The sequence below is a fragment of the Porites lutea genome, chromosome 7, assembly GCF_958299795.1.
Source record: "Porites lutea chromosome 7, jaPorLute2.1, whole genome shotgun sequence".
Lineage (NCBI taxonomy): Eukaryota > Metazoa > Cnidaria > Anthozoa > Scleractinia > Poritidae > Porites > Porites lutea.
This window is the reverse complement of record NC_133207.1, coordinates 28,624,372-28,680,721: the sequence shown is the minus strand read 5'-3', so window position 1 is coordinate 28,680,721 and position 56,350 is coordinate 28,624,372. Positions and strand designations below refer to the sequence as shown.

General features: G+C 38.2%; 2 protein-coding genes, 1 non-coding gene and 1 pseudogene across 3 annotated transcripts; all 4 read right to left on the bottom strand.

Annotated features, from left to right (window-relative positions):
• Positions 1–350: 350 nt before the first annotated feature.
• On the bottom strand, positions 351–7,163 carry LOC140944736 (uncharacterized; annotated as a pseudogene).
• Positions 7,164–8,874: 1,711 nt separating this feature from the next.
• On the bottom strand, positions 8,875–27,581 carry LOC140944735 (uncharacterized). The gene is made up of 15 exons (XM_073393852.1): positions 27,465–27,581; positions 24,354–24,601; positions 22,163–22,277; positions 21,511–21,636; positions 21,052–21,085; positions 20,238–20,379; positions 18,972–19,453; positions 17,173–17,183; positions 16,360–16,383; positions 15,410–15,657; positions 14,134–14,248; positions 12,742–12,867; positions 11,073–11,106; positions 10,812–10,953; positions 8,875–9,393 (listed from the first exon to the last, which is right to left on the bottom strand). The coding sequence occupies exons 1-15, from the start codon at positions 27,532–27,534 to the stop codon at positions 8,875–8,877; spliced, it is 2,436 nt and encodes an 811-aa protein (XP_073249953.1). The 5' UTR covers positions 27,535–27,581.
• On the bottom strand, positions 17,431–17,504 carry Trnat-agu (transfer RNA threonine (anticodon AGU)). The gene has a single exon. It is a non-coding gene; the product is annotated as a tRNA-Thr (tRNA).
• A 5,820-nt stretch (positions 27,582–33,401) lies between the features above and the next one.
• LOC140943930 (uncharacterized skeletal organic matrix protein 5-like) lies at positions 33,402–35,680 on the bottom strand. Its single transcript, XM_073393039.1, has 2 exons — positions 35,545–35,680; positions 33,402–34,014 (listed from the first exon to the last, which is right to left on the bottom strand). Exons 1-2 carry the CDS (start codon positions 35,653–35,655, stop codon positions 33,493–33,495), a joined length of 633 nt encoding a protein of 210 aa, XP_073249140.1. The 5' UTR covers positions 35,656–35,680; the 3' UTR covers positions 33,402–33,492.
• Between the last annotated feature and the right edge of the window lie 20,670 nt (positions 35,681–56,350).

The following is a 56,350-nucleotide window of genomic DNA, read 5'->3' as shown; positions in this document are numbered from 1 at the left end:
TTTCGCGTCAAAATTAAGGAGTAATTCGTCACCTATGATATTATGGAAAATAAACCACTCGGGTCCCCGATGTAGTTTTTATGAATTTTACGAGTGGTATATTTTCCAGTAAAACACTCGTGTCTATATAATAAATTATTTTGTCTTCATTCTTCTCTTCCTGTTGGATATTCAGCTCACAAAGTTACCTGAGTGCTGCACTGTTATCGTTATGTCAAATTAATGGTTCGACTAAATCCCGTACAAGAATGAATTTTTTTCCCGTCATTTTTCGTAATTGGAAACAAAGCTGTTTCTATAACTGTCATGATCTTCTTCATGTTTATTTCTTAAAAGAAAAATTAAGAAATTTATTGCACTAAAATATAACCCATGGTTCTAATGTCTTTCTCACCATTATCACCTGTGTTATGTTCCACATTTCCACACGTGTTGTAATGATTGGGTTTTCCTTCAGTACCAAACCCGATTCTAGAATCGCAGGAATCACATTCGTCAAGTTCATTATTGCCCTGGAACTTTGTTCCAAAGTAGATATGGCATTGAATCCTTCCTTGTTACAGCCGAACTGCAAGGAGGCCTCAGAGCCAATCAACGACTTCCACGTGTCACGACCCAGTGAGGTGCTGCGGTATTGCCCATCAGCGATCAGAGAGTACAAGGAGTTCGCCTGTTGGTTGATGACAATAAACTTGATCTGGTGGCCGATTTTCATACCGAGGCAGATATTAGAGAACGCTGTTTTCCAGTAAGATGGTAATTTAGACTCTTGGCTGTCAAACCCAGTCTCTCCGCCGTCGAGGTTAAAGGTTCCTTTGTTGCTCCAGAGAGCGGATCTGTAGCGAAAAGTTTGCTTTTAAAGAAAAAGAGTAGTGACCATTAATATATAATTTGTTTGAAACTATTATATTGGTAGCTTGTCAGTTCAGCTTGGTGGAGAACTTTCTTGGCTGATGACCGTTAACATGTCATAAAATTCCCCAAAAGTCGTCCGAGGCGTACGTGTTTTATGGGATTGTAATCGGGTGGGCTTATTATGGGACAGATATTTTGCGTCTTAATAAATTAATGCAGTTGAGAAAAAAAGCCAGTCTTTGTCAACTGAGGCCAAACTTGAAAAGCTTGTACACTGACAACGTTGGCTTACTTTGTTGCCGTCTATCTTCATGACCGGCGTCCATGCTCCATCTCCACATCCAAAATCTCCAAAGTGACAATGAACGGAAGTTGGTTTTGAATCGAAGAGAAGCGTAGTAACATTATTATTCTTCATCCACCTGCCATCCATTTGTAAAAGAAGAAGACGAAGAAAAAACATCGCTAAATAACATGTGAGCCAGAGGCAGAGGCAATGAGGGGCAGTACTTTAAGACCACAAAATTTCATCTTGCACAACCTTTTTCAGACCTGGACTCGAAGAAATTATGCTATCATTACTTTAGGAGGCCAACAAAACGATTTCTTAAAATCCCTAAAAAATTCGCACATGACTCTTATTCTTTCGTATTTAATTGGAAATGAAACGACAAATGCTGTCATATACACTCCCCTAGTTCCCTCAAAACCATACCCAATACCAAACCAAAATGGCAAAGTCTAAACTAGCTAGTTTTCAGATCAAAACGAAGTAAAAGCTATATCCTTTGGGCGGCACATCTACATGGCTTGTGGAAGGGAGTAATTAACCCCCCCTCTCCCAACGCTTGTGAAGCAGTAACAGGGAAGCAGAATTAAAAGCAGGATTCCAAAATGTTTATATTTGTTACTTACTTGCCATGATCATACAAGTCTCTGCATGACTTTGCAGCTGGAAAAGAAAGAGGAAAGAACTTTGTAGTTGAGTTAGATTTTCCAGTAATTATTAAAGTACTTTTTTCTTAAATTAGTCCATTTTTTTCTTCGTTTTTTGGCTTGATTCTGCTAGCCTAAGATTCTCTATTTGCTGCAGGCCAGGTCATAGTCATTTAATTCGGTTGGCGACTATAAATTGTTAAACTGACCTGTAATTCCTGTTCAGTATCTATTTTGTTTTTTCATAATTATAGCTCTGAAGAAACAGTATCAAAGAGAAACCGTAAGAATGGTGTCAATAAAAAATAAAATGAGAACAGTGGTGATAAAAATTTGTGGACTTTCCCATTCTAATATAAAATTGACGGTTCGCATGTCTTGTGTCAACATACATTCAAAAGTGATCAACGTGACCGTTATAGACTGATACAAAACTATTTTACGAAATCCCAAGAATATTGTAAATCTCGTTTCCAGACTTCCTGTCTATTTTGTATAAAAAGTTTTGTCATAATCGGTAACGGTCACTTTTGATTACTTTTGAAAGATTAACGTAGTCGTTAGCAAATTACGAAACGTGGTCAAGTTTACGTAAAATGCGAAAGTTCGCATTGTTTATCACCGCTGTTTGTGTTTAAATTTTATTTTCGATTAAGCACAATGATGGCTTAAGAGCAGAAGTCTTTATGTTAAAAAATGTTATCTTTTTGGCCATTTTGCGATAACTAGTCGAACTTGAAAAAGTTGCTCCTGCTGCCTTTCTTTTCCACATTGGTAATCGAAAGACAAATATAACATTGGAGTTGATGTAAATGTAAAGTATATTAAGAGAAATTTTGAATTCAACTGAACCATTTTCTCAGGGCTTTCCTCTTTTTTAAATGTGTTTTGGAATATTTACGTTTTTATTTGCTTTTTCTTTTAATCACTGCCATTTTCATTTATTTTATTTCAGTTTTGACCGTACACCCCTGCGAAAAGAGCCGTGAAATGGATGCGTCTTACAACGGGTGGGGGCGGTGGGGGAGTGGGGGAGGGGGGTTGGTCAAAGGACCCCAAGATCTCTCCACATTATCTACGCCACTTCAATTATGGCCTTTTTCCCCATTAAATTGTCCTTAAATTTTTATCCAACTGACTGTTTTTGTTTCTGTATACGAAGTTATACATGAGGCCCCGGTCGTTCAAGCGATGAATAACAGTACTTCACTGGATAAATCAGTATGCATGCACTGTACTATGAGTTCTATAGAAAACAATTTCGTTATCCACTGGATGATTCAGCGGACATATCCACCTTTTAAACAACTGGGGCCTGTGGGTTTTAGTTACCTATTTCGCAAAATACACCCACAAATCCCTCAATACAAAGGCAGATAGACGTGCGATATTTGTATTTTGGCAAGCAGGTTCCTCCGTTTAGGCATGGTGAAAGCACACATAGAGTCTGTAAGAACAAAGTCATCTTTATCAGCTTATTACACATAATAATTTCAAGCAAAACTTGGTATAATTTTTCCTTCGTATTAAAATCATGGAGCAGTTATTATGTGTGGCAATGTTAAATTTGTTACATCTGAATTGATTGACTTGAAGTATTCATTAATCAAATTAAATTCTCTGAAATGTGCAACTGTTTTTTTATATTAACCATTTTTGCACTTTGCTATTTCGCACCCTTCATCTAAAATTAGATTTTCACGTATAATATTTTTCTTTCGTCACTGTGCCTTTGTTAACAATTGTATACGTAACTCATGCAGTGGAAAAAACGTTTTTTGATTTTAACAGTATCTAGCGTCCCCACAATGGCTGTCTCTTTAAGCTTTTGCTAAATGTACATGTAGGTGGTGTGTGTTACGCAGCGTCTTCTTTAGTCTTTAATATTTCCATAGTGCACCTTAACGAAGAAATAATGCCAACTATTGTGTCTTTTATACTCCTCGTGCTTCCTGAACTTTTCTGAAGACAGCAACACACACCACAACTTTCCATCTGCTCCTTTGTAAGCTGCCAGGTTGATGGACAAACAGAAAGGATTACGGAGACATCCAAAAGTGCAGTCAAGGTTGTCATACACTGCGAATGTTCCAACTTTAGACACGTTTAAATAATGGTACTCTTCTTTTATGAAGAAGTCTTGACGAACATCATGATTAGGATTGAACAAGTTGTCAAATTCTACGAGAAAAAGATGTTTTAATTTAGCTTTAACTGTGATCGGGAAAGGTAAAATGACCGCCATAACCAAATGCGAACCAACCTTTGTTTTTCAAGAATATATAGTACTGCGGACCACTGCGGCTAAGGTTCGGGCCAAAAGTGTGAACCGGGTCCCTGTGCGCACACTGTTTTTGTTAGTCAGTCTGGAGTAGTCCATTGAATTGCACTCGACGACACTATTAAACCTTATGTTTCAAAATGTCGTCTGACAGGGCAAAATCGAGTAACTACGTACCAATGATAAATCAGTGTGTACACGACACCATTCTTTTCCGGTACCTAGGCACTGGTTCCCGGCAGTGTGGACAGCCCTTACTACAGGATTAACAGTCTGGTAAGCAGCACAGAGTGCAACGGCCCATATGCCTTACATTTCACTGCTTTGTTCGCTAAGGATAAAATTGGCAAAAATAATGGCAAAAAAAACACATTTTCACTTGTAATTTGCTTTTGATAAGCTACTGTCGTGGACGCAAAAAGCTGTTTGAGCTCAAACTTTGTAGGATGGTAGAACTTTGTATTCCAAAAAATCCTGTTTTTGTTTTTCGATTTTAACGGTTTTTGGCGGGAAAATGACATCACAAGATTGACAGCAAAATTAAAATTTCAAGATATGGTGTAACAAATAAATAATATTAAAAAGCACCACGTTATAGAATACATAGAATGTGAAAATTTTTTTTCAAAAACTCGGGAAAAAAAAGGGAAAAGGGATATCACTTATCAGGTTATTTAAAAACTCAGCATGGTATTACAAGATTCACTCATTGTCATCATCGAATTAGATAAAAAATAATATATAAATAGAGTAAAATAAAAGATATTGAGCAGACCTGATCCTATATCCTCTCCTTATGGTTCTTGAATATTATAAAACTTTGATCTTTTAGGATCTTTTTGTGCTGATATTGATTGTCACAGCAGGAAACCGACTCAAACTAAAGAGACATAAGCGAACCAATATATTTTTGAACACGGGAGGATGCTTCAATAATTTATTTGGCATCTGTTTCAAATGAATAGTTCACATACAATATTAGATTTAAAAAAAATTTAAGGAAATTTTAAAAATTTTTCAATAAAAGCTACGTTCAAATCAGCTTAATTTAAAAATCTCGCATTTCTGATCCTGCACTACATATGACCGCGCATGTAATCTGCACCCATGTTATTTTGCTAACCTACGGCTGAACCCACAGAAAAATAGTCAGTAAACATTGGGCTTAACGAACGGGTAGTTTTTTTTTTCAGTTGTGTACTGTAGTGTCGTAAACAATTGATTATGATCATTTACCTCGTCCCGTCAATTTGTAAAAAAATAAAAAATCAACAAACAAACAAACAAAATTAAAAGAAATATTAGAAAATCAACTGATCTGAAAGGACATTAACCCTTTCACTGCCAAATGTGGCCAAAGGCAAATTTCGACCAAAGTTCCACATTTCATTTTCTAAAATTTTGAGGAAAAAATGGCATCATGTGAAAGTACAGGCAGAGAGCTTTCATTTGAATGGTCACCTTACAAAACCCCATCAAACAATCTCGCAGTGAAAGGGTTAAAACGAAGTCTACATTAATTTTACACTCTTACTTTGTACTTGAGCATCCATTGCATAAAGCATCACAAAAAATAAAAACCTGTGGTAGTTTAAGAGGAGCAACATGGCCTATCACGAGAAAAGTTGACAAGATCGTTTAAGTTTTGTCGTAATTCAGGCCAATTTGACGGGTTTTTCGAACCAAGTGAAGGCTTATATTAAGTGAAAATAAACGAGATAGAACTATCCCTAATAAAATTTTATTCAGTTTTTCTTTTAATAAGTTTGGGCTTCAGCCAATGGTGACGGTGTTTGCTCTATTAGCTCACCTTTTCATACTAGCTTACAAAGGAGCGTCAATAGAAACCCAATCTGAATTTAATGAAATGTCATCAGAACAGCAGTCTTGCCTGCTGAAATTAACATGAGAGACACGGCTAGTATAACAATTGGTCTTCCAAAGGTTCGTCATAACCAGCCAAGCAGGAAGTCGATAATTTAAGATTAGCTATATCAAGCCACCTACTGAACATTCATACGATTATCCTACGCAAAGTGAGAGATTGAACAGAATGTTTAACTTAATACAAAGTTCTGAAAAACTATCTAATTTTATTATTTATTGTAATAGCATTGATTCCCGTTAGGTCTCTCTATAATCCAAATTTTACATGTAGCAGCTTCAGTTTTTCTAACTTATATTAAGTATACAATTATAGTTGTCTTTACATAATTAGATAATTGTGCAATATATAGTTTTGCATGCGCGGAGGACCGTTCGCAGGTTTTTCGGGCTCGATGTTTGTCTAGTCTGTCTAGTTCACAACTGGTAACACTCAAAATAACTCACCGCCTTGTGTAGTCCAGTTACAACGCTTTTTTTGGAGTCAACGAAATAAACATATCACCTCGCTTGTAAGAAACCGATAGGCGGATATGGCACTCAGAATGCAATTGCAGAGAAACCCCCTAATCCTGTAATGTTTTACCCTGCCGGCTGCGAGCAGAGGAAGATCGAAGGGCTTCTGCTCGCAGGGTAATAATGATTTAAACATTGTTATTAAGCGCTGTTCAGGTGGATACCTTGTATTAAACAGTACTGTATAATAATTTAATCAATTAATTATGACTGTCTGCTGACTTTCGTGCTTTCTCGGAAAAAAAAGGAACGCCATAGACATAGCCAAGCAGACGCCACTTAGTCTACCGAGTAGCCTGCGCCTCAGACGAAACAAAACTTTGTTAAGTCCGTCGACAAAACAGCGCCGAAATCCTTGTTCTGCCCCCCTCCCCTGTATACCAGGATTTGAGAACGCGCCATGATTGGCCACTTAAAAAAGCCATTGTCGATTTGCCAACCAGGTTGAAAGGAAATTCGAAACGCACTTCCGGTAACTCGTTGAGTCTGTTGGGTCACAGAAAACGGATCTCGACGCAACTTCGCAGACGTTACTAACCGAGGTTAAATTACGTCTGCCACGCGCGCAGGCTAATCTACTAAGTGGCCAGGACAAACCGCCTTAGCTTGTTCCCTTACCTGCCAAATGAGGAGGTGTTACGTGCTGCGTGTTCATAGATCTAAGATCCCAATTACCCACATGCATGTACATGACGGAAGAGGTCAGTGACGATCATCATGCATACTTTAGGGTTAGCAATGAAACACTCATCTACCAGAAAACAAAAGTTTAAGATGTGAAAAGGGAAATCTAATTATACACTTATAGACCACATCAAAAGGAACCTATCACTCCTGCCTAGAAAGAATCAAGGCTTACATCAGAATACGGTACGCTACGGTACAGGCAACTGAATACCAGATAGACCTGCTTGAGGAGGTTGGAACACTGGCTTCTCGTTTCGTGATGCTGACTTAGGGGCTCTTAACATGGCGGGAGGAAGATCCCAGAAGGCGGATCATGCTAGTGCCATATCTTTTCTGTATTCAGTTTACATGCAAAGCGTTGAACTTGTCCTAGGCGCTAGCATCTTCCTGGTACTAGGATCTTCCCTGCTTAGCGGAAGGTCAAGTTTCTAGTTCCATGTAAACTTCTTTCGCCTGGAAGATCCTAGTACAGGGAACAAACCATTAAAATATGGTGGTGAGTCCTTCAGCTGGTACTCACGACAATAAAGGCCGACAATTTCGTTTACCGTTACTACGAGCTGATAATTGTGATGATTCTACCACTTCACCTGCTGCTGATGTAAGGTAGCTATTTAAGCAGGCAAAGAGGTCAGAAGGGTCCATATTGCATGTTTGTTATTAAATTAATTCTCTACTTGGCATCCACACAGACCGAAATTCCGGCTTATAGGATCTACCTTGGGCTATATAGGATCTTCCTCCCTTAAGAGAGGAACGGTAACACTTAGGGTTACTCCCTACATTGGCCTGATTGCGCGGCGGAGGGTTCCGCCAGAATTTCAGGCTTCAGGTTAGGGATTTCACTAGCTGAAGTATGTAGAATTTCCATAGAATTTCACTAGTTGAGGTATGTAGAATGATAGGATGAAAAACCTGTCATTTTGGTCTGTAAATTACATACACCGTCAAAAAAGCGAACAGTTAACTAATTATTGTCAATAAATGAGTATATGTTTATTTGAGCCATCTTGATCGAACATGCTTGGATGCTTGGTCGATACTGAGGATTCATTAAGGAGGGTATAATTATGAAGTCTTCATGATCACTAAATTTTATTTAACGGCCATAGCGAGCTCGAAAGTGGACTATTGTGAGTGAACTGGGGTCCGTGAATTCCGGGTGAAAAATATCCAGCTTCAAAAAGACATTCTTCCTCTTCTTATAAATGTTTGATAAAACATAAAATTAGGCAACAATGCTACTTTAACCAGCGAGGAAAGACAAGGAGACGTTCCATTAAAGGTATACGTATGTACAAGCTTTGTTTTGTTATATTTTGACTTCTGGACTATTTTACTTCGTGGGAGATTCGAAGACTCATCCCATTTTGACCATGTTATTGACACTCATTTTGTTTGGGCCACCTGTGCTCTCACATTCAAGAGGCGGTCAGAGCTGTAGGTTCGAATCCCGACACAGTTACTTTTAAAGGAGGCAGCTTGACCGAGTGGTAAGCGCCTTGGACTTGCAATCCGGTGAGCCTAGGTTCGAGTCCCGCTTTGGCCACTTGCTGGATTTGTTCTCCATTTGTTCGAGTTCAAAAAAAGACGAAAAATAGACTGGGTTAAATAAACACCGCACCTTACAGAGGTACGTCTTGCGTGAATATATATAGAGATATACTGTCATGTACCATAGCGACCTTGTACAACTTTAAGATATCCGTTTCTGCTCACTGCACCATGATGTACCCCATGGCCTTAATGTTCTTGGCACCGTTGTCCCTATTGCTAGGAGCTTGGTTTCCACATGTGATAGAGTCATCCGGTTTTCCTCCAGTGCCAAATCCGATTCTAGAATGGCAGGAAACGCAGCTGTTTTCATTGTTTCCTACAATACCGATTCTTGCTTTGGAGCGCTTCTTCCAATCGCACCGCGCGTTAAACCCTTCCTTGTTACATTTGATCTGCAAGGAGGCATTAGAACCAATCAGCGACTTCCACGTGTCACGACCCAGTGAAGTATTACGGTATTGCCCATCAGCGATCAGTGAATACAGGGAACTGGCGGTCCTGTTGATTACAATAAACTTGATCTGCTGACCGATCTTCATACCGAGGCAGATCTTGGAGAAGGATGTGTTCCAGTAGGAGGGAAGTTTGGTCTCTTGTGTGTCAAACCCAGTCTTCCCTCCGTCAAGGTTAAAGGCTTCTTTGTTGTTCCAAAGACTGGAGTCGTAGTGAAACGTTCGCTATAAATGTAATTACAATAGAAAACAGGCGATAATGTCGGGTACGACAATTTCCCGAAAAGCACAATTGATACCTGTGCATTTAAGTATCATTAAACACTTACGTACTAGTCCCGACGGAAAAAGTTACTTTTGTGTTCCGAGGGACCCGTCTTAAAGTGATTTGTTACATAGTTGGAAATTTTGAAGCTGCAAATTCATTAAACCTTGTTGTAACGACGGTTGTCGGTCAACATTCGCGGGTAACAGTGCACTGTTACCCTCTGACGTCATAAATTTTGCCTGCTCAGAGATTTTGGCGGGAAACAATTTCATTGTTAGTTCTCATGTGACCTCGAAGTAACCAATGAGAGCGCGCGGTTGGGAAGAAATTTCTAGCTATGTAACAATAATATTGCAAATACTGAATGAGGCTGAGTATAGGATGTGAAGTAGAATTATGCAGATCGCGTAGGATGTTAACCCCTGAGGCTGAAGGCCTCTTTCTAACCTATTTCTCGGCACGGTTTCAGGACAAAAAGAGATGCTTTTTCTCTCAGATACTCCTCAAATAAAAAAAAGATAAAATCCATCGAGCAATATACATACATACGTACATAGATACATACAATTTATTAGGACTCCATTTGCTTGGCTATTATGCCCTAATTACAATAATAGAGATACAAATATGACTATAAAATAGGTTAACAAAGTATAGCCGCATAAAATAACAAAAAGTTTTAAAAATACAGGGGCACCCAACGAGGATATAGTTCAAAACCACTTAACATAGCATTGTTGAACGTATTTTAGTATTTAAACGGTAGATATAGACATATTTTTATCCCCTAAAAACTTTTCATCTGTTCGGATTTCCTAGCTGAAAGTCTAGTGATCCGAGAATTATAGGGATCAAAACTTACCTTTTCGAAAATTTCAGCCTGGAAAAGGCTCCCGAAAATTCTAGGTGGCCTTTTTTAGGGTAAACATCCGATTAAAATGGGTAATTATACCATTTTGTAGATCTTCGAAAATCTTAGGAGAGGCAGGCAAGCAAGAAATTTTACAACAAATGTTCCGAAAATTCTAGTTCTCAAATCGTCTTCCGAACAGATATTTTCCCGAAAATTGCCGTTGGGTGCCCCTGAAAATAGATAACGCAAAAAACTATCATAAGAAAATGTGAATGTTTATGAATAAAAACTGGGAAATATTAAGAATGTTTACAGAATCGAATTCGAGAGTCTAAAAATCCTAATCTTTATCCTAATCCATCGTATTCGATATGTTTTGCGCATTCTTGCATTTCTTCCGTTCAGTTACTTTGAAATTCAGCTATTTCGTCTTCGGATAGCAGTCAACCCCATTTTCTATTTTTAGTTCACCCAGGAATAAACAGCTAGGCTTCCACGCCCTCGAAACGACTGTAAGGATACCTTATTTCCGTTAATCTTCATGACCAGCGTCCATCCGCCATAACCGCATGTTTCATTTCCAGTCTCGGCCATGGTCATGTGACAGTAAACATCGATAACCTCATTCCCAATAACAAGCGGGTACGCATTGGACACGTTAGATCTAAATTGAAGAATTAGATAAAAAGACAGAGAAAATAACGGATAATAATGATTTCTCAAATCAAATCAAGTGCCTTAAGCAGCCGGAAAATAACTGTTATAATATACTAATCCACTTACATTTTCTTGTCGAAAATATCTTTGCAAGATAAAACTGTGATCCAATGAAAAAGAAAAAATATATAAGTACAGATACTTTAAAGCTAGTTCATAGTTCACCGTAGATTTTTCTTGAAGGAAAAATACATTGATTATTTCATTTCTACCTTAAATTTTGAAAAATGTTTTGCCAGGGGTGATGTGATTTAATTTCCAAGTTGGGGAAAGGAGCCGGAATACCGTACTTATTCGATTAACCGCCATGGGCGCTTAAAAAATTTTTGGACCTTGAGAGTGGGCGCTTATTCGAGGCTGGGCGCTTTTTAAATTTTCACCATTTTCAGCAAGTGAAGTATGTGTATTTTGCAACAAAACAATAAATGCTAATAACAAAACGCAAAGAAATAACAAAGTAAAGTTTCTGTAAAATACTCTGAAGAAAACTCCGTCCTCGGGGAAGTCTCTTATTAGAATTTATTCACTCAAGTGGCTGGGGTTACCCTGCGAGCAGAGGCCCTTCGATAAGATCGAAGGGCCTCTGCTCGCAGGGTAGGCTGGGGTGGGAGTGAGCGCTTATTTGAGTTTGATTGCGAGGAGGAGGGGTGGGCGCTTATTCGAGGTGGGCGCTAATTCGAGGTTGGGCGCTTATTCGAATAAATACGGTAGTATTAAATCAAACAACTAGAGCCATTGCCTTAACAAGCGTCAGAAATATAAAACTCAGATATTGAGTAATTTCGTCTTAATTTACTACTACTGCTTTCCTTCAATGGGTTTGATGCTTGCCTAAAAAAGGTAGACGGTGACAATAAGCACAAAGATTAATAGGGCAAGTGTTTTTTAGAGTCTTTTAGAGGCGACTGTTCACTTATGGTCTGTCTGTTTATGGCGCTGTAGACTCAGATCATACAAAACTTGCTAAATAGATTCTCTTTAAGGAAACACACACATCTAAGATAACGGACATTCGAGACCTTTTAGAAAAGGCAGACAGGAGTGAAGCGTTTCAAGGTACGTTCAGTGAATCCCGATTTCCCGCTTAGTAACAATCACTGAATAGATGATGATTCCGAAGAAGAAAGAAACAAAGTATGATCTTCGAAACAGAATTGGTCATCACCCGGAAATCAAGTCTGATAGATTTGAGAATGTATTTTTAAATGGGCTTATTTTTAGATATAATCTTTCTGAGTATTTTTATTGTAAGTTAGCTTACGTATATTTTTAGACTTCCATTTGTAAATGTAACTTAAGATATATGTTTTATCTTAGGAGGAATATAAAAGGTTAATTAATTGATTGATTGATTGATTGATAGCTATATATCAAGAGAACTGTACTTACAGCTTATTGAGAACTTATACCTTCCAACTTTATCGAAAACAAATACTGCAGAATGCTGAGTAATTCACAATTTGTTTTTCATTTACTCACGACAAAGTGGTTGATGAGTGGTGTCATGAGTTCAAGCTATATGTCCATGAAATACTCATTGGATTGTAGAACGTTCTTTCATTATTATCCTTAAATCCTGAATGCCTGTCAAAATTTGCTCCCAATATCACTATGAAAACCCTGCGAAACTCCGTCAAAATACGACGGAATGTAAGCCGCCGCGCCTAACTTTTATTTGTAAGCGGTATGGGCACCAAGAGGTAATTTAATTTTTGTAATTTTTGTATCAGCTCACGTTGTTCACAAATAAACCCATCTCCATAATATCCCGGATGACAAGTGCAGTTGTATCCGTCCACAGTATAACGGCAGTAAGCATTCACGCTACAGTTGTGTGTCCTCGAAGTGCACTCGGTAATTCCTGAAGCAAGAAAAAATATTTACAATCTTTGCATGAAAGAAACTTCAAGAAATAACTCAACACTTTGAGTCCAAATATTTTGATGAAGCGCAAATCTTTATAATGCTTAAGATATAGGGGATCTTACCTTATTGTGGGAAATTAACGCTTCAAGAAGTCAACGCGAGTTTCAAAAATTCGCGTTAATTTATGTTACGTTAATTTCCCGCACCTTCCATTTTTTGGTCCCAAATTCTCGATCTCGATAAACTTTTGTCATTCTTGTCACTTAAAAAAGAGGAGTATTCTATCAGAGAGGAGATCCGGCAGAAACAGTAAAACAGTGAAAAGTGACCAGTACCACGAACAAAGTTTCTATTTCGGATCGTGTACAATACGTGTAACCGGAAGTTCCTGTGAAATTTACGCGCGCAATTTCTTTCATTTTGAATGGCTACCCTCTCTTTCACGTTAAGTTTCTTTATTCGAAAGTCGTTTTCATGAAATTCGCATTAATTTAAGTCGCCCTAATTTCCAATTTTCTTAATTTCATGGAGCGACAATTTTTTATAATAAGGTATATGGGCGGAGAGATGGATATTGTAATTTTCACCCGTGGAGATATCATAAGTTCTCCCTCGAAAGCTTAACCAGGTAGTTTATTTGTGTTTATCAGGAGCCCATGAGCACCTGACCGTTAGTAAAAATTAACGAGTGAAATGATCTTGATATTAATGGACCTTTACATTGTTTTGAACTCGTTATTCTTTCCAATCAATGTAAGAGTCCCGTTGCCACATGACCTGCTGGCTCTTAAAATCAACGGAAAGGTTTATTCAAATTGGATAATGCCCTCACTCCCCGGCTTTCTCTTTTCTGCCCGCTCGATTACTACCCATTTTTTAATAACTCCGGTTTTTACTCAAAGGTGCACCAGGGTGCTTATTTAATTTATCAATTGGTTTAGATGTCGCATTTCGCAATGAAAAACACACAGCATGAGATCTAAAAAATCTACGTCACGGGTCACTCGGCCACTAGCACCTTGAGATTCGAAAGAGTTTCGTCTTTTTTCATATATTGGCCAGCGAACTGCCCAACCTCTTTTGTGCTTCAGAATTCTTTGTTGTAAACCTTAAGTGACCTGTGACTGGCCGATTAATGTTTGGGTGGCTCAGGTTAAGTTTCGTTGCACTTTTTCAAGGGCTTATGAAATAATGTATTTTTGTTTAATTTGGCCAGGGAACAAAAAGGCTTGTTCGACGGACACACTCTTTCGAGAATTACCAGTCTCGCAGTGATTTCCTTTGAAACCAGCAGTACACAAACAACGATATCCTTTGTCTGTAAAACCAGTTTGACAGGTTGCTTTGTTCTTGCAAGGTTTCCTCGCACATGCGTTCTATGGAAGAAAGGGACGATATCGATAAGATTGGAGTTGTACGGTCGTCACTTGTTTCCATCCGCCAAACTGACATTTTCCTCTCAGTGGCTCTCACAAAACATTTCACTTTTCTTACATGAACACTACACAACCCAGGATTTGCTGACAACGAATGGTTTGATTTGAATATACATAGCAACAACCCTAACCCTAACCCTAACCTAACCCTAACCCTAAACCTAACCCTTACTTTGTGTACGAATCATTAATCTGTCAACGTCAGTTTGGCGCATGGAAATAAGTACTGACCGAGTTGTACGTCCCTTTATTTAGGTCCTAAATAAATGCTTTTAATGTCTGATTAGATAATTTATTACAAGACGCTGAGTTGGATGTGCAGAATTATGCAGATCGGCGGGACGACGTTTTCCACCGAGGCTGAAGGCCGAGGAGTATCGAATAACATCCTCTGAAATCAGTCAGAATAATCCTTCGCACCATGCGAAAGCCGAATTCAATAGCGTTTTATAGTTAGTCATTCAGAATATTTCTAAGTTCTTTACAAGCTTACCGCCTCGTAGACTTTCAGTCTTTAAAACGTATTAGCTTTTTCTCGGCACGGTTTCTGATATTAACAAATGTTTTTCCTTACAGATACCTCTCAAAAAGTAGGTAACATCTATCTGATATGCTTAACGTATTCTTGTATTATTTCCGTTAAGTTTTAGTTTGAAGTTCAGCTATTTCTTCTTAATTTCAGATAGTTAGTAGCAGAATGAGACCAGTCAGTTCAGGTGCAAATGGCAGTTTTACGAGAACGAAGTTGTCACTGAATTCTCACTTTTTTAATTATCCTTTTGCGTCTTCCTTTTTTTCGTTCGTTCGTTCGTTCATTCATTTTTTTTATCTTTTTTCTTCCTCTCTTTTTTCACCTTTTTTTCACCCCTTTAATGACAGCCCCAAGTAGCACATGTGTGCGAAAAAAAAAAATATATAAAAAAAAATACAGCATTAAGATATTGGTGATCCGGCCTGAACACCTTAACTGATACCAAAATCTGCAAATTACAACCCGAACAGAGGATACGGGCATTGTCCCAGCCTCTTCCATAAGAGGGTCAGCCCGGGATTTTGTCAACTGTGATCTTTCACTTATATTAGTTATCTCAAAACGCGAACCTTAGCTCCATGGTAACGATAGTCCAAGTTGCTCTCAAGCTTGTCTTTCTGTCCTTCGAAAGTAGAATTGTTCAGTTCGCATTTGCTCGTTGATTTTTTAAAGTTCAAACTGACGCAGTTTGAGTCCAAGAAACATAACATCTCACAAATTTCAGCATCTATGACATCAACGCTACGAAACACGTGATGTCTTAGACGTTTCCCTTGCAAGATATGGTCACTTCTGAATTGCAGCGAGCGACATGTGTCTAAGAGAAGAGAAGAACTCAATAGCAGTAAACAACAAAATAAATTTATCATTTAGTTTCTTTGGGATAAGGTCACGTGGTCATCAATCCCGGAACCCAGGCAGTGGGTCCAGGTGTCTGGATCCGCCAATGCCTGCGATGATGATCGCGCAAAAATTAAGTAAGACAAAAAAATAAAGATGTTTTTATTTGAAAGGTTTTGGTCCCAACAAAGGGTTTGTTTCAAACAGACAAAGCGTGAAAAACCGAAGGTATTTGACAGCTTAAAGAATGTTGGGTTAACCGCAAAACACAGCGGGATCCCGTAGCTAACACCCCCTTAATTTAGGATGCACTCTGATTGAAGCCGGCTAGCAGTGGAAATACGAAACATTTTTCCTGATCGTTACGCGGGCTTGATCTTTCTTAGAGATTCACCCTCTGACTAGCTCGGGGTATGAAATAATCACCGTTTCATCTCGTCTTTATGCTTCGACATCATCATCAAACTGAAACAAAAAAACTACGCGAAAAGTATACGTGTTGAAGCAAATTTTTCTAAGACAAACCAAAGGAGGAGAATGCCGTTTTTTATCACTTTCAAAATCAGATACTTTTGTTTGACGGAGCGCGTTAATCTTAGTCTTATGCTATGTCTCTGATTAAGTTTAAAAACGGTTACGGGTTTTTAAAGATTAAAACACAACGTAAAGGAAAACTAACCTTGCACTTGTGCATGAACTGACACTGAAAGCAACACAAAGAAAAGCCAGAACTCGCAAAGTGAAAACATAGAGAATTAAGAAATTCTTTACGAGATATGTCGAGAAAGATTATGGTCAGTAACTTATATAGCGACAGCTGAAAAAAGAAAAACCTGAAAAGGTTCCCATTTAAAAGAAATTAATATTTTATTAAGGTTTATTTTTTAGTCAATGTTAACTTTTCACAATAAATTCCCAGATAACCAATGTTAACTCAACCATTCGTTTTTAATAAGGCTTTTGATCACCGTAGGCTTGTGAGAGAATAAAGAACAAATGGGTGAAAGCTAGGGAAAAAGGTGAAGACAAAAAAAGAACTGCAACTCCATCCCCAATTCTTAGCCACATGTAGTCTGAACCACCTAAGTGAACAGAGTAATGTTCTAGACAATGCGTGGACCGTCTGCATCGCAGGCTACCGACTTCCTTTTTTGAAGATTAATTAAACACACTCGGCGAAAAATAATTTAGTTAGCGACGGTCAAAAAATTATTTTGTCTGGGTAATAAAAAATAAGGTAACAAGGATTTTATGCTTGTGTTAAATAAACTCGAGTTGTTTTGGCAAACTAATTAAAATAAAAGGACTTATATGATTTTATGTTTGCGAACGACAACTTTAGAATTAATTAATTTGACTAGGGTGGAATGTCGCCGACTAGATTAGTAATATGAGTAAAGTGGCGCGAAAAAAAAAATCTTGTTTCATTTGGGTCTCTCATGAGTTTATTTCCATCAGTATTGTATTGTGAGCTCCTAAACAACACACTAACTAAACGTAAACCTGTTAAAAAAAGAAAGCATAATTAATATATAGCGACTGACACATTTTCAATTGTTTGAAATTAGACTCAGGAACCACGATTTGCGCAATTGCCGTCATTCTGCAGCCGTACCCAACAGCACCAAGGCAACACAAAAAACAGACAATCCACCGTTTTGGGGACAAAGCAACTACTGAAAGTGAAGAATGATCATCGCAGTAAATTTTCCAATTTAAGCAATTGGAAAGAAGAAGCCTGAAAAAAATCAGTGCTTCAACGGGATTCGAACCCGTGACCTCCGCGTTACTGGTGCGTTGCTCTACCAACTGAGCTATGAAGCCACACATTGGGAGCGAGGTCAATTTATTGAGTTCATATCTCCCGTGAGGAGTGAAATGATGTGAAGTATATATGAAATAATTCATTTATGAATTATTTCATATATACTTCACATCAAAGCAACTACTAGTGCCAGTCCCTCCCGAGTACAGAATTTCAAGATGGCATCGCTTTCATTTGTATCCTATGGTTCACCACTTTTTGCTATTTTAAAATGTAACAGTTGTAGTGTTTCGAGCTGTTTGGTACTTCCTCTACCTGCTGACCATAAGGCTTGACAGCGAAATAGCGAAGAAAATTCTTGAGGACTTAAAACAAACACGAAGAGTAGTGGCCTATTTGCAAGAAAAAGTTTGGCAACAATGACAAATGAATTTTCTTATTTCTTCAGTCCTGTTCCAACAAGCCAAAATAATTATCAGTGTTTTGGTAACACGGATGATAGTAGACCGCAATTTGGCTGACAGAGTTTTATCATACTTTTATAGTTGTGAGCTATAAATCAATTCATTCAAAAACGACCGTTTTTGGCTTGCCTTTGCAGACACTGAGTTTAGTTAAAGTAAAAATAAGACAGTTTAAGTGGTGCCTGTTGCAAAGTTTATGGTTTTATAAAGTAGCCCTGTGCTGTGTTGTGTCTCATACAAAAAATGAACTTCGCTCGTTTAATTGTGAGCGTCAAAAAGTGGTCAAAATTTGCTTTAAAAAAGATGGCGCTCAATGCTCGTATCTCTAATACAAGAGCAGTGTCACACCTATGTTTATTATATTTGACCATTACTCCATTATATTTGACCATTAACCTGTCTATGATATTACTATAATATGAACTCATTGCGTTTAACATTTTGCCCGGTTTTCACTGACAACCTCTCTTAAAAGTTATTTTAACAATGCAAACAAGTGCTTCAGATCGGAACCCACTATAAACCGTGAGAGTGAGGTTCGTGATATATCATTCACTAGCAACCACGGTGGTACTAATAGTCCCACTTACTAAAATTCGCACCATCGCCCGATGTAGACCTACAGCATGCGATCGAATCATCGCGATGAACAAAGTGATTATCGCGAGACAAACGATGAGCTATTTCTTTACTTCATTCTACTCTATTCTACTTTTTATTCAAACAAACAATAAACGATGAAATCAAGAAAATCAGAAGTTAGAGAAAAGCGACCTGTTCAACTTTCTAGGTGTGTGAAGAACGTTGCCTTAAGGCGTAGATAAATGATGCAACATCGATATCTGGAACACCGGACACAATGGCCATCACTCTCTATTTATTCCGCGTGCTTTATTCATATAAGACATGAAGCAAATAAATCCAACTTAATATTTCGTTTAATAGATCTGTCGTGAGTAACTGATTAAAATATTTCAACGAAATTTACACGGTTACTTTCTTGCCTAGGCAAAATATAGCCTTAGCTTAATTTTCAGTTTCTTTTACTGCACAAATATATACCCAAAGGCCTTTATGTTTTGGCTGGAAGCGTGGTTTCCACATGTGTTGGAGTCGTCATTTTTTCCGCCAGTACCAAACCCAACCCTGGAGTTACATGAAGTACAGTCGTTTTCATTGTTACCAAGAATACCGATTCTTGCTTTGGAGCGGTCTGCGTAGGTGCACTCGGTGTTGAACCCTTCCTTGTTACAGTTTTCATTGAAGGAGGCACCAGAGGCAATAAGTGAAAACCACGTGTTACGACCCAGTGAAGTAGGACGGTATTGCCCATCGGCGATAAGTGAATGCAAGGAACTGGCGCTCTCGGTGATTTGAATAAAATTGACCTGGTTGTTGATCTTCATACCGAGGCAAATTTTGGAGAAGGATGTGTTCCAGTAGGAGGAAAGTTTTGTCTCCTGAGAGTCAAACCCAGTCCTCCCTCCATTAACGTTAAAGGTGTCTTTGTCTTGCCAAAGCGTAGAAGTGTAGTGGAACGTTCGCTGTAGGAGGAATGTTAGTTAGACCCGTCTCAAACGTCGAACTTAATTACATACATTTATACTCGAATTTTAGAGTAGCTAACAAGCTAATATCTTCGAGCTGATACTACATGGCCCCAATCTAATGCAAATAAGCGAGAACAATAGATTTTGCTCAGTCTTTTCTCCATAAGCATCATTTGGCACATCTGAAGTCTAATGTTATAAAAGGGCCTTGTTGACTTAAGCAAAGAGAATCGACGCCATATTATTTTTTGATATCAAATCTTCAAAATATAGCTGCTCAAAAGGAGTCGAAATCTGAGTAGTCAATCGTAACCTTTAACCGTATCTCTCAAAATGGTCTTGAGGAATTCCTACTCCTCAATCCCAGCTTACCGTCCTTTGAGTAGTCATTCACAAGAATGGCGGAAAGTTAACAAAATTGAGGGCTGAAATACGAAAAGCTCCGTGCAGGAATTTCACTATTTCTTGAAATTAAAATGAACAAAATATCCTAAAAGGACCGACTAAGGATGTAAAACATAAAAAAAAATTAACAATGCTATTATTTCATCGCATTTCATTGCCATGGGCCTGACGGTATTTATTAAATAAACTCTTTGCCTCAAGAAAAAGGACTCTCAAATTATCGAATATTCTAGATAATTATATTAATTTAATGTTTAAGAAGCTATAGGCGCTGTCAGCCGCTTGGAGTAATATTTCCAGTGTAAAAATTTCAGTTTATACTGTTTCATCAAGTAAGGCTAATATATCGCGAAGAAACTAAAAGTGAGTTTACCTGGTTACCATCCATTTTGATAACCAGCGTCCATCCACCATTACCGCATGCGCCATTACCAGTCGTACCCATTGTCATATGACAGTAGACGTTGATCACCTCGTCCTCCACAACCAGTGGGTATGCTTTGTCCTCACTGGAACTTGAAAGTAGAAATTACAAGACCTTTGTCTAAAAGTTTGGGTTCTTTGAGGCGATACTTCCTGGTCCATTACAAAGATCAGCGGAAGATTTTGGGAAATGGCAGTAGACATTAGAGAAATGACACGATATAATTTAACATTATAAATCTTAACTTTTGAATTCCTGGATGTGTCGTTACCTTTGTAAATATATAAACTTATTTAATTCCCTGATAAATGCCTTTCCAGTTCTCGTGGAGGAGTCAGACACTTAAGAAAGACTAGAGAAATTGCATGGGCACCGTGGCGTTTTGTACCACGTGACGTGACTAACCAGCTAAGTCCAAAGGGACCATTCTGAATCTTAAGGTGTGAAGTCAAAATTGGCCGTCCGGACTGGTAATTTTGAAAATAAGCTATTAGCATTTTCTCGAAATTTTCCGTGAGGAGCATATTATTATTATTATTATTATTATTATTATTATTATTTTACAACTGGATTGGTCTCGCCGGCCAGCTCTAACAAATGGAAAGAACCCTTAATCAACTAGCATCCCACGCACCGTATGTTTTAATTTGTCTTAAGCTCTTTTTAGTTGTGGTTTGGCGTTCTCCTTTGACGTATCTATCAAACTCTGACAGCTTCAATATTTTAAGGCAAAAACTACGAGTAAATTGTTTTGGCAACTCACATGTTTTTGTCAAAAATGTCCTTACACGTCGAAACTACACCAGAAAAAAATTAAAGAAAAACTCATTAAAATAAGTGGTATTAAAGTTGGTTATTATTTACAAAAGTTTAATTACTACAATATGGGAAGTAAGGTGACGGCTTTAAAAAGACATTTAGATCATTCATTTTCTTATTGCTCTAAATTTTTACGAGAAATTATTATTCACATTTTAATGGAAAGGATCATCAGCACTTATAAGTAGAGTTAGAAAAGCTTGTCTTGAGCTATTTGGAATATCAGTACAGACAATTAAAATAAGGCAATTTGCAGGAGCAACAATTATAAACTTACGTAACATTAACATCAGTGATTTGTTGTCCGTCCAGAAAGTAAGTCCAAAGAAAAGATTTTACGGTTTATTTAAGGGTAAAAATGGATCAATATCTCCCTTCAACTCATAAAATGCTTTAGACTCACTCGGTTCACAGTTTTCTACATCTCCATAGTATCCCGGATTACAAGTACAGTTGTAAGATCCTTCGTTATTTGTGCAGAACGTATTGGCAGGGCACTTGCTTGTTCCAGTGGCGCACTCGTCTACATCTGGAAAATTATAAAAAATAAAAAGTACTACACGTAGTTAAAATAAAATACAGACAGGAGTAATAAACAGTTTAGCAAATTACTAGTTTAAGAAAACAATCGACATTTCGCGACGCCACCACTTTAAATTTTCCCCCGGAAATGACGTCTGAGCAGCGAGGGCAGAAATTCAATACTGATGACGTGTCACTAACCAGATCTGGGTAGTGCTTCTGATTGGACCTAGTTGAAAATCTATTCAACCAATTAGAAGTACTACCCAGATCTGGCAGAGAGAGCATATATGTTATAGCCTGCAAGTAAGCGCTCGGGGGAACCCTTGGGTCGGTACGAGCGCCACAATCTTTTGATTCAAATGCGGCGTTTATTCGAGGACGATAATGCATACTTCTGAAAATTAAGCGCTGCCATACTTTTGCGTCTACTCTTGCAAATTTTGACGATGCTATTAAAATTATGAATTCGACATAATTGTATAATTGGTTGAATACAGATTGTACATTGTTACTCAAGAATAGAAACTCACCAATCTCGCAGTACTCTCCTTTGAAACCAGCAGTACACAAACAGCGGTATCCTTTGGCTGTAAAACCGGTTTGACAGGTTGCTTGGTTTTTACAAAGATTACTCACACATGCGTTCTAGGGCAGAAAAAATGAGGCGATCAGAACTAAATACTTTCTTTTGAAAAAAATAGCTGCGTTCTTCATTCCTAGCGGTTTTATTGATAATCATAGATCCCTTACATGTACTTTAACAACTATTAATAGCTGAACAAACTGATTTCCAGGTTTGGAGTTTTGAAACTTTTCTCATAGTTTAAACATTAAGGTTGAGTTCGATTGGGAAATCCGGATTTCCGATTTCGCAATCGAACGCGAAATCCGTAAACGGATTTCACCACCGAGAAATCCGTCCCTAGGGTGGATGTCAATTTTAAGAAATTCAAATCCGGATTTCCTGGATGTCCTTTTTACCGTTCGAATGGGAAATCCGAAAAAGGATTTGCAAAACTGCTCTCGTGAACAACGGTTTTCTTTTTGCTAATTATGCGTGCACGTGTAGGACCGCTGTTCTTAAGGACAGTTTTTCAAATCCTTGTTCGGATTTCCCAATCAAACGGTAATAATGAAAATACAAAAACAGATATCTCAACATTGAAATCCATTTTCGGATTTCACGTTCGATTGTAAATCCGAAATCCGGATTTTAAAATCTAAATTCAGATTTCCCAATCGAACGAACCCTAAATAAGTCTAATTAAGAAGTGTAAAATGGTATTTGGTACAAAGCATTAAAAGCTGCTGTGGGGTCGGTTATAACGAAGTCCAACTTAGACCGCGGATTAGGAAATTTAGGACCTCCAGATCTCTTTTTTTGTGGGCTATTTTGAGAGGATGACTGCTTTGTGCTTTCACGAAACTTTTCACGATAAATGGTGTTTACATAAAAGCGTTCGGCAAACTGGAAGTGGCTTAGAACAGTAGAACACTGGCGAAACTCCGTTCAAATAACTAGCCCATAATGTTCACTGTTCCAAATTTTAGCCCCGAAGCTAGCTAAAGAAGTTTTTGTGAGGATTTAGTTGAGAGTGTTTCCTATGAAAATTACTAGCTGAAGAGAATCGGGTGTTGTATTTGGGAACTTTTCGTGGGAGGATGAACATGTCATTGATGCTAGGCGGTGCAGAATCACTAGAGACATCATACATGAGACAAAGAAGAGCTTGAAGTGTAAAATACTTTAGATATTAGCAACATATAAGACGGAGGCCCTCGTATAATGTATAGATTTAGCCAGGGCTAAAAGCGGAGCCTCCTTAAGCAATTAACTTTAAACTAGTAAACTCTAAGGCACTAAAATGAAATCTTCAAATCCTTGCTTAACTTTAGGGGCCTTCAACATCAGTTTACCTTATGAGGGAGGGGTTGGGTGATAAAGAAAAATAGGGACCTTAAGCAACGAACGGCAACGACAGCGAGAACGGCAAAAAATCAATAGGTTTGATTAGCAAAGCAACAACTTTGCACGAGCATCACCCTTTTTTGTGCACTGCACGACTACGACGCGAAGGTGCCTTAAAATTTCACGTTTTGTGAAGGACGCTGACACAAGACAACAACTTTTCCTTTTCTTTTCTTGAATTCTTACTTCAATAAAGTCTTACAGAATTCACCAGAAAATCCAAGCTTTCTATTATCCTGCAAACACGTAGACCTGAAATAAAAAAAAAACTCCCCCAGCAAGCTTAAAGTCGAGTGTTTACAAGAAAGAATCACTATGCATTTTTTTTCTAAAGTTCGATCACAATAGTAGAAAAAATCTTCCAAACTACAGCTTTTCATTTCTAAAGCCTTTTGGAAGCAATAGGCAGTTACAAAAAAAACTCTCTAGGGGAGGAGGAGAGGAAATAGTGTCTACTTAGTCTGTCTCTGTCAGTCTGTAAGGACGTACGGGCGTCGGAGGGTAAACGCTGACGGCATAACCAAATTTTCTCGCATAGATACGTTTCCAGTTTTTATAGCAATGGAGGCTCCGCTATCAACAAATTATTTTTTATTACCAATATTCTTTTGATTCATACGTGTTTAGAAACAGGGATATAGTGTAATTCCTACAATGGCCGCCATGGCCGCGGTGCGAAAATTGGTCCTCAATTTCCCTGCCTTACTTAACTTGGTCTATTTTGATTGTAATTCATAAAGTCTTTCACTTACGATAGCTCCTCGGTAAATGTAATCATAATTTGTCTCCAGCTTATCCTGTTGTTCTTCAAAGGTAGAGTTATTCAGCTCACATTTGCTCATAGACTTCTGAAAGTTAAAACTAACGCAGTTTGGTTCCCAGAAGCAGCGTATGTCACAGATATCCTTGTCAACAGCGACAACCCTGCGAATTACATGATTTTTTAGCCGTTTTCCTTCCAAAGTTTGGTCTGCTTTCCATTCCATCTGACGACATGAGTCTGAGAAAGAGAAGGTCCGTCAGTACTGGAAAAAGTTGGTGATGCAAACGTGTGGAACCCAAATAATCCCATGAACTCTAACTAAGTAAAATATCGTAATACAATATATGCTGGCCTGATAGATGCCATATACTTGAGAAATTTGTAAATCTCGGTGTGCTCTTTTTGACTATGTGGGTCTCGTGTTGTTTATCCCATAATACACCGACTTGTACCCATCCCTCCTCGGTTTTCAGTCAGGCAATGGGGAAATTTCAGTCGCAATTGCTCTCATGCCTGGCTGTTACAGAATAGATTTACAGGATAATCACACTGAGGAACTGCATTGAAATAAACTCGATCAGATTCTTCGCAGTTCAAACTCAGTAGCAGTCTTCTGAGTTATTCTGAAGAAGTCATTCTGTTAAAATTTGTGCACAGCGCCACACATCATTACCAGTATATTCAATGCCGAAGCATTTTGCCTCTTTTTTCTCCGTCTTCAATTTGTCCCCTTTCCTCTTCAAGTGAACTTCAGGTCAAAATGAACTAACAATTTAAAGTAACTGCTGATCAATAATACATGCGCAATCCTACAATGACTTCAGCATGCAGCCCGGTGACCTGCTTATAACAACTTCTGTTTGCATACTCCCATGCAAACTCCCGTCGGCCAATCGTAGCGCGCGTCGCTAATTAAAGAAACAAACAGATTTTGCCGAAAAAAATTATCTTAGTGCCGAGAAATACTACTGCTAATAAAATACGAAATGACGTCATTACGTTGCTGCGACAACTACGATGTCACTATGTATAACACTAATCATTTTTATCTTGCCCTGCCTTTTTTCCCGGATATGTTTGTAAATGGCGTGGTAGTTGATGCTCATTGGAAAGTATGTGGCTCCTGTAATGATGTGTGTTTTCGATAAAGTGCAGTCACCAATAGGCAAATCTTTGTTTACGTTTTGTTTTCCTCATTAGTGTATGCCTTTCATTCTCTGCCAATGAAGCTATTTAAAAATACTCTCTGATTATCTATAAGTAAAGAGAAAAAATTTAGTTATATGTAAAAATTTGAACCTGATAAACCATGCAAATAGTTTCTGAAAAATTATCCTATTTTTTTGCAAAGAATATGTATTGGTTCATTATCGTTTTTGTCACCCAGCAATTTCACAGTTCGCAGTTTTCAGCCAATTGCTGCTATATCCTTTGTTATTTTATGCTTACAAAAAGCTGAAAACTCCACAAATTGATCAAATTAACTACCTCTTTCAACTTTGACGTCTCCTATGGGTTAAATCGTATGCTAATGAGCAAAAAGGTAAACATTGACGTCAGAAAAGATTCGCCTTAAAAAATATTCATGCGTAAAAAATGAACTAATAAATAAATAAATAATTTTGAGATAAACGTAGATATCAATTCAATGCAGTATTATACATTAGACTTTTTTTCTGAGATAAAATCTTTGGTAGAAAATGACCTTGTTTCTATTTCGTGGAGATAATACAAATGCAAATTAAAGCTACACATTTACTGAGTTCAGAGCTCTCGCCTTCCCAGGTGCTACATGTATATTTAAAATCGCCAATTCACCCTGCGGGTATCAAGTCATGTTTTGAAAGTGGACTTAACAGATCAGTAAAAATTTCTTACATGCAACCGGTAAACGCCATAAGAAAAAAAAAACCATTGGTCCCCCTTTTTTGTTACTAATAAATAATAATGCATATGTAAAAAATCTGTCACTCTGAGGAAAAGTGTTTGGTAAGAAAATTAACAAGTTTCTTTCCTTGAAAATAAAGGCAAAACTAGTATTTCGCCCATTTACTAAGTTAAAGAAAGTTTTCGTCTATTTCAAAAATAACAGCTTTCGATCAAGGTGAAGCCTCAAGAAAACATTAGGTTAATAATGTGATGAGTTTATATGGCAGCCGAAATTATTAGGGGTCGCTGTTTGACTCCGAAACCCTTTAGAGTGCTGTCGAGTTTTTGCAAGACAGCGCAGCATCAGTGGCACACAGCGCCATTTTTTCTGTAAAATAACTGTTCGAAGGAACAAATATTGCCTAGAAAATTCTAAACCTTGAAAAAAAGCTAAAACTTTCTGGATAACCGTTCCCTTCGTCTAAAATATTCGGAAGTTGTGTTTAATTCACATTTTAATACCATGAAACTACCGTCCACGATAATACGATTATTGTTAAAAAAAAGGTCTCCTAAAACTTTCGGTATAAAGACAAAACGTCCCCTCAAATTTTCTAATGAAAGCAAGGCTACTTCATGTCCTCGAACTTTCAACCGGACCTATAAGGGTAATTAACACTGTCAGATGAGACGAAAAAAACACCTAAAACTTTCGTGACGTCCAAAGTCCCTCCGAACAGATAAATACTTTTTAGGGCAACTCCAAATTAACAAAAAGGCTTCTAAAGCATAGAGAAAACCATCTGAGACACTTTGGCGTATTTGGAAACATTTGGTCGTTGCCGGGTACCCCTCGCAGCATGTCAGACGTGCTGTAGCGCATTCACTTCGATGACCGTCAGACCGTCAGTTTTCTTATGGCCGAGTTGTTTTCTCCGGGTTGGTTACATGGAGTCAATTACAAAGTTCTTAGAGCTACAAGCAGAAAACGATGTGAAAGACTTACGTTTTAAATTCACCTATTCTTCACTGGTTTTAATCTATTGATCCAGATGCAAAAAATGTGTCGTCGTTGTAAATTCAACCAGCGGCTATAAGTTCATGTTATGATCCTGATAATAAGGCCTTTTAGACAAGCTTACTCGACATCAGCTCAAAACGCTAGCCATCTTTTTGGTTGTTGCCACTTTGTTACTGCGGTTATAACACACTTATTGGATATTAAACTTACCTTCATTTGAGTCGTCCCCATGAATCTGCGAGAGCAATCGCATCAAAATCCACAACATTATAAAATCCATAAAGGGGTTTCTTTCAGGATGTCTTTCTGATACTTTTCAATCGTCTTTTAAGGACTTTTTCGATGTTTCATTGGTTGTCGAGATACATCTCGTTAATATGCAGAAGGACAAACAAAATTTTGCTTCTGAGTACTTATGTCGTCATGCTGTCGAGGTCGTGCAATAACTACAACACAACTCTCTTCACTCAATTTATGATTATACCTATTTCACACCGTGATACTAATTAATCTGACTCACTTATTCCGAGGTGTTTTTGATCGAGAGCCAATCCCTCTCCAACAGTGTGCTTAGTATTTACTTTTTCATGCCAAACAAGACGTCAGTTAAACTGGCTACTTATAAATGTTTTGGTAAAAATGCCTTGGGGCTGTTTTAAATGATTAACCACAGAACTTTCTCAATATGTGCAGAAAAAAAACCTACGTAGAATTTGTGTTTGGCTTTTGCGATGGTTACTGAACTTAATGTAAATATATGACTTCTCATATGAAATGACTCATATTTTGAACCGCGGATAAAATATGAAGGTGGAAATGATCCTGCAGTTGAATAAACAGCTTTAAGCGGTTGAAAAAGGGCCTGGAAAAATTCAGGCTTGACAGGGAATCAAACCCTGGCCCTTTTGCGATGACCGGACGCAACGCTCTATCTATTAAGCTAATCAAGCCTACTGGAGAGCAGGCCCACTGTCAGTTCGTGATATTATATACTCGATGGTGGAAATGACACTGATGAAAGTAAATATATGAAATGAAATGAAATATTTTGAACTAGGGATAAAGATGTGAAAGTGGAAATGATCCTCGCAGTTGAATAAACAATTTTAAGCTCGCTCCATGTAAGGGAATCCTTCCGGAATCCGGGAAATGTTTGCTTGTGTATCACGGAATCCGGGAAATGTTTGCTTATGGAATCCGCAATCCTGGGTTTTGGAATCCGGAATACAGCTTTAAGAATCGGGAATCCCACTAACGATTGGAATCCAGAATCCAAGTCCCACTGACTGGAATTCAGTACCTGGAGTCCGGAATCCATAGCCTGGAATCCAGAATCCAAGACTGTCCTGGATTCTCTTACATGGGGCGATTAAGCGGTTGAAAAAGAACCTGAAAAAATTCCGGCCTTGACCGGGAGTTGAACGAACCAACCCTGAACTATTAAACAAGATTAACTGAAATGACGTCTGTTAATAATGTGAGAATTAATTGAGAAACCTATAGGAGGAACGGTATATAGACGACGAGGAAGCGTTTACTCCCCTCTCTCTCCAGTTCTCCTGACCTCTCTCCTGACTTCTTTTTTTGTATTTCATCCGGTGTAAGATCTATCGTCATTCGAAACCGTGGTACTTATAAGCATGAAAACAAATTTAGGCTCCATTTTAAGACAAATATTATTGCCCTGTATGACCAACTTAAGTAAATATTTATTTTCAGGTGAATGTTATACTTATTAGCAACGTTTCGTGTAACTTTTTTTCCGCAACGGTGCAAAAACTTAAAGCGTCTCCTCGGAAGAAAATTTGCTCAATGTAACCTGCCGTACGGACACAGGGGGAGCGGGGGGGGGAAGTTTCTGAATGGGAGTTGAAGGGAGCACCAGAAATGAACCTTTTTCTAGGCGAAAAATTAACCAGTTAAGACGCAATCAATGGAGTTGCTCCGATAAAATACTTGAAGTTTAGTGAGTGTGTTTGACATACGAAAAGAAAAACTTTCAAAATAATATATCTTGAAGTCTTTGTCACCGAAAAATGAATTATCTAGTCTCCGTTTAGTTAAAATTTTGACAAGTGAATTCAAGGGCAAAATCTTATGCACCATCCACAAAATTTTTGTTTAACCGACTACTAAGTGCAGAAGGTTTTTTTCAACTTTTCGGTTACTTTTGTTTCCACAAAATGAAATACAGCTGCAATCAAGATTCTTCTGTTATTTAAATAGCTGGTTTGTTTATTGGGTTTTTGGCTGATGAATGGCTTAGTTTTTGAGAGTTAATGCCGGCATACTTTTACAGAAAAGTACTGGTAAAACTTTCAGGAGCTGCTTGATGTCAGGTAAGGTTCTATTAATTATATTTTGCCTTTTATGGTTTGACTTGACTAATGGTTGTGCAATCGGGCGTAATTGCTTTAAGCTTAACGACGACACAATATTCGAGTCTTAAGACGATTGCAGGACGATCATGGCCTCGAGTGATCAGGTTTCAGATACAAAGGTTGTAAATATTTTCCTCAGGTTGCAAATGGATAGAACAAGTTTTAAAGAATACCTGGCAGTAGTATTAGTAGCAAAAAGAACTTAGACCGCAAAGGTCCCCTAACATAAAACCTACTCGTAGGTCTGTTATGAACTTTATTTAATTTCTTACCAATGGCAAGATATAGCGCTGGCGTTAAATAATTAACAGCATTCGTTAGCACATTATTAAAACAAGCTTAATTGTTTCTTTTTTTTCAGCAGTTTACAGCACAAACAGTGTAGCAAATATCCTTTACGCTTTGGTCCGAAGCGTTCTTCTAGTTTTTACATGTGTTAAAATCGTCGAATTGCCCGCCAGTAGCAAACAAGACCCGATATTTACCTGAAGTGCAGCCATTTTCATTGTTACCTATAATACCGAAGATAAGCGAGCATACTGAAAATTATAATTTTCAGTTTCTTTTACTGCACAAAGATGTACCCAAAGGCCTTTATGTTTTGGCTGGAAGCGTGGTTTCCACTGGGTGTTATAGTCGTCGTATTCTCTGAAGTCTAGCTAATATATATTTAGCTTAGCCTCGTGAACGCAGACGTATTTCGTAGGGAGAGAAGCGACAACCGGAAATATGTCTGCGTTTACAGGATATATTGAGCTTTTTCATGTAGAGTCCATTTTTTCTAGTTTTTATTGTCGTGATGAAACATGTACAAAAGACCCAGTGATGCACCTGCTAAATTTTGCAATTATGTATGTTTACCATAAAAATGATGGCCAATCCATACATCTTTGTGTTTCAAAAGTCAAGAAAACTGGTGTAAATATAGCTCCCGATTTATCAGTGGAATATTATATAAACTCTTTTTATAGGAATAAAATGTTTGGTTGAAAAAAAACAACAACGACAACAACAACGACGACGACGACAACAAGAACAACACCGACAGTTTTCTTTCAAGCCACAAAATTAATTAAAGAAAAACTATTTCGAGCATTTAATACGTTAAACCACGTAGCTGTCGACCAGATGCAAAAATTTATTGTTTAAATTCACCCGAACGAGGGACACCCACCCCATTTTTTATCCCAAAATACTCCAAAATGTTGTTTTAATAGTAATGTTAACGAACATAAAATTGCAGCCCCAATAATCTTTATTGCACTAATGCCGGAATGAACTATCCTTCGCTGTTTGAATCATGCCCCCGTTTCCACGAGATGAACCCCCAGTGAAATCCACAATTAACCACAATTAAACTTTTAGCTCCATTATGAAAAAAGGATATCAAGAAAATCGTTTGAAAGAAGACTTCTCCTTGACAATGTCCAGCCCTGAAAACTTTTTTTTCCCGAGCGCTGTAATTTGGCGAAACTTTTTAGTGATTTGTTAATGTTAAAACTTTTTCTGACCTTACAACCTAGGGATAGTATACTAAACATAGAATTATCAAATATATCAACACTGATTAATGATAAGCCACACAGGATCGTGTTTATTAATTGTCTTTAATAAGTAATAGGATAAACAAATATTGGTTGTTGAGTATTTGCATCGTCATGCATTGTACAATTAAACTAGTTAAACAGTGCTGTTGACTTGATCTGATGAGTCCTAATTCGATTTTCATACTCATGATATTAATATAAGGATTCTATGATGATTTTTACAGCCTGATTATTATTATTATTATTATTATTATTATTATTATTATTATTTTTGTTTGTTTACAAAAAGCAACACGTCATTAAACTGTGTGTCAAAAAAATCTTAAAAGGTTTGTGCCTAAAGTCCATACATGTAATATACACCTTGGTGCTGATTAGATTGTTAAACGTACTTTAGAAGGTCTCAATATCGATCATTATTATATTCCTAGACGTTCACTCAACTAAACAGGGACTTTCATTGGTTGATTCTTGGTCACGTGGCCTTGACTAAAATCAAATGTATCCCGATCGAGATACATTAAGCAATGTACCCCGCTCGGGCTAATTTACAGCACGTGATCAAAGCATGGTGGAAAGTGGTGTAACAGAAAGCGGGAAAAACACTGCCAGTTTTCTTTTTCGTGAATGAACACAACAACTTGAACACAAACACGAAGCCTCAAGCTAAAAAGCAACGATTTTTTAATTCATCCCAGAAGAGAAATTAAACAGCAGCTACTGGAGGAAAAAGATGCAGATAATATACGGAAAGTACTTTCTAAATCATTCATTCAGTGGTTTTAAGAATTAAATTTGTGTTGTTATAAGTACCGAGTCGACTGTTTTGGTTCGCTCCGGTTATTCTGTTTTTGCTGTTGAAGTGAAAGTCTAGAAATATAACAAAACACTTAATGACAGGTCTCTCGGGAAACCAGTTAGTTTTGTTTTCTCTCGAGTCCTGGTGCTTCCCGAGACGAAGTCGAGGGAAACATTAGGACTCGAGGGAAAACAAAACTAACTGCTTCCCTCGGGATATGACATGTCAATGTCCTGTGAGGGCACCTACTGCGATCGTTTTTACTTCCAAGAAAGTGGCAATAAACACTTCCATCCACAATTTTTAATTATCGTCTTCAAGATTGAAAGTTCTTTATTTTCTTATGTCTAGGATCAATAAACTGGACTGCGAGTTTCCGTATTGGCATATTTTGTCAGTTGTTTGCTGGCCCCTTAGAAATCACGTGACATTGCTTCGTCTACGAGACAATTTGTATCAACATGCCCTTTTCAGAGTTTTAAAACCGTTATTTAAGATAAGATTAAAATGATTTTACATTCAAGCTGAATTGATACGGAAAAATATTTCTTTAGCGAAGTATTCTTTTGAACAAAACTGAAGACTTTCGAAGAATGAAACGCACAAGGCATAGAGCGCACAGATTACAACACTCGAGAAGAGATCCGGGTTCAAGATTACCGGAACCTACATCTCTAAGACACGTGCTGACAACCCTGGAGTTATATGGTTACTACAGCGAACGTAGCCAACAAAACAGAGTCAAGCTCTATTGCTCGAACCGTTTTACTGCAACGGCATGTTCATTTTTAGGGCGTGTTATACTATAGACAATGTTTATTTCTCATGCAACTTGCCTCTTAATCGCGCCACACATGTACAACCTTCGACGGTAAAGCGACTTCATTTAAAACGTCCAATTTTTCATGTACCGAATCTAATGCATAAACTTACCATAATTTAACTTCACTGGAAGCATATATAACAGGCCATTTCCGAGTTCCAGAAACCATCCCTATCGAAACGAAGATAAATTCCTACCCTTTCTTGTGATGATAATGAGTTTGCATGAGAATGAAACGTCATTTTCATATCAGTGGCCTCGCCCTTAGCCTCCCTTTTGAAACGCAGGCTTGGAGGAACTCGGAAAATATTTTGATTTATTAAGTTGGAATCAAGCTTAAGTCTGAATAAACCGTCAAACTTGTATCATGTTGTATTAAAAGTATTAATTTAAAGTATTAAAAGACTGAGAGTGGGAGGAAAAAAGGAAGAGAAGAGAAAAATTCAAAGGTTGCATTTCTTAGTTTTTTAGTAATATTTGCTTGTTTAGAGAAATTTTGGCCGAAAAAATCTCTGACGAGCAAGAGGACGAAACGTTATTAAACATCCCTCTAGATTAAAAAGAACCATGTTTCACATATTATTATAGTTGCAGGCCAGTAGTACACCAACGGCTCAAAGCTGGCGTATACCGATTAATTATTTGCCCAGCTACACAAAGATATAGTCACTCTCTAAGTAGTTCTCTTTCACTGTACCAAAATGTATCCCATGGCTTTAATACGCTGATCCCCATTATCTCCGCCAAATCTAGCGTCGTTTCCACATGTGTTAGAGTCATCATGATCTCCTCCTGTGCCAAATCCGATCCTAGAATTACAGGAGTGGCACCCATCCTCGCCCTCGTTACCAAGGATACCGATTCTTGCTTTAGATCGTCCTATTTTGGTACACTCTGCATTGAACCCTTCCATGTTGCAGTTTAACTGTAAGGAGGCATTAGGACCAACCACGGACTTCCACGTGTCACGACCCAGTGAGGTGTAGCGGTATTGCCCATCAGCCATCAGTGAATACAGGGAATTGGCGTTCTTTGTGATTTCAATAAAATTGATCTGGTTGTTGATCTTCATGCCGAGGCAAATCTTAGAAAAGGATGTGTTCCAGTAGGAGGGAAGTTTTGTCTCCTTCGAGTCAAACCCAGTCTTTCCGTCGTCAATGTTAAAGGTGTCTTTGTTCTCCCAAAGTGTGGAATTGTAGTGAAAAGTTTGCTGTTGGAGGAATATTAGTAACAATCTTAAGCAAAGTAAATAAGCGTTCCTATTTTTTAATTAGGACATTAAAATGTATTTTTTATAAATCATCAGCTAATAGACCTTATACACGATATCCATTATCTTTGCACCCGCTTAAGGACTGGTCGGATATAGGCGATGTTGCGTAATTTCTCAGGCGGCAAACGACTGATAAAATTTGCCAATGCCGAGAAACCGTCGTCGAGTTTGTTTATTCTTGTGCGTGCAAAGATGGCGAAGATAGATCTATTAAAAAGTGCCCTGATCTGTAAGTAGTCATTCTGTGAACGTGAGCCAGCCCTTCTCTGAGTGTTTCTGGGAATGGTCCTGGGGAGTACATAGCTCCAATCATAGTAGAATTTTGCCGGAGTATACGTCTTAATTCAGACATGCATGCAATCTGATCTGATGTCATTTACAATTAATGGCAAATTAAAAAACGTGCATAATTTAATATATAGCTGAAGTACCAGAAGCTAGTCCCACGCGGATAAAGCCTTAATTCCTAAATTAAGTAACATTATCTAGGAAATTAAAAACGCCGACTGAATTGAGGGTTAAAACATACAAACCATTGAGAATTATGTCACGTCATTATTCGAGGCTTAACAACAAGTCTTCATGACAATACAATGGGCGGATTAAAGGGTTGGCCGAAGGGATGCCCCTCTTTTTTGGTAAAATTTTGTATTATTTTTGAAGAATTCTCATCAATATAAACAGTATCTATATAGCTGGCAAACGTCCCGGTCACCCCTATCTGAATTTTCTGAATCCGTCACTGCTTATTGTTGGTTTTCACATGACGTCACTAAAATTCAAACTAAAAAACTATCGATCCTACCGAGATTTACTTTCACGATGCATTAGAGTAGCTGAAAACTAATTTTCATACAAATTTTCGCTTCAAAACGGTTCTTGGTTTTTGTGACGCGGCATTTACATGACGGCCAAGAGAGCTGTCATGTAGGTTAAAAAATGACTTATTTCAGGAAATTTTGCTATCTAAACAGTTCATGTATTAAAAAAAGTATTACTTTAATGTTTATGAGTTTGTCGAAGAATAAATTCACGCTTTTGTAGCAAAACTCGGTAACAGATGTTTCTGTTGGTTTCCCCTCAAGGTGAGCACCAGCATGGCGTCTCCATACAAATCTCTATAAGTTTGGGTAAAACATTTCTTCGGATATATATCTCGTATACGAAATATTCCTCTGACCTGAATCTTGGCGAGGGTCTTTGTATATGTATCTCCTTTCATTTCCCAGTTTTGATTTTTATTTTGATTTATTTTGAATGGCGTGACACTAAAAACCAGCAATGGTCTTTGACAAAGGACTGTTAAATTATCAAAGATTATTCTGTTCATACTGGTTTATATTATAAAGCCATCAGCAGCCTGTTTACTTGAGTAATGTTCCAGGACTAAACTATAAATATACTGCTATTTCATTTTGATTAGCAAAGGTTAGTCATATTACGTTCAGAAATTAAATGTAGGGTTACCTGGTTGCCATCCATTTTTACAACAAGCGTCCATCCACCATCACCGCATGCGTCATTATCAGTCGTAGCCATGGTCATATGACAGTAAACGTCAACAACCTTATCCTCCATAACTAGAGGGTATGCTTTGTCTTCTCTGGATCTTAAAAGTAAAAATTACGAGACTGTTGTCGTATAAGAGAACCTTTTCTCGTGTAAGAGTGATACTCAAGTTGGAAAGTTTTGAGAAATGGCATGGGCGTTGCAGCTGGGCACAGAGACACGTAGTACAAGTATTACCTAGTTGAAGACCAATAACACACCAGGACGTGACAAACAAAGAGGTTATAAATAATAATTGGTTGAGCAAAAGTGTAAAAATCAGCCGAGACCGAAGGCTGAAGCTGATAACATTTTCCGAGATCTAGATTGATTATTAGTCCGGATATCACAAAAACTAAATCTATTAATTGTTATATGATAACGAAAAACTAATATCGCCCTGAACACAGTTTGACATTTCTTTTGAAAATCACGAATTGCGCTTCCAAATAATAATGCACTGATTAGTTACTTAACTGCTGCAGATAACCAACTAATTAATATAGTCTGTAGGTTGCGCTGATTGCCAAAATTAACTACGAACTCATGACGAGAAGGCAGCTAGTGAGTACAACTTATAATAACGTGTTTGCCCTTTCCCAAGGCGTTTGCTCTCAAGGAAGGCGTTGCTGTACCATGTGACTAACCAGCTGCAATTATGACCCATTCTGAATCTCCTTAAACTGTCTTGGCCCACGCAAAGTATGTTCTGTATTGGTTGCCGTGCATTTCAGCGCATTTTTGTCCACACGTATATGAAATGTAAGCGTCACACATCAGTGCTGAAAGCTCTGTTATCTTAATTTAAAAAAACTCTGAATAATGTTTTGCTACTCACATCAGTGCTGAAAGCTCTGTTATCTTAATTTAAAAAAAACTCCGAATAATGTTTTGCTACTCACATGTTCTTGTTAAAAATGTCCTTGCACGTCGAAACTGTATGAAAACAAAGGAAAATAACTATTAATAAAACATAGTTGTTATTTTCAGTGATTTAAATTTTTGCAATTTCGATGACTAGAGGCATTAACTGGAAGTAACTTCAGTTGGTTTTGATTTCTTATTTTTTATTTACGTTTTAGTTGAAAGAATCGTAATCGTTTAAAAGTCAGACTTAAAAATGCTTGTCTTGATGACGTATTAGTAGGCTACGTTGTCTGGCAAGGTCTAGCTAGGTCTAGTTATTATAATGAAGTCACCTCATTAGTAAAACATATGTGTCTAGTAAGTGTCTAGTCACTGCCTTCCTGCATAATAAGTGGGTTCCTTCATACTAAAAAGTGCCTTCCTCCATATCTAATGAGCGCCTCTCTTATTGAATGGGAACAATAGGCTTGCCTAGACTTGCCCGCTCTACAACCACCCGATTGGATAATGTAGAATCTATTATGTGTTCAAAATAAAAGCAGGCAGTTTTTGCCCGCGCTCGTCGCCTTCTTGCAATATCTTTGTTAGGAAAAAAGTCTTGCCATCACCAATTAAAACATTGCTCCAAACATGCAAGTCGAATAGAGCGCCACACCCCTGTTGACGATTGACGAAGTAGAAAAAGTCCACCGTCAAAGGATAGAAGAAACTGAGCTACTAAACCGCTTCAGCGGCTGCTCTAAAAGACAGCAAAAAACGCATTTTTAGCGCTGTTTTTGCTGCACGTGCGTGGCAACGCTCTGAGTTATCTCTTGCAACTGCAACTCTTTATTTTTTTAGCAATAAAGTTCATAAGACAACTTTATCCTGTGAGTATACTTCTTTACGCACAGTTGCATACAAAGCTCATTTCTGCAGTAAAACCCCAGAGGAGATCCTTGATGTATTATTATAAAAACACAAAACAATAAAAAATAGCCTACGTAGCTGGCGGTATTAGGTAGTAGTCGAGTGAGATTTGGCGGCGAAGCCGTCACGAGCGGCAAATAGAAATATGGGCGGTATTTCAAACGCCTCGTCCCTACTCCCTTTTTTGGATCACGGCTCCGCCGCCAAAACTTTCGCGCACCGAGATAATACCGCCAGCTACGCAGGCTATAAAAAGAAAATTAACAAGGATCAATTGACCACCCCATAAAATTCCATAACATATCATAATGCTCTTTATTTGTCACTCGAAAATATAAAAATGTCGCATAAGTATAGTTTTCAGTTTCTGTTGGGGCCATTTTAACTCCCAAGAGAAATCAAAGACAATGCTTATGCAAAATTTTGGGGAAACAAACAAAGAGCATTATGGTTTGTTATGGTATTTTCTGGAGTGGTCAATTGAAACACGCGACTAATAAATACTCACAATAAACCACACACGTGTCCTATGACACAAGAAATCAACTTATTATGACCCTTAAATTAATTGCAAAAAGAGCAAAATATTCAGTAATTTAAAAGGAATCTATTATATTATTAAAATAGTCAAAGAAGGCAGGTTAGCTCTTTTTACACTATACGCACAATGTTTTACTAACCCCACTCCCTTTTCTTTTTTATTTTCCTCCTCCTCCAGAATTTTATTATTTTGAACCTGAATCCTCAATCTTGAATTCCCTCCTCCTCCTCCTCAATTTTATAATTTCCCTCCTCCTCCTCCTGGACATGTCCTTCCCAATCAGTTTTTATTCTCTCCTCCTCGTCCTCAATTTTATTATTTTTCCTCTTCATTTTTTGTTCCCTCCTCCTCCTCCTCAGTTTTTATCATTTTCCACACTTCTATTGTTTTCCTCCACCACTACCACCACCACCACATTTCTAACACTTCAACTACTATCATCAGTTCATTTTGCAGCAATGTCTTAAAATGTAGTGAACAAGAATCGTGGTTTTCTTCAGCTATTAGCTGATCGTCCTGTTCATCAACGCCAGTTTCTTTTAAAGAGAGCCACTCCACAGCAAATTCATGTACTAGTCCAAGTCTTATAAAATGTATTAACTACAGGGGCGTAGCCAGCCGGTGGGCCCGTAGGCCCCGGCCTACACTTTTTTTTTCGCCCGCCCGAGTTTTCACAGTGTTATGACTCGTAAATTTTGGAAGACACTTAAAATTTCATACGAAATACTTTCGAGTCTGTAAATCGCAAAGAAGCAGCAAGATTAAATCTCCTGGCGTTTAGGAACCATTGGATTGTAAGGAACATGATGTCTACCGTACAGGAAATCGCATTTTCACTTTCTTCCTCAGCTGAGCGCCGGCACCAATTTCAGGAGAAGTTAAAAGAAACACCTGCAAGTCAAGTGCAAATGGGAAGACGAGCTAAGCTGCGAACACTTTGCGAGACTCGTTGGGCTGCAACGATGATCATGCTGACGCTTTGTGTACTTTTAAGTTATCATTTGACGTGATCTTAAAGGCTTTAGAAGTGCTTCACAATATGCAAGACTCAAAAGCCAGGGGATTTATCAAACAAACATCGCCGGGTTTAGTATGTGCTCAGACTCCCACATAACAATGACGTTACCAAGCCTCGTGCGCTGAATACGTTTCTAAGTGGACTTGCGGAGTTAGAAGTCGATAAAGGTTTTATCAAAAACAAAAAGGTCCAACGTGATTTGACAGAAAAAGGCTACCGAAATAACGAAAATACTTTCGAGAGCGAGAGTAATAGTGAGGAACGTTCATCGGATAGAGAGGAAGAGGGGCAGTAGATAACTTCAGTGAATGATATGGCAGTGAAGCTGAAGACACCCAAGAGGAGAGACAACGACACTGAAAACGAACAGAAAATAGTAGCTTGGAAACGTCCACAACCTAAGGTGGCGGATCCACACCTTTAGATAAGGGGAGGAGGAGGGGCGGGGGAGAGGGGGGGGGGAGGTCATCCAGACCCTGTGTTTTGTTACAAATAGAGGACATAAGCCGTTTCTCGTCCTGCTAGGTGATCGCACCTCTTATTCCCATTTTTAAAACACTTTTGCACTCATTAGGTACTAGAATGGAGTCCAGCAATAATTCTTATTCTTGGGTAGAGGAACAGGCGTCCAAAAGGGCTTGAAGCTCATCAACGTTGGTAATAAATGCCACGATGCCCAGAAAGTGATCATGAATACAGGGTTTTTAAAAAGAGCGGAACTCGAACAAAGATCAGTTTTCCTAGCAAACTGAACTTACAAAAACGACAGCGCTTTCAAAAACTGCCCGCTTTTATTTTGAACACATAATAGATTCTACAATATTCAGTCAGGTGGATATAGTCTAGGCAAGCCTATTGTCCCTATATGTATTAGAGAGAAGCTGATTAGATAAGGAGGAAGACACTTATTTAGTATGAAGGAACCCACTTATTACTTATGCAGGAAGGCAGTGACTACTTACTAGACAAATATGTTTTACTAATGAGGTGACATCATTAAATGACTAAATCTAGCTAGACCTTGCTAGACACTAACAAGGTATATCTTGCAACCACTTGCAACATAGTATACTACTCTTATTGGAAAAATCATTACAGGAGATCGATGAACGGTTACTCCAGCCATTCATATTTGCAGTCCAGAGCAACAACATTGTTTGTAGTCTTGACTGCCCCCTTAAGATAGTCCATTAAGTAAGTCTGAATCGACGAAGATAAAACACTACGATTTATTTAAAGCTAAGAATGGTTTAATTTCTCCCATACAAAATGCCTCACTCACTCGGTTCACAGTCGTCTACACCACCATAGTATCCCGGATTACAGGTGCAGGTGTAAGATCCCGCATTATTGGTGCAGAACGTATTGGCGCTGCAGTTGTGTGTTCCAGCGGCGCACTCGTCTACAATGGTGGGAATGTTAAGTAAAATAGGCCATCAAATCACAGCAAGAAAAATACTGATTAAAGATAGAAAACAAACCGCAATGAAAGTTAAGATGGCTAGCAAAATATGCACTTCATTATTACATTACTTTCCAGTCATTGGTTCTAAAGTACCGTGTGTCGGTTGTTTTGAAAGTTATTATTGTGAGGATTTTCGCTGATTGCTTGTGCTCGAGCTGATTTCGTTATGATTGAGGTTTGTAGATCAAGGCAATTATTTAATCCGTATTTGTGTGGACAGCTTTATTTATGTTATTTCCCTTTTAATGGATTTGTCAATAAAAGTGTAGTTTATCTTAAGGCTTAATTGAATAAGAGAGTCGCTCCTTGAAATGGCCACGTTTAATTTGGGGTCTTAGCTGACCTTGGATATTTTTCTTTATCGGAATTCCTTGGCTTTTGGTAATTATTTAGATATTGCATCTAGGGTTTCGTTGGTAAGCTTCCATTGGCTTTCTTGGACATTTAACCTGATAGGCTTGTTTTATTACTTTGGTGGGCAACAGAAATTACATTTAAGTCATTATATAATAAAAGTACCGCAAGTCCGAATATGAAGTATACGCATCATCATCATCATCATCATCATCATTATTATTATTATTATTATCATTATTATTATTATTATTATTATTATTATTATTATGTGCACTTATACTCAGTTTTTATGGTCAACAGGAAAAAACGATGTTTATATACCTACAGAAACTCACCGATCTCACAGTACTCTCCTTTAAATCCTGCAGTACACATACAGCGGTATCCTTTGTCTGTAAAACCAGTTTGACAAGTTGCTTTGTTCTTGCAAAGGTTCTTCACACATTTGTTCTGGGACGGAAAAATTTACGAGATCAGAGCAATTTACTTTAAGGTAGCAGCTGAAACTCTAGCTTCACTTCTAACTGTTTAACTGATCATGAGAATCATGGATCACAAAGTGCACAAGTTGCGTCTTCTTCGATGAACTTCTTTACATTCCGTCCCGCAGTACAAACATACTTGAAATTCATATATTCATTATTTTAATAATCTTTTCCGGTTAGTTCTATAACAAAATTAGGAATCATCCGCTGCTGGGTACAAAGGCCATCGTGTATATCGTGTGTTAGTTGGTCTTTACTTTGCCTCAGATACCGGGGCGAGGGGGAAAGGGGGTACTTGAAGAAGTTTTTGCTGGGTATGTGCCACTGGTCTCTCAAAGCCCCTACCTCATTATAGTCTATTCTGTGACCAATTATAGACCCCATCTTAGTCACTTTTGGGCAAATATGTAATTCTCGCGATCCCAACTTAGTCACTTTCTATTTTTATGAAGTGACCCATTTTTTAAACTGAATGAAGAACGCTTTACTTTTCACCTACAGTACAAACATACTGATACGTTTGCTAACCGTAAATATGAAGAACTTTCTTACCCAGAAAAATCCGAAAATGTGCGACCCCATTCTAGTAACTCTATTGAAAATGCGACCCCACTGTAGTCAATCCAGTCGTGAAAATGCGACCCCATCCAGCGGCACATCCCCATTAGCCTCTCATAAGGAAGTACCCTCCCCCCTCCACCCACCCCCTGGGCTAAAATATAAGGCCGTACTTTAGTTGAAGTCCACTTTGAAGTTCCTCACTTACCTCGGCTCCTTGATAAATGTAATCATCTTTTGTCTCCAGCTTATCGTCTTGTTCTTCGACAGTGGCGTTATTCAGCTCACATTGCGGGCTCATACTAGACTTCTTAAAGTTGAAACTAGCGCAGTCGGGTTCAAAAAAGCAATGTATCTCACAGGTTTTCGCGTCAAGGGCGTCAATGCTGCGAATCACGTGATGTTTTAGACGTTTACCTTCAAAGATGTGGTTGGCTCTCCATTCCAGGTGACGACAGATGTCTGGAAAGAGGGTTTCCGTTAGCAATGGAAATAAAATCGTTGGTGTCCATGTATGAAGGGATAATCCAGGAAATCAGTACTTAAGAGGGGAGTCTGGTTAAAAGCATTGATTTTCGGTTATTTCGGCCCTTTTTCTCAAATATCTAGCCAAGATTTCATTCAATCGAAGAATGACTCAATCAGGCTGGAGTTTTTGATTCATTAATTTTTGGAATTTTTTTGGATGATTTTTTGAATATTTTTAATGTAGAAAAATTAGAGGGGAATATTAAAAATTCTAGAAAATTGGAAAATATCGGATTCGGGGGTTGTTAAAAATTACAATATGGAGTGAATTAGTAGACAAATACTAGAAAGTCCACCACCCCATCAAGGTGCCTGTGATCCCATTAGCAGACTAACTGGTTTACATTGTATCAAGATATACCTTTTCTACCCTAATCGATTTCATTCCCAGATCAACATCATTTCCCCTAAAACAAGCTGACTATCTCCTTACGAATTCTATAATTTTTAGCTAATTTTTAATGAAACGTAAAAACGAAATGGCTGAATACTATACAGTAGTTCACGGCAAAAGTCACATTGGCTTCTGCTTTCCATATATCGATTTCTGAGATCATATAATCCCCTACCATGCTTGTTATTCATTCTAATATAACTATGGGCCGATTTTCACCAAATTAGCAGAAAATATGTATGAAAAATAAACAAACAGTTACTGAAATGGACAGGTGCCCAGAAAATATCCTCTTGATAAAATTCACACATAAAAAATAAAACGAGGATGGGTAGAATTCAGACTCCCGCCTTTGTACGTCCAAGGAATACCGTTTGCTACGAGAGGCTGCAGGGAACAGTTTTTGACAACCAACTTTTGCTTTATCAGCTTTTACTGCTAACAATCGAGAAAATGATTTTACTAACACTCAGCCGGGACTTGAGCTCAAAAGAGACGCAGCGAAAATTGTTGGTTTTATATCATCTGAAAAGTTTCACACACAGATGGGTGCGTTGCGTTGTGATATAGGTCTACTACAATACTGGAAAAGTACTAAGAATACGTCTAGCACTGTTCTGGGCTGTTATATTACATTTTTAACGCATTTATTATTGGTACATATTTATTATCATTGTTGATTCAGACGTCGCATGTTAAAGCAGATCTCTCGAATTAAGTTAGGTACATGTGAAATTCGACGTTTGAACTGGGTAATGGTAGCAGTGTCCAGTATTACTATAAATACCGGTAGATACGCTATGATATTATTCCTGTAAATTTTGCTTTCAATTTAGCACATTATGTTACTAGCTATATGCACCACACAGATAAAAAAGAGAGAAAAAAAAACGAAAAAAAAAAATAATGCCAGGAAAGAACTTTGCTTCCAGGGGATTCGAACACGGACCCTCCGAATACGTTACCACTGACTCCTCTATCCACTGGACCACCTCGGTAAGCGCTGACGTGGCCATCAACTGAGTTTTTAAAGAGAGCTATGTATTCCTTCTCTGTGGTGATTGACAGTTTTCAAGCTTTTTCAAGGATGACTTTTCCGGTTTCCGTGTAGAATTAAATCTTTAACTGATCGACACCAGACGTAAATCTCACAGTAAACCCATTAATACTCTTTTAGCCTTGGTCCACGCCGGGGAACGTTTAAGAAATTTATAATTTGAACAGTATGACCGTGCGCCGATTCTCTCCCTGCTCGTAAGGTGTCTTTTCGTCGGTAGGGGAAAACATTAACACAACATTGTTTATCATTATTTCCATTGTTTTAGGTTAGGGTAGCAAACCATTTGGCTTTTAGCGTACTGCTACATGATCTCTCTTCCCAGCCTCTCTTGCCCGAGAATGAAAAAAAAGAATATGGCCGCCAAATACATCCTTTAAGCTTTGAAAGTTCTCCTTTATTGACAAACGTTGAACATTAATTTCGGCAAACAAATAGTTAAGTTGAAAGAGGATTTTACAAAAGTCTCCATTTCGATTTTAATTTGCAATATCGGTCGCTTTACACAACTTGTGAACTCCTGGCTCAGTTTTCGTTTGCTTCTGTTTTAAACATGGAATAATAATTACTTAGGGGTAATACAGTGTAAAGATTTGTACAGAAAAACAAGAAAAACTTGCAGTATAAAGGCGAAAAATGTACTTTAAAAACGAAATAAAATATTCAAAACAATCTGATCACGTGACTGATGACGTCAGTCCCTCTTTTGGTAATGCAAATTTTCTCTGCTGTGTGATGAAACGTTAACTCTCTACAGCTCTCGGCCTAGTTTCCCGACATTTTCGTTCATGTTCATTGCCAACTTAAATTTTAAATTCCGTAAACTGGTTATTTTCAAATGCTCCACACAACCAAAACCTCAAATATGCTATTTTATTTTAACCCAATGATGAAATCTTGTCAAAGCAACAAAAAATTCTAATTCAGCAATGGTCACGTGACTGATGACGTTATCACCCTAGATGTGACATGAGAAGATATTTTATGGCAAATGTTATCTTGTTGTGGTCTGAGATTCTTCTACGTATAAAATTGTCAAAGTTATAAAAGCTTTCAAAAAAAATTGCCTCAGAGAATTCTGGGATAATTTTTATGATAATTATAATTTACTTTTATAATTATTATTGTTATTATAAGCGTTTTCAGTGCTATTAATTGATTCCTACACTCTCCTAGAACCGGGGCCATTCCTTGGTCCTGAGGTACCCCGGGAGTTTTTTACTTGATGGACAGACACCTTCTCAGTATGTGCGCCGTTTCTAGGAGGGTGATCTTTTGCAGCTCATAATATGTTACTGGCTCCAGGGATCTTTCCTAAATTCTGGTCCATTCCCTTTCTAATACTAGTCCCAGCGCACCAACAATAATCGGTACAGTCTCTGTCCTCATTTCCCACATTCTCGTGGTTTCAATCTCAAGATCTTTGTATTGTGAGACCTTTTCAATGACTTTCGTCGAGGTGTTTCGGTCGGATGGTACCAATACATCTATAAATTTGCAACACTTATAGATGCAATATTATTAATATTAGTGGTAGTAGTGATAGTAGTAGTATTATTTAACGACTTTCTTCGAGGTTAGCCTGCGAATGCAGGAGTATTTTCGTGTGGAGAGAAGCGACGACCGGAAATACGTCTGCCTTCACAGCGGGATATATCAAGGTTTTTCATGTGGAGTCCATTTTCTAGACTAAGTTTTTGTAGTCATAATGTGATATTTACAGTGAACAATGCATTACAAAAGACCTGCTGCACCTGCTAAATGTTTGCCATAAAATGATGGCCAGTTTATACATAAACATGGCTTTTAACTCATTGCAATATTATTCAAACTATTTTTAGGATAGAGATAAAATGTTTGGTTGAAAAACAAGAACTAAAACAAGAACAACAGCGACATTTTTTTTTAAGGCCAAAAAATTAAAGCAGAACTATTTCGTATTTTTAATACGTTAAATTATGTAGCTATCGATGCGAAATTTAATGTTTTAAATTCACCCAGCAGTTGTAAGTCCACACAACAGCATTTTTTTGCCCAGATTGGTCCAAAATGCTGTTTATATAATATAGTAATGTGAACGAATATGAAATTGCAACCCCAATAACCTTTTTGTAACCGTGTTAATGACTTCTTTTCGCCTTAGCAAAAATACCGACAGCTTTTCGTCAAAGCTATCATGAAAACGATAAGTTAATAATTACCCTGCAAAAGTCTTCTTGAAATTTTTTCATTTCAGAAGTCCCTGCAAGTCTTCTTGACTGTAACGTTTTCAATATCATATATTTTGACTGATCACGATCTTTTTGGATCCGACGTTGAGCAAGATTGTTCGTACACGGTTTTTGCCGTGTTTTTTTTTTTACCTTAACTAAACATAATAATTACCTGATGACTTTATACCAACGCCAAAATGATAAGGGGTAACCACTAATAGGAATAAACTTACCTTCGCTGTTTGAATCATGCCCATGTGTCCAGGAGATGAATCCCAGTGAAATCCACAAAACTATTAGCTCCATTATAAAAAAAAGGAGACATGAAGCAAGTAAATTGCTTGAAGGAAAAGTTTTCTTTGAAAATGTTCAGCCCTGAAAACCGTTTTTTCCCGAGCGCTGTATTTTGGCGAAATTCAGTGTGTGATTTGTTAATGTTAAAACTTTTTTTTGATGCTACAACCAAGGGATAGGATACTTTACATAGAACTTCCAAATATATCAACACTGGTGAGTGCTAGACCACACAGAATCGTGTTTAGGCGTTTTTCATTGCAATTGGTTGGCGAAAAAATTTTGTTTAATAAGTAATAGGGCAAACATAATTGGTTGTTGAGTATTTGCATCGTCATGCTTAGGTTGACACATGACGACACTAACTTAATATTAAGATTCCACGATGACAGCCAGATTCCATGATCACAGCCTGATTATTACTTTTGCTTTTACTCTACAGTTTTTTTTGTTTGCAGAAAGCAACACGTCATTAAACGGTGTGTCAAATTTCATAAGGAGCCGACCAGTTAACTTTTAAGGGTGGGGGTGGGTGATTTTGAAAAAAAAAATTCCTGCAAGCGCTTGTTGGAAGAAAAGAATTGCATGCTGCACAAATGTAATAGAAAACTTATGGGAAAAAAGGGAAAAAATACCCTGCCCACCAGATTGCTAGAAAAAAAAATTCTTGATGACCAGAAATCACCCATGCAACCCCCCCCCCCCCCCCCCCCACTCAAGCTAGGGGGTTGTATGGCTCACTTAAGGGGATCAAACAGAACATGTATAATCTAAATCTTTGAGTAAAAAGCATCACAAAAATGCATGATAGCAAGGATAGAACGGTAGCTTTGTTCACTTTGTAAATCGATTTTTTAATTTGCCACTTAAACCCTTATTTTGGTCGCCATCTTGGATTTATAAACAAACCTTTGATTCCCTCTTAATTTAGACACGCGATTTTTTTAAAGAAGTTTTAAACTACTAGATATCTGACATATTATATTAGCATTGTCAAGGTTACTCAAGATATGATGACGTCATATATGACGTCACAGTGACCGCCAGTTTGCCTTTAAATTGGCCTATTCAACTAATATCTCAATCATCTAAATAAGGAAATTGCTATTAATAAAATTAACTAAACATTGGAAGTTCTTCTTTTTCACATTACAAACCTGTTTTGTGCTGAAATGGGCAAATTTGACTTTTTTTATGAGGAAAAAGGCCAATTTGAAACAAATTAGTAACTTTCTTTAATCCTTTGGTGACAGCCGGCGAGTAGCGGAAAAACCGCATTTTTCACCAATTCCTCTTCTTTGAACTGGTTTTCGTCTAATTAGCATGGCTAAAAGAATGGCTAAAAATGAATTTTTCATCAAACAAAGGCATATTTTCCGACTAATCGCCGGATCAAATCAGCCAAAATATAAAGAACCAAGAACGAGAAGTCCAAAGACTACTGCAAAGCTGATTTAAAACAACGTGTATTGTTTTTAATAACAATATTTCGGCTGGCCATACCAGCAGATGTTACAGATGTTACTGAACCAACTAAACAATCGCAATATTATATAGATGGAGAATGTCGCAGTTAAAGGGAGAGGCGGAAATGACGTACGTACAACATAAAAACTGGAAAGGAAAAATACTAAGGATATGGATTTACAATAATTGGTCACGGCGGTTTAGGCCATGAGGTTCAAGAGTCATGGCCTTATCTATAAAATGCGACTCCGTGGTCTTACGAACGAACTGAGTCACGTGAGGAATGAATTTTTTCTAGTGGGATTAACTGCATGTCAGTATGAGAATGGTTAGAGTGAGAGAGAAAGTGTTCAGAAACAGTAGTGGGTTTAGATTTAATGTTAGTTTTGTCGACTGCACGTCTGTGTTCGTTAAATCTGTCCTTGAGACGTCGCTTAGTTTCACCTATATATTATAAATTACAACGGTTACATTGAACCATGTAGGATATCCTTAGTATTTTTCCTTTCCAGTTTTTATGTTGTACGTCATTTCCGCCTCTCCTTTTATTGCGACATTCTCCATCTTTATAATATTGTGATTGCTACATAAGTTCAGTAACATCTGTAAACCTGAAGAAGGCTGGTATGGCCAGCCGAAATATTGTTTTTAAAAACAATACACGTTGTTTTAAATCACCTTTCAAACTAACAACACGAAAATAGATACTTTGGAAAAACATTATTGGTATTGCAAATGTAAACCGTTTATCGCTAGCCTTCACAGTCTTTTGAAGGCTTCCAGCCCAAAAAGACACTGTTCACGAAGCTTTTAAGCGAATTTACTATTAAAATAGAATTTTACGATTAAAATAATAAAATGAATAAAATAAATCATTAGAATTTTACTATTAAAATAGTAAAACTCTACACCGTGTTTAATACTCAAGACCTTGTGTTCAGCAGCACATACCTGACCTGTATAAGCCACATAAGGGAGTGCCTCCCCTCCCCCCCCCCCCCCCACCCACCTCGAAACGTGTTTCACTCTTCAGTCTAGAGCTTGTTTTAGGACAAAAGCACCATGATCCCATAACTGACATCATTCGCATAACACCATTCTTCATTGCTAAAATTCGTGTTTGGAATTTAAAATAGACATAGATTCACATGTACTGCATTTTCTGCCCTAACATCATAAGCTGAAGAAAAGTCCATACGCATGAGTTGCAACTACTCTACGGTAACGTGCCAACGAGGGGAGCAGAAAGATGGTTCTTCTTCACATTGAGGCTTGGTAATTGCTCCTGTAAGTCGAAAAGATGACTTGCAAGGCGGCAGATTCTCCAGCTTGACCTTCCAGCCTTAAGCTGGGGATGAATCTCGTAGCGGCGCACTATGCCACTTCGATTTCTTTCCATACAGTTCCGTTCGGTTTTGCACTGTGGCACAAGGAATTTGACGAAATCAGCTTATTTGTGTTGGCACTTAGCAGCTCGTTCCATGACCTCACAGCATAGTACATCGCAGTAAATCCCTATATTGAACACTGTCAGCGGTAGACGTTATTCTCAGTCTTTTGACATTTCTGATCAACACCTCGCACTACACGTCAACCACTACGTCTACGCGCGTGCTGCGCAACGTTAGTTACTCTAAGCGACCACATGGTCATAGCTCCAGAGGAGATCTACAACTTCTGTACCCTTTCGTTTCATCGAAGCTGCCATTTATGTTCTCGGCTTGCCGGAACTGTCCCAGAAGTGCCATCCAAGCACAAGAGGAAATACTAAATCCTAAATGTTGCGAACCTTATGCGCAGCCTTCACCTTCGTTGGCTTTCTTCACTGGATCAAAGAAAACGTGGGGCTGGATGAGCAACGGTTCATTACAAAGTCCTTTGCTGGCTGCTTTCTCTTGCCTTGAAGGGCAGTCAGTCGTCTCTCACTTCTTTGTAGACAAGCTTAGCGAGTTGCAAATCTCTCTCGTCGGTGAACTTACTTCGGCCAATACATTGATTTTGATGAGACGCTCGGGGAATTCACATTCAGCTGAAACCTCTGAAACTGATTCCGGTCATGGACGCGTGACTGAATAAGGTTCTCCACTAAGAAATTGTTTTCAAGAAGAGACTCTATTCAATACACTTGCAATGTAAAAATATGATTTATTTACTTACTCTTTTCTGAAACAATTTTCTAAACGTTGCATTTTTTCTAGTTATTAAACAAATTGCGAACTGCCGGTCTTACTGAGTGACCAATAACGGGCGATGTTGATTTGCATAGGACGTCAGGTAGTTATGATTTAAGCACTAGAATAAACGGAAGTCATGTTTTTAGTTCAAATGCGTTTTAAATCTACGCTAAAACAAGATTTGTGTACGTTAAAAGAATATAAGCAACTTTCAGCCTTCCCCGAAATTCAATATGGCGGCCAAAAGGAGATTATGAGGGGCAAATTTAAATTTCGATTTTCAAAGTGAAAGCTACCGTTTTATCCTTGCTATCATGAATTTTTGTGGTGCTTAATAGTCAAAGATTATAATGTGACATGTTTCGGATGTTCCCCTCCAGTGAGCCATTAACCCAAATTTTCGGCTCTCAGCTAATGGACTACCTCGAGGATTTTTGCCCGTGAACGTGGTAAGGGTGCATGCATGTAGAAATTCAAACGCTTGAATAGATTTGTGAAAATGATCACACTGGTCACAAGGTAGTAATATCTCGTATAAGGTCTAGTGAAAATTCACCCATTTTATTTTATTTTATATCTATTTATTTTTACTCGCTGGTCGAAAACTTAGTGCAGGACAAGAAACGAAAATAAAAACAAGGCACAAATATTTTTCAGTGATTTTCACTTTCCCTAATTTTAGTATGAAAATGAAATTGTCAAAAATTAATCAGCTTAACTAAAAGTCATATAACATAATGCTGTAGCTGGCTTGTGTGCACATGCATCATCAATAAAATATAACCTCACGAGTTATCTCACACATAAAGGAGCGTTGTACCCGGTATTGTCATCACAACTGTTGTCAAACACACAGTTTTAAATTAAAGAACTCCTCTTCGCCATTTCAGCAGATCATCGCAATATACGCAGATTATCTCTATCTCGAGTTCCAAGATGAAGAATATTTTCTGTTTTGTCTTCCTTTTCACTTTTGCGTTGGTTCTGGGCTGCCAAGACGTACAGAAGAAAATGATCGCTTCGCCCATTTGCCCAAAACAGGTCACCCAAAACACTGCAAGAGCGCTTGAAAGTCTGAAGGAAGTTGGCTCGCCTACCTTCAAGACGTGGAAAATTGTAAGAGAACGCACCGAAGACCCGCCAGTTTCACAAGGATGCGAAAACGATATGAACAAAATCGGAAATGATAAGACGGGAATCCTTTATAATTTCCAAACGACGTGCTATCTTATAGGGAATGCCAACTTGGTATTGTTTATGAAGTCAAAAACCGAAAACGTCCCACCAGGCGTGGAGCAGTGCGCCAAAACTCCTACATTCCAGGCAGTATATCTCCCTTTCGCCTACAATGCAAACACCTACATGACCCTTAATGCAACCGCGGCCCCTTGGTTTTTCACCGCTCCACTTACTGGATGCGACATTTTCGTGGCAACCAACCCCGACCAACCTAATCGGCCCATTGTTATTCACTCGAATTTGAACGAATACAAAGAACACAACTTAGTGAATCTCCAGGTTAAGGGAATATATGCTGACGAATTGCTGACCGATTCACCTCCGGGTTACCAGCTGATCGCTCGTGTCTATCATAAACCGTCACCCGAAGAGGAGATGGACGTTAACAACTATTTGGAGAAATATAAAACAAAACACCAAAAAATCATGCTCTTGAGTTATCCTTCGGCAAAACCTCAGTTCTTCCTTTTTTTTGGTCATTACGATGGGAATTGGACTTTCTTTCTCAAGGGAGAACTAGATGGTACAACGTTTTTCTTCAAGGTCTCTGCACGGGGAGAAGTACTCTCAGCTGGTGGACGTAATGCAAAACCATGAGTTAGATTACGGAGCCTTTAACAATTTAAGAATAGTGTGATTGTAACATCTGCGGATCAACCGACTCCGAGTTAGTTTTCCAATATTTATTTGTATATGTTGTAGCTAATTTTTTATCTCAGGTTTTTTTTCTTTTTCTTTTGTTTCAACTTCATTTGCATACATTACCATACCCCAAAACAAAAGAAAAACAAAAATTACCTGAGATGAAAAATTAATTACAACATATACATTTACACTTCAATATTATTTATATACAGCTATTTCGCAATTATTTATAAATTTGCATTTAAAGCATGCGAGCACTGCGATATTTTTGCGAGGACGAGCATGCGAGCATTACTGTAAAACTTTTGCGAGCACGAGCAAGCGAGCACTCGTCTGAATTTTGCGAGGAAATCGAGCAAAGGCCATATTTTGCGCGCACTTGAAAATTTTAAAGGACCATTTGACACCCCTAGAATTTAATACCCAGTTTACTATGTCGATCCTTCTTTTATTGTTTTCATTGTTAAAAAGCCAACAGCAGCCCATCAAACAAAGAATCACTGAAATCTTTTGAATTCAAGCACTGTTTATGTATGGTCCGTACAGTAGGATAACGAGACGTTCTGACAAGAACTTAGAGTTTATTGAACAAAAGATACTACATGTATAATAGTAAAAACATGAACACTATATTAAAAAAAGAAAACTGCAGAAAGACCAATAACGGGCGATATTGATTTGCATAGGACGTCAGGTAGTTATAATTTAAGCACTAGAATAAACGGAAGTCATGTTCTTGGTTCAAATGCGTTTTAAATCTACGCTACAACAAGATTTGTTTACGTTAAAAGAATATAAGCAACTTTTCAGCCTTCCCCGAAATTCAATATGGCGGCCAAAAGGAGATTATGAGGGGCAAATTTAAGTTTCGATTTTCAAAGTGAAAGCTACCGTTTTATCCTTACTATCATGCATTTTTGTGATGCTTAATAGTCAAAGATTAATATGTGACATGTTTCGGCTGTGAGCCATAAACCCAAATTTTCGGCTCTCAGCTGATGGATTATAAGAGAGTACTAACCATGACCATTTTTGCTAACTTTTGCAGGCTTTTCCTAATTTTTCAAGTTTCGATACACGCGTCTAATTCCTTGCCATCCATTGCAACAGATGACAGAGAATCCAGTTTCAAATGACAAAAGTGGACCATTTAAGTTTTGGAATTTCAATGATGCGAAACAAGTTTTAGCTTTTTTAGAAAGATAGCAAATAGAGTGACCTGCACAGCCCCCAGTGAGCCATCATTGGCGGCACTGGGTATAGAAAAGTTACCTGCGAATTAAGGCAGCCGTTGGTATTTCCGCTTGTCGCTTTCCTAGCTGGCTTCCATCGGAACGAAAGGCGTCTTCTCACACCGTTTCAGCTTTTCCCAAGATTTTTACTTTAAGAGCCATTTTCTGAGAAAATCGAGAATCGCAAGACACTCGTCAAAAAATCGATTTTTTTATTATTTTGCCAAAACATCCCTTTTAGTGACCTAATTTAAGGAAAAATAGTTTTGGGTTCAAACGATTCATTTTAAAGGAAAAATTAAAAAAAGTTTGAAAAATCGATTTTATTCCTGTTTTTCGAACAAAACACGGCAGGGTGCAATGGCAACTTCGAGAGAAGGGTGAAAGCGTAAGAAACATTCCCTGACACTGAAACTTCACCGAATTATTATTTTGTTCTTACTCCTGAAAACCTTAAAAGAAAATTTGAAAAACAATGTCTTGTATTTTTATAATTGACAAGTCTAAAGAGGTCATATTTGTGACGTTAGACATGCTAGAAAACGAAGGCCAACTTTGACTATTAAAAAAGGCCTCTGGTATATGCCGCTTGCTCATAAAATCAATATAAAATGGAACCTTGGCGTTTGTACTAACTTACTGGAAAGTTTTAGCTCTGGAAATCAAATACCATCCTGACACCAAAGCAAGCGGTGAGAGCAATTAAATTGGGAAATTTATGCAAATTAGACGGCTTGCGGACGGTTGTCAAACTAAACGAAAGGTTTTACATGAAAGGATTACTCACCATTACTTGTAACACGTTTTTACGGCAAGGAAAGTTATTTCCAACTTTTGTTGCGTCGGTTTGAGTCACAAAATCCATAATTTTAAGCCAAAAGGTCCAAAAGACAAACGTACGTTTGCTCAGCGACTACGCCAGAATCCGGCCGTGAATCGAAATAAAGTCACAACACGTCACTGCGGTCCTTTAGAAGCAAGAGTTGCAAGAGTTTTTACTTCAGTCAGGAGGCCAAAAGATTGAAAATTCATCGCAAACTAATGACTTCGATTTTGAAAACCTTTCATCACTTCAATCGTTCGTCGGCTGATGATAAACATCGCACAAGATCGTATGACCTTTGGCGTGTGACCGGAAATCGGTCACACGCTTAAGTCACGTTAGCATACTGTCACGAATTTTAATACGATTTTTCACGTTTGCTTTCGACAAAAAATAGACTCATCGAAATAAAATCAGGCTTGCTTTATTTTTTTTATTTTTTTTAAATGTCTTTTATAGCCTGCAGAACTTGTTTCCCATGCATCGCGCGTGTCTCGCGCCCCCAGTCAGCTTCGCAGTGCTAGCGTGAAAAGCGCAAAAGACTGAAATTGACTCCTGTTCTGCAGTTGATTTCTTTTATAGACACCTTCTAGGCATTGACAGGCTGTGGAAAAAGAGTTTTTTTTTATTATTATTTTTTGAAGTGCTACATCATTTTCCTATAAATTTCAAACGTGACTGTTAAAAGACTGTTTGGAACCCATGGATGGAGAAAAGCTGTGCCGGAGAGAAGGCCAACCTACGAGCCGAGCCAACTTTAGCGAGCGTTTATATGAGGAAAAAACTGACCACTTTGTCCGAGTCAACAGTGCTTGCGCATGCTGTCTTTGTCTAGCCTTGACCGTGTTGTCCCAGCTAGCTGGGCGAGCCAAAGTGGAGAAATATCAGCCGGGCTAGAAGGGTGAGGCCACCACTACCGGCTCAGTGGAGGGCTGACTTCCGGAAGCCTTCAACCCCGCCCACTACTGGTAGTAAGGCGTCTATCCGAACCAAGATTTTGTTTCTCATGTAAATGGTTTACCAAGTTTTGTAAGGAAATGGAGGAAAAGTTGGCTCGCCCAGGGTAGCTTGGGAGGTGAGTAAACACCAGATAACCCCAATAATAAGCACAAACTTTGATTGTCAGTTAGATGTCCACTATTTTAAGTAAGCGACCTGGGATGTGATTGTCGCATCCATGCCCCCTTCCAGATCCCCTTTATTATCGGTAAGCCTCTGATAGGTCAAAGTAATACAGTCGTGCCTCCAGTAAGCGACCACCAAAAATGCAAAGACTTAGTGGTCTCTAACGGGAGGTGGCCGTTTAGAAGAATCGGACCACATGGGGTCTATTCCGAGAAGAGGTCCAGGCACATTCTATTAAATGGCGGTGTAACAAATTCCTGGCAAAATATTATCTTTTACCTCTTTTGACAAATACGGCTTTTAAATCATGCTCAATTTAAAGAGGGATTCAGGTGAGTGAGATATAGAATAGTCTAGAATCACAACAGAATCTTCACTTTGTTGGCTACATCTACTAAGTTAGGATATGTGTAGTTCCACGATGTCACTAAAGGTCTTCATATTTTCTAAGGAACATAGTACACACAGCAAAAATAGAGAGCAGAGAATGCGTCAACTGGTCGCTTATGGAAAACAATTAACCGTGGCGCCCAAAAAGTGGTCGCAGTCACTTACAGAAGGTGGTCGTTTACTGGAGGTTCCAACTGTAAGGCTTTGACTGGGAAAATTTGGTCTTTTGGATTGGCGGTCGCACATGGAGGTTCGACTGTGTTAGGTCTATTAGAGTATAAGCCACCATCACCTCACTGTGAGTGACGAGAGCCAGGAAAGTATAGTATACACTCCCTTAGGATACACAGAATCGTTGTTTTGAGGTCCCGTTTAGCGAAATGGATCATTCAAGGGAGGTGCTGAAGTCCCATAGTGAAATTTATAAGGTTTATGGGTTTTTAGTGCAAGGCGAAACACAATACTTAGGGCCCTGTTGTTCAAACGTTGAACAACAGGAAATCACTATCAAGCGAATAAGAAGAAGCAATTGCGTTACTTATTGGATATAGATTTATCCAGGGGAAAGCGTTAGTCCCGGGGGCGTTAGTCAACTTTTCGAACATACAGCCCCTCAGTCACTCTCCTCCGCAGACTTACCCTGGGTAGACTACGAGTAGTCCCCCATTTTTCCTCAGGGATAGTAGAGCGAGCGAAACGCGAGGGCACGTGAAAATTACCCCACGCGAGAAAAGGCACGCGCACTCGCGTTTCGCTCGCTCTACTATCCCTGAGGAAAAATGGGGGACTACTCGTAGTCTATACCCTGGGCGACCAGGATAGGGGAAGATAATACTCGACCTTCCTTGCATCATCGCGAGAGCCTATAGCCTTCACTTTCTTTTGGCTCGTCCTACAATCCTACCTAACGTTCGTGGGACAGGAAAGTCTGCGTGCGAGGCTTG

Excerpts from the sequence above, each read along its gene's own strand:
- LOC140944735 (XM_073393852.1), bottom strand. The coding sequence starts at position 27,534 with ATGGATTTTATAATGTTGTGGATTTTGATGCGATTGCTCTCGCAGATT. Across the intron at positions 12,868-14,133 it reads AGGAAATCACTGCGAGACTG|GAATTACCGAGTGCACTTCG; the intron begins GTAATTCTCGAA and ends TTCTTGCTTCAG. Across the intron at positions 9,394-10,811 it reads TGAAGATTAACGGAAATAAG|CGAACGTTTCACTACGACTC; the intron begins GTATCCTTACAG and ends TTACATTTATAG.
- LOC140943930 (XM_073393039.1), bottom strand. The coding sequence starts at position 35,655 with ATGGAGGATAAGGTTGTTGACGTTTACTGTCATATGACCATGGCTACG. Across the intron at positions 34,015-35,544 it reads TAAAAATGGATGGCAACCAG|CAAACTTTTCACTACAATTC; the intron begins GTAACCCTACAT and ends TTCCTCCAACAG.